Source organism: Rhea pennata, chromosome 2, assembly GCF_028389875.1.
Source record: "Rhea pennata isolate bPtePen1 chromosome 2, bPtePen1.pri, whole genome shotgun sequence".
NCBI lineage: Eukaryota > Metazoa > Chordata > Aves > Rheiformes > Rheidae > Rhea > Rhea pennata.
In genome coordinates this window covers 17338135-17409756 of record NC_084664.1, presented here as the reverse complement: position 1 = coordinate 17409756, position 71622 = coordinate 17338135, and the positions used below count along the sequence as shown (strand labels likewise).

The following is a 71622-nucleotide window of genomic DNA, read 5'->3' as shown; positions in this document are numbered from 1 at the left end:
ATACTCCTCAGCACCTCCCTGTGTGCTCCTCAGCTCAGTTTCAGCAGGTGACAGAGTGTGAGCTGGGTTGAGACTGCCCAAGAGAAAATCTTTATAACTGTGCGTGCATATCTGGAAACTACCATGTCTTTTTCTAGGCATTGTCACCATATAGGTCTGTGTTTTGTTCGGCATATACCTAAACAGAATTCTCCTTAAATTCACTTCCTTTCCATCATTCCTGCTCCAAGAAAATCAGACGCAGTCGTATGAAGAATGTGGGTGATACAAGTAATTTCCACAGCTAACCAGAGGCTGAGTAACTGAGACTGAGACAAACCATGTCCAGCAGAAAATCTCTTTGGCAGACAGAGGTCAGTAATGTACTGAAGCCTGCAAGCCTCAGGCCCTGGGTCAGGAGAAGGGAATATCTTGCTCCCAAGCAAGGCTACCAAAATGGTGCATGGGACCTGTGAGGGGAAAGGGACTGATCAGGTTAAAGGCATTAGGCACTGGGACACTTTCTCTCATATTTCCAAAAAATTGTTTCAGTTCATTTGAAAAGTTTGATCTTTGTGAAAACATGCATTTCATACAAAGTAATGCCTTTTCATGTTTAGTTAATGCAGGACACCTCTTTCTCATGGGTAACCATGCAAGTACAGTGGAAACTCCCGTTTCTAAATGTTTCTTACTTAAATTCAGTTTTCTTTTTTTGTTACTTTTAATGAATTGCAAAAATTAATCACTCTTGCTAATGGATATGACAAGCCAGACTTGGATCCAGACTTTAACTCAAAGTCATTCTCTATGATGAAATAGAAGTTCTCTAATTTTACATGAGTGACCGCGAGATCTGCTTCTTGCCTGATTTTCCAGTGCTTTTCATATTGTGCAAAGAGTGTTCAGGTATGGAATAAAATACTGTAAAACAGTCACTCTTTCCCACCAGTTATAGTCTTTTGCACCTTTCTTTTGATCTTTTTATGCAGGAAAACAAGTGATATAGGGTGTAAGAAAATGGTATAAGTGATGAATCTGGCCCTTAAAGCCTCAACCTTGTGTAGTCTGGAAAAACTTTCTGGGTAGAAAGCAGGGCTACAAGTCATAACTATCTCTTGCAGCGGTTACATGAAGGCCAGCTAAGGTCAGGTCATCTGCAATAAGCAGATATTTCCATGCTGGAGCACTAGGTAATGTGGTCCTGGCACATCTCTGTTCCAAACACATGTCCAGTATTTGGTATTACAAATCATTTATTAAAGTTCAGCCAATCATAATAGCAAATCTGTATGCATGTGAAGATCTCTCTATTTTGCCAAAAGTAGCCCATGCATGAAAAATATTACATAAACTTTCTGAACGTATATCAAAATAAATATTACAAATTACAGGAAATATGCTAAAATGACTCCCATTAAAGTTTCAGGATTTGTTTAGGATTACTCTGATGGTTATAAAAGTGTCTCCTCTCATATCCTTTAGCTGACAGAATAACTTTGCTTTGGTCATTTTCTCCCCTCAAAAACATGCCAGCATATTCTTCTATCTAGCAGAACTCCCAAAGGCACAGCTCAAAGTCCAGACACCTGCGCTTGTCTGGATCAGCCTCACTGCTGAGCTGGTTCCCCCCAGGTCAGAAACATCCTCGGTGCCAATTTTCCAATGCTGGTTGTCACTGTCCCTCCATGCGACGCAGAGCTGGCTCTTGAAGGCACTACCTTGCTCTAGACATACCTGCCGTGGTCACAGAGTGTCTCCATGTTATGCCAGCACTTCAAAAGTAGATGTCGACACTCTCCACGGAGCACAACAGTACCAGAACTTGAAATGCCATTGTATGTAGCAAAGAAGTATGAAATCGCATATTTGCTTCATTTGATGCCTGTCAACTTGCCCTTGCTACAGCCCTGCCTATCCTCACTTCATAATGCAATAGTGACCTTCTTAACGTGATGTTAAAGAATACTTTGGGACAGTAATCAAGCTGTCGGCCATGGGCAGTTGGGATTTCCAAACAAGAAAGAGATCAGAAAAAATTCTTATTTACCTCGCTACATGTGGCGGTAAACCATATCTTCCCACCAGAGCTGCTCCCTCTCCCCATCAGGTGTCTTGGACCCAAACAAGTTCCTGCTGTGCCATGACCAGCACAGGCACAGCCTGGGCTCTCTGGGCACCACCGCGCTTGCTCTCACCCCTGCAGCTATGTGCACAGGACCTGCATGCTGCAGCTCTATCCACCTGCAAACACAGCTCTTCTAGACAACTGTGGACTCTTTGAGCCCCGTGACACACAAGTTGCACAGGCAGTATGGAGGGAAGCACAAGGGTTGAGAGGTGCAATGTGCTCATGGTCCTTCTTGAATCTGCCTTTTATTCTGCAGTACAGACATGACTGGGCTTCCCCTTGCAGGCTAAGACACCTACATTCAGTCATGAGCTGAATCTCATTCATAAAGCCTGACACTTTTCACTGTTAGTGGTAGTGTCCTTTGACTTGAAGGCGTTTGGGATTTTGCCTGAAGGCTAAAGAAAAAGCCATGACATTCACAGGTTGAAACCTCATATACTACAAATAGCCATAGCACATTTAAAGTCAAAGTATTTGAAAATATTAGATAGGTCCTAAGTCTACCCTAACAAGAAACTTTGATCAGTTCTGGTCAGTCTGTATCAAGTTATGACACAGAGAGAGAGAGGGAGCCGAAAGACAGGAAATGAAAATTATTATAGAGGTGGAAAAAAGAGCAATGGGAAAGCTTAAAATTGTACAAGTCAATGAAATTGAAAAGTCACACTTTTAAAGATAATTTTTAAATGAACAAAAGAAATGAATTTTTATATCACATTATCTCTGGCACTCACTGCCACATGATTTTGTTGAGACCAAGCATATATCGAGTTTTGAAGAAGGCCTGGATGTGGATAAACTAGATCCATATGAAAACATATATCATTAGGTTGTAAAAAATGCAAACTTTTTTTTTAATGAAAAACTTTCATGAGTCATTCAGTTTTTTCCATAGCTGTGTATTACTAGATTTCTTGTACTTTCTATGAAGCATCAAGTATTTGCCACCGAAATACTTCTGTGCTAATCCCATTGCCATTTTCTCAGGGAGAAAAAGGCAGAATAAGAAAGCAGTGGATAAATTTAGCCCCCAGTGCAGCAGAACTGATCAAATAGACTTTGTAGGGGCCATTCCAGCAAGCTGCTATGGAAGATAGGCTTGAGGAGTTGTAATTTGTGATGGCCCTTTGCCTTTAGGCTTGTGTGGGTGGGAAGCTACCATGGAAAAGTCCAGTGTGCCCAGAATAACTCAACAAGGAGCCAGCACATGAAATTTAAATAATTCACCCAAGGTCATACAGCAAATCAACAGAAAACTTGTGGGCTCCAAGAGATTCCTATCTCGTAGTCTGTTCGCTAGCCAGCACTGCCTATTTCCTGCTGTGTAAACATATCTAATAAAAAGGAAGCGTTCTGCTGAGCTTGGTGCCGTGTGGGGATCTTTCCTCATAAATACTATCAGATATGTCACTTATCTCTCTTGGCCTACTTCAGACAGCATATTAAATACTCCTACTTCTGGCCAACTGTGTATTTTCTGTGCCTCTCCTCCCTGTCCGGATCTTTCTCTCACATATGGAAGAAAACCAGCCAGAGCCAAGCTATCCCCATTACGACTGCAGCTCGTTACTAGAAGATACCATCTCTCCCTGCATCCTCCCTCTTATAAGGAACACAACATGTGGACTTGTGGTATAGTGACAGTAAGTCATGCTGACATGTGGGAAATACAAACCAGGAAGTTTTATATCCCAGGCTGATGGGATAATGCTGGCTGGGCACAGCTAATGCACTCACTGCAGGTGGAGGCACAGGATTTTCCCCCTGTGCGCAGCCAAGTTGCTAAGCGTAAGGCTAATCTGGATACAGTGGTGCCAGACTGCAAAAGAAGTGCCAGAAACGAATATATAATGAATACATGAAAATAGCAACACATGCAGCGGAGAGATGCAGTAGCCAGTCGCTGCCCGCTGAGCTGGAGAAGATGGCAGCTCCGCAGCACCAGGCCAGACCCCAGCTCCCTGGCACCCTCCTGCCCCAGCGCGGTCACCCACGCAAGGTGCTTCCTGCCCCGCGAGAGAGGGAAGAGCAGTGCAGCCGGCCCTGCGACACTGCAGGTGGGACAGGCAGGTCCCTCCCAGCGGCCGCTGCCGATGAGCAGCACCTGCCCTGAGGCTTCCCGGGAGGTCCCAGGCCCCACAGAAATGCGGGCGTCCCTGGTTGTGTCTGGGCCACAGGTCTCGTAGGAGCGGGGCTGGTGGGCTGCAGCAGGATCACACCCAGGAAAGCTGGGGGATGACTATCCCGAAAAGGGAGATTTCTTGTCCTTTCTCTCCACCACTGCCACGGAGCTGAAGCCACCTTTATCCACGTGGTGTCACCAGATGAGGATGGGTCCTGCCTGTCATTGGGTTGGGGGAGATGGGTCCTGGCCACCCGGAAACCCGAAATTTTGCATGGAGGCTCCTGTGACAGAACCAGTTTTTGTGCTTTCAGGTCTAAGCTGAATTTAACTACCGAGGGCTGAAAGGAAACCTGCGCCGGTAGCCGGTGCCCCCTCCGCGGCCAGCTGCAGGAGCCTGGGACCTTCCGCGGGCGCCGCCCCGGCGCGGCCGGCGGAGCGCGGCGCGGCCGCAGCGCTGCGCCGCTCGCCGCGGACACGCCGCGGCCGTGCTGCCACCTACCGACGAGCGCCGGGCTGGGACCGAAACCCGCCCCCGGCCCAGCGGGAGCGCGGTGGGCTCCAGCTCCGGACGGGGAGGCCTGGGTCTGCGTACAGCGGGGATTGCTGCAGAGGCCAGACGGCTGCTTCGGCGTGAAATCTGCTGTAAAACGCCAGCACCCAGGACGCAGGGGGACATGCCGGGGTCGGGGTCGGAACAGCCTCCCCCCAGCTCCTGAAATTAGCTTAGAGGTCACAAAGTGCTCATTTAGTAGACTAAACATGGGGATGGGGCGGTTATTTTCTAGCTTTGGTGGGGTTTAGGCACATTGACTTCACAGCAGCGTGCATATCTTGCAACTCTCAGGAGGAGACTATTTTTAATGCAAAACAAAATTTGCAGAAATATCTGCTGAGTCCGAGAGTGAAGGAGTCTTAAAAAACAAATTATTGCAAAATTTGGGGTAAATTACATGCTTTACTGTTGCTATGATATAAATAGAGAAGTAGTGTTATTTAAAGAAGTAAGTCTGTGTAAAGCATTTACTCAAAATATAAGGGGAGGGATGTTAAATGTATTTTAATAACTGATTTCCCTAGCCTAGGATTTTCACTCAATAGGCAAAACAGCAAAGCTTTTGCTACTGTATATTTGATCAACAAATATCAAGTTTTATTTAGCTCCAAAAGAAATGAATTTGAGTTAGATTTTTTAAGGTTTTTAAATGAAAGCATTAGCTATATTTAGTTTTATACGTTGTTGTATATAAAAGAGACACAATTATCCTAGTAAAGCAAATTCCCAGTCCCAGAGTGCCTGAAGTCAACTCACCTATGCATAAAATGTCAATATGCTCTTCCCACAAGATTCAGCATGAAAACCTTTTGAGAGACTTTCATCCTTCCAGTGCCAGCTCATCGCTGCCTCAATCCCAAACAAAAGTTTTAATGGGAAACATACGAGTTTTGCTTGATCCTAAATATAAGTAAACCATTACTGTTCAAACTTTGAAAAAAAAAATGACCACTTTCCCCCAAAACCCAGGAAATGCCAGTCTGAAAGATTCAGCATGTATAAGTTTGCAATGACTTAGTAAGTTTAAGAGCTGCTTTTGAAATCGGCTGATAATGACAGACTTTGAGGCATACAGACCCCTAAACCAACTTGGTTACAAAATATATTAGTACTGGAAGATTCAGAAAACTTCAAATGACTGAGACATTTTTTCATCAAAAACTACTGCAAGCTGAAGCTTTTGCTAAAATGCTGGTGGTAAATAAGTGGTTTGTGTATGACTTTTATTGAGATACAAGTTCCAGGCTTGTATAAAACAGGAACAGCAGTTTATACTTCAAGGAAATGACATTGTATACTGATGATTATTTTTATAGGTCTTGTTGTTGTTATTGAAACTTGAAAGCGCTTATCTTTATGCAGCTTCCTCTATCTCTATCAACTAGTTGTAAACTCTATTTGATTTTCCAGATCCTTTTCACTCAAATATTATTTAATAATAACCCTAGCGTATACAGAGCAGAGCAGCCAAAGGGCAGTTTTTAATTTGCAGCCTGGAGGAAGCTATATTATGGCCGTGCAGGGAGGAACTTCCTGGCCACTTTTTATAAACTAATAAAGTTTTTGAGAGGAGGTTAATCTTCCCTAACTGCATGATTTCTCTTCACATGAAACAAGAATCTTTAGCCAACAAAAGAAAAAGTGTTTGCAGAAAGCAGTTCTGCTCAGCTCTCAGGATCCTGCCTGGGGATGAAGGAGCAAGATACCAGAATATATTTAACATAGTAAGTCCTTGCATAATTGTCAAGGAAGTGATATGAGCTTCTGAGAAATCCGTAGTTCCTGTTTAATACGTCAACTGATTAACAGTGTTCTGCAGACTGTGTATGGTTGTACGAGTAAGGTAACAGTAATATGGCTCTACAGTGATCATAATATTTGGATGCGATAAATCCTGACTTCTTCTGGGATTATAATTTTTCCATCTGAGCCATAAGCAGACGCTGACTTCATCTATCCTTTCTTGCGTATGTTTACTACAGAACACCAGTTCCTTCATCAAATTACATTTATATAAGTTTGAAGGTCTTTATATTGTTCAAAACCCACTGTACACTCTCATAATTTTTTTCCTCTCATAATAGCATTTTGAGTTTGACAGCAAATGCCTCTCCTTACAGAAGGCTGGAGAAGTCATCAAGAAGTCAGAAGTCTCAAATGATGAAACTTTTGCCTTCTGTCCCCTGCCTGTGAAGAGCGGCTTGTCCGTGGCGTGGTTTTGGCAGTGCTGATCCTGGTTTGGGGTTTCCCCGTTCTCAGGATCGGCCCCCAGGTGCTCGTGGCACGTCTGCTCCGTGACCGCAGAGCAGGTGACCCACGTCGCACGTCCCGACCTCGCTGTACTGTGGGCTGCAGTTACGGGGCGTGAGTGAGAGAAGTCAGGCTGACTTCCGGTACTAATTTTAGTCCCTTCTCTTTTCTCCGTGGGTATGTGCTCTAAATAACGGTACCACCACAGCATAGAAGTTACTTCCGCTAAAATGCCATCAGGGCAGCTGTTCGTGATGCCTGCCCCGCGCAGGCAGTGCATTCAGAGAGCAGAAGAAATAATCGGATTATTGGTCAGTGCCAGGAGAAGAAGAGCCACAGACAGCACAGAAAAGTTGTCTTCTTACCAATAACAACTAAATAATAATGACAATAATGTCTTACCAATAATAACTAAATCAATACTCAAGAATGACTTGGATAATTAACTTTTTCTGATTACAGATTTTCCAGAAGCAGTCAATTTTCAGAAAGGAGGGGAGCGGTATTCCTTTTTACGTGGAGATTATTTTCCAAATGCTGGAGAGAGGGGAGCTCCTGAATAATCTTTTCGACTGTAGGGTTGTTTTCGTATGTACTTTATAATAAATATACCACATTCAAAGTTTTTTTTCTGTTTTGGAAAAAACAGAGCTGGTCAACATTTGTGTTTGAGAAATTTTAGAAAGAGATTTCGAGTTTAAATGACTTGTGGTTTTTTTGAACAAAACAAAATTTTTAGAAATATTCTGCACTGCTGGCTTCCAGTTTCTTCCAGTGAATTCATTTTCTAAAATACTACTTAATAGTCCTGACAAGAGCTAAGAACAATCAGAAAGACCTTGTTTTAAATTTCTAAGGTTTAAAAAATTTTAAAATAAAGATTTATTCAAGATTTTAAAATAAATAAATAAAACCAGTTCAGCTGTAGCAGCAGTGAATAAACTCTTACCAACTCTTTATCTCTTTGTATCTCTGCTTGTTTTCAAAGATTGCTTCCTTCAGTTTGTTTATTTTTACTCAGGCTTTTATGCTTTTGTCCTCAGCCTTCCACTGCAAGTGACCTCACTGGAAAGTCCGAGAAAGCCTCAACATAAAATTTGCAAACTCTCCCAGGGCAAGAAAAAATACCATTACTTCCCATTTGGTTATAAAGTGTTCTTTTCAGTGCTGATACGATTGCGAAAGAGTAACAGCTCCAGCACTGGGGTAAAGTCCCAGCAAAAATCTTGAGTCTCAGCCATTACACAAAGTATTGATTGTATTTTGTCTTTTCCCTCTTCGCTGGTAATCCTCACAGAGTTTAATTTGCATTGTGCATTATTTTGTTTTACCAACCTTCTCCACTCTTAGAAAACCCCACACATTTCTGTAATAAAAATGTTAGTATAACAAGTATAGCCAGTATAAGATCTCTCTTCCTCAGGCTGTTTTACACACATATGCTGCCTAGATTTTTCTTTCTGCCTTTCTAGCAACTGTCGTCAGAAATAGTGAATCAGTCAGGTGCCAGTCAGGGAAAAGCTTTGGAAAAATCATGAAATCTTTGGGTAATATTAGAAGGCTGCTCAGAAAAAAAATGTGCGATGAGTCTATGAGTCTGAGGCTGGCGAAAGCTCAGGTGAGGTGGGAATTTTCCTAGAGGGGAGGTGGGAGTGAGGAGAGGAAAAAGACACAGCAAAATGGGTGGACATAATCCTGGAGAGATGGAAAGCGAGCAAAGGCACGGCGGTTCAGCACGCGATAGGAAGGCCAGCCCAGACCTCCTAAGTAAAGTCACCAAAGTTTCAGCCGCCCGAGTGAAATCTGTGTAATCATTAGGGCTCCCGATACCGGAAACATGCTGCAGCTTGTCTGATCTCAGTGTGCGAGAGCAAATACTTGTTTCCTTCTGCGACACTTTGGAAAGGGAACTGGAGCATGAGTCATGCCTGGTTAAGTTTTGGGTGTTGCTTTTAAAGGCAAAAAGTCATTTGGGTGAAAGTGAGACCAAGAAATAAAGGGAGAAGCAGAAATGCTGAGTATCAGCAGAGACCCAGAGGAAAGAAAGTGCCAAGTGGCACCCACACAAGGACGTGGTGAGTCAGTGGCACAGCTGTGCCCGTAGTGCTCAGAGAGCATTGACACCAGCAACCAGCATGAGCATGTGCCTACAAATGATGGCACATGGGTGCCCCAACGGGAAGTAAAAGAAAGAAGAGACTGGAAAGGAAAAAGAATGGAACTAAAAGAAATTCCAGAAAAAAGAAATAAACTTTAAAATCAAAAGAAAGCAACAGATAAGCTACATTTGTCACGGTGTTTTTCCATAGCACGCTGAGACTGCACTATCAGGGTCCAGAGACTCAGCAGCATTGCAGCTTAAGGCATGCCAGCACCCTGTCCCTGGCTGCTCACTCCCAGATTTATTAGTTGTGTTGTGAGATCGTTTTTAAGTCAGATCCATTTGCTGGCAGGAGTGGGAGGGAGACTTACTCTGTGCAGCGATGGGAACAAGTGTCTAGGGTAGAAAAATGAGCTCCTTACTAGAGCATGGCAGCAGCAGGTGGCTTTCAGGAAGTGTCGGCCTGTGACAACAGCACCAAGAGAGGTGGCAGCGTCCAGCTGCTGCACTGAAGGACAGACCCTATGAACAAGTAATGCCACTATTTAACTTTTTTGTGTTTATATTTTACTTTTCGTGCTGTGGCTCTGATCCTCCTGCTCCTTCTGTACAGATAGTTCTATTTATCTATTAAACATTTTCTGTTTAAGAAAATTCACCTGCAATGGATTGAATTTGCATCTCTGGTGAAATAATTTTCAAGTGCTCACCGTTTTCTTCTGAACTGCTTTTTATGTTTTGCAGCAGTAAAGCTGGACTACCCATAAAATGCTTATAATGACAAAGGATGAGGAAGTTTCTATGGCTAGTTTAACCTGTAAAGTACAAGTGAGAAGACACACTGGATTTAAACTGAGCATTACAGTCATCCTGTCCCTTAGTCTGTGAATGCTCATTAGCAAGTTCTAGCAGTTGAGTCTATAGGGGCAACCGGCTGCTGACAGTACAGCGGAGGGTGACAAAGTGACAGACAGGTCTTGCGGGGCCTGGGCAGGATACCTACCATTACACGTGGTAGCTGGTGTGCTGTTCTGGTCATCGATTCAGAGTAAGCCACAGTTTGGAAACATGACTTCCCTGCAGGAAAGCAGGGGTCTGATGCAACGCAGAACAAATCCATTAGCCCACCGAGGTGAAAGCAGTTGCAGTGACACTGCTTTCTGGGGCAGCTAGTCTTCCTCTTTTTTCCTGTCCCTTTCCGGGCTCTGGCGGGTGAGACATGCTGGTCTAAGCCTGGCAGCCGCCGAAAACGTGGCTGTCGAAGGAGCAGCACTAGATGGCGATAAACGTTTTCAAACTGACGGTGATGCAGGAATTAGAGTCTACTCAGGGTTTATACAAGGTATAAGAGATGTGCTTCAGGCTCTGTGTAGGTGCTGAAAATCAGCTCTCAGCACCACCTTCAAGGAATGAAGTTGACTTTGTTAGACCTATGACTGGAGTCTCGTTGAACCACAGAAAATGTAAGTCAGAGAGAGCAGGAAAGGCCTTAAAAGTTCTATTAGTACTGCCCTGTATAGTCCTAGGACACTAGTCTAAGTTCCCCTGCCTATAAATAACCCTATGGGATGAAAACTATAGCATGGGCTGCAGAAGGGCCTCTTCTCTCAGGCCATAACTCCCTTTCCCTCATAGAAAGGCAGTAAACCACAACATATTATGCTTGCATTTGCTTCAAGTCAGGAATCAGGCTTGCATGGGGTGGTGATCTGTGGGCAGGTTACGCGGCTGGAGAGGGCCTCTGTCTACCAACAAGGTACGGCAAATAATCACGTCCTATTATAAACGCTGTAGCTCATTGTCCTCGGTAACGTAACCTGAGCTTGGTCAACGGACCAGAATAACACTACAGTGTCCACGTCACTCAGGAATAAGTGTTTGAGCTCAGTCCCTTGTAAAGCTTCTGGGCCACAGCACGCTGCCTTCCCGCAGTCCCGCAGGTGAGTCTTTCACCACAACACCTGCATCTGGCAGGTCTCCATCCCTCAGAAACAGTCTTCCTCTCAGGCTTTGTTTTCGTTTGACTCAATGCAAAAGTGGGGGCAAAAATGGAACAAAAGAGGAAGGGCAAAGAAAAAAATAATTTGAACATTATACAGAGTAAAAGTCTTCTGCAAGGAAGTCATTTGCTTGACATTCTGGGTGTTAATCTACTCCCTGGGGAAGCTGTGGGAGGCATCTATCCTTATTATATGCTGTAAACATGATTAACTTGCTTTTCTGTGTAAATAACCCCTCAACTGTGATTCACTGTTGTCAGGCAACCTGCACAGGAATTTCAGTTCCAGCAGAAGTAAAATTTTTTAAAATTGGTAAATTTTTAAAAATTGGGTAAATTGTCGACGTGTTCTGACCCATCATGAAAAATTGTAACAGCACAAAGGCTTAACTACACTTTGGTGTATTTCAGAATTTTCCAAGGCCAGATATGCCCTTTTGCCACACGTTCCTATTTGCCGTCTGCTCTGCTGCTGCCAGTTTTGCTCTGAAAGGGGGAGCAGAGAAGACATGCATTGGTGAACATCTGCTGTGCTAAGGCAGAATACCTGTCACGATGATTTGGCATTATCACTACCAATTGTTTATCTGCGTGACTTTGAATAAGGCTGGTGCTCACAGGTGGTAGCAACTGGGCCTTGTCCTGGTTATTCCCAAAGTGGTAACACAACCCACATACCTTCCAAATGCCTTTGTCATTGTTTATAAGCCAGAAAACATGCTGTAGAAAAGTCTAAAGAATCTTACTTATGATATTTCACTTCTTTTGGCAGTCCAAGTGTGTTAGCACCCACCAAGGATCTGATCGTGAAGAGGTTAGCTACTGCTGCTTGGAAATCCAGGAACACCACAGAACCCATTTAAAATATATCCCTGCCTTTCTAAGGCATTGTTATGGAAAGAGAATGAAATCGCATTGTTCCCTTTCTTACACACCACTTAGCCTGTAATGGGAGCTGGCAGGAAGGCACAACCCAAGAAGGCAGCTGGATGAAACATGGCCAGGCTGCAGGCAAGGCTCCTGCATATGCCAGGACTGTGTGTATGTCCGGCCTGCAAGAGGAGGCTGGAGGGCTATCAGAGGGAAGAAGTAAGGAGATGACCCAAAAAGCCTGTGGCATGTGCCTCAGAGCTGCAGGGGCAGAATGCTACCTTGAAAGGCAAGCTTCTCACCAGGAAAGTTCACGTAATGGCTTGACTCCTCCCATCATCAAGAGTGCTGCTTGATACTTTTGACAGCTGCAGAGGATTGCCAGAGAAAAACTCAGGATTACATCATCCATTTCTCCTACCAACAGAAATAGCTCACCAAACCTCTGACATGCCCAGAGACCCCAATCTGAGCCAACAAGCAGTTTTCTGTCAAAATGAGGGATTTATGATCAAATGCATCCCTCTCCCCACCCAAGGCAAAGTCCCTATTCTGAGTTTATATTGGATATTCCCTTCTGAAGGACATTTCAGATTTGCTGATTTCGATTGGGTCTTCACCAGTCATTGTACTTGGAAAAAGAAAATAAGAAATTTCCACAGTCTCTAAAGCTGCTTTTTGGCCACTCCTACTCAATGTCAACAAACTAATATTTATCCCAGCATCTGGATGAACAGTCGCCCAAGAACAAGCTGGCATGAAACCTTACACTTCGATCATAGTAGCTACAATTGCAAGGTAGTGGCAAAGCAGTTCAGAGAAGAGTTGCAGTCTGCTCCTTTCAGGCTCCACCTGAAATTCAGATCATTTTGTAAAGTTTTAGTTTTTTTTTTTTCCTTTGGTAATTCAAAAGGATAGATATAATTCTTTTTCTCCTGTTACCACAGTTTTCTTTTTCATGTGTGTTTGTGCTTCTAGTTTCCAGTTACGACTGAAAACAGAAGTGAAAAGCAACAAGAAAGGCCATTCTCAGGATATTTTAGGCTCAACCAGAATCAGGAGGTTTTAGAAACAAAATAGGGGCATTATGAGATAAGTTAGTGTGTACTTAGCTAACGGAAAATCAAATCTGACCCCAGCCTATCTTTGTGAACCGGTCACATAACTTCTCCCTCTGAATTACCTATTGGGTAACAACATCCACAATTCAGTTCTACTTTTGCCCAGCAGAAAAAGTTTATGAGTAATAATGTCTCGCTGTTCAGTAGGAATTCCTGTCGAGAGGTCTCAAAATAACTAATAACTCTTAGTTCACCAAAGAAGGAACTGAGGAGCAAAAGTTTTTCCGAATACTGGACCTTACATTCCTTGCTCAAGCTTATACTCTATTTCTGGGACAGAACACAGTTACCTTGTTTCCTTAAGTAGGTAATATTTCTACAAATTTTTCTTCAACAAATGGTTATATTTTGATATAAATAGTAACTGGCTCCTTTTCATAGTCACTCTCATACAGATTTGGTGTTAGCCAATGGCAGAGTTGCCAATGAAGCCTCAGCCCTTTCAGTCTAAGGCTCAGCATATTTCAGTAGTTCACCCTTCGCTGGCTCCCCTCCTACCATGGGCCAAGAACACAGTGGAGAACGCTGTGGCCATTGGTTTCTTCAGACTCACTCAGATATCATTAGAAATGTTGGAGTAAAAAAAAAAAAAAAAAAAGAGAGAGAGAGAGAGAGAGACAGAAACACACTGATTTCTGCTGTTGACTTTGATCTGTATTCATTGTTCAATGTTATAGTGCAATGGAAATGGCCTGGACCCAGAAGTCAAAGTTGAATGAAGAGCTCTGAGAAAAAATGGTCTGGTCAGGACAGAGAGATGAGATCCAGACCTGCTTGTGTGCCTGGACACTTCCTGCTTGGGAGAGTGATGGATTTCTCTGAACAGCAAAGATATTTGCCAAGAGCAATGACACAAAGTGTGGTCTCCAGGCTGAAAAGATCATGTGGGTGCAATGAAAGCTTGTGGATTTTTCTTTTGGATAATACCAGTTATGATAATACCAATTAACTGTGACCAACTCATCCTAGAATAGCTCAACACAACTACAGCAGGCTAAGGAAGATGTTTAAAGAAGAGACATTTAGATAATGTCCAGTCAAGTTTTCTGGCCCCGGAGGAGGAGAGCAAAGTTCTGGCTGCACATTGAAGATAAACACATATTTCAAGGTTTTGAGCTATATGTACATTTTGGGGATGTAAGATCTTAGGGAGGTATTCACAGAATGAAATCTATGTACCTGAAAAAACTATTCTTTGGGTGCTGAATCTGGCCCAGCTGATACTAGGTGATACTTCAGATGAAAAAAAGGGTGAACTCTGAAACTTAGTTCTGGACAGGGAAATGTTCTTGAAGCCCACAGCCTGCCATTAGGAAAATTCCCTTTTCAGGTCTAAGTTTCAACAGTTGAAAAAGAATAGTATCAGCTGTGCATGATCCTACTAGAAAGGAAGATAAAAATTAAGGTACAATAGGAGAAAAAAAAACTACTCAAGATAAAAGAATGTGCATCAAGGAGAAAAAAACTAGTCATACTGATAAGGACAGTTATTAAGGGAACATTACAGTAACTGATGGGACTGTGTCTGTTTTCACTAAAAATATGATGTTGTCAGACAGAAAGAAAGAACAAAAAACATCTGAGAGGATTGTACATAGATGCAAATAGCTTAGGTAGTAAAATGGAGGATCTTGAACATCCAGTGAAAGATACAAACTCATCTATTATGGAGATAGCAGCAGGGAGAAGGTCATTCAAGTGCTATAGGTATATAGAGAGTAGGAAAGAGAATATTAAAAGGACAGGTTGTGGAACAGCATTCTTCATTTTGGAAATGGGAAGAAAACAAGTTTGATCTATGTAAAATCAATCTTTTGAATTGTTTTTAAAAGAGTGCTAGCCAGGCAGTTTTAGGAATCTGTTAAAAATTCCTCAAGGTCAGATTTGAAGGCTGATAGCAGCCTCTAAATACTACTAGAAAGGGAGAAATAACAAGTTATGGGATGGGGAGGACTTTAGTTTCTGCACTACTGAATAGGTGAGAAAGGCCCTACCAGCAGTGGCTCAGTTATTCACGGAGGAGGCGGCCAGCAGGTTTTTTCCTCGTGAGCCAACATGCAGGGCTAGTGCAGTCCCTCCCTACTCTAAAAGCTGATGTGTGCCCATCATACAACCTCAGCACGCTTGCCCACATCTTCCAAGTGTCCAGATGGGCGGCCACCACATGTCTGACGGGCACAACAGATGCGTATAAGTCACACCGAGAGGAAAAAACAGAGTTTGTGGGAGCAGGAGCCACAGGGAATGGGTCATGGGCAGCCAGAGTGGTTCCCCATCCGGGTCTCGGTGTTGATCGGTGACTAGATTAGATACATTATCCAAACCTCTCTCAAGCTGAAGGTGCAGAAGCTGTTTGAAAAAGTTTCCCTCTGGAGAAAGAAGGAAGTATAGAAAGGCTCTGTGCCTAATGGGATGACTAAGTATCTGAGTAAAGGTTTTAGGCATAAACAGGGAGCCTGCAAAGATTGGGAAAAGGGAGTGAGCAGCCAATGTCATGTCTTGGAAGTATCACAGTGTAAGGGGAAAGTGAGAGCTGTCATGGGGCGAGTCGAATTAGTCGAAGTCATGAAAGCAAACAGCAAAATATGGGTTAAATGAAGTGGAGGAAGAACTTATCACAGGAACTCTTCCTCTTTTTTTTGCACAGCCTGCTGCATGATGCAGCAATGCCTGAGATATTGCAAAAACTAGCAGGATTGTGCTGACTTTTTCACTACATCCTCTTAGTTCCTCCTTAGTTCTAATTTTCTGCCAGTTTCCAAATAAGTCTGGACATAAAGTAAAAAAATAAAATGAAGAGCCTTTAGACATGATCAAGACTCGTCATCAGCTGACCAGGTGCTGGACTTCAGTTCCTAAGTCCTTTTTAGGATCTGACTCCAGACACCTTCCTCCTTTAAGCTCTCAGGAAATCCCCAACCCAGAAGGATTTAAAATAAAATGAGCTCAGGCTTACCAAAGTACAGTAAGGCACCTGAAAATGTAACAGAAAAAAAAGCCTTTTTGCTGCAATCAGGTACTATCTAAAAGTGCTTTTTAAAGTACTCTCCCTAATGCTAATTCATTTCTTTACCGATCCCATGCATGAGAAACACCTGCCTGAGACATGCTTTTCTGAGAAAGCTGCCAAAAAGAGCGTAAAATGAAAGCAAGATCTTCCCGCTGGGTCACCTTGCCTTCCCCGCCTTTCGCGTACGCGCAGATGCGGCACCGGCGGAGCGCGTGGCGCCCCGGCAGATGACTCACCGCGCGGGAGGGCGGCAGGGGAATACCGGCTGCTTCATACCAGGGAACCGTGCGCAGCCGTGACTCAAAAGGCGTCAGGTGAGGAGCCCCAGCCACGGGCCCACCCGCAGGTCGGCGCTCACGGCGGGCGCCTTGCCTGCAGCCACGGCCCGCGGGAGGGCCGCGGAAACCCGCGGGCACGAGCGCGAACGGCACAAACCCGGGGCTCTGCAGTCCGCGGAGGAGACGGCGAAGAGTGGGGCTGATGGGCGGTCACCACATCACGAAGGTGCTTCGTGAAGTCAATGAAGCAGGGTTATTCACTAAGTGCTGCAATATTGGAACTGACGGTGCTCACTGCAGCTAGCAGATCGGTTTAAAACAGAGAAAGGAGAGTGCTGTTTTACTCAGCAGGGAGTCACCCCCTGGAATCTCCTTTACCACAGGAGAGCAGCAGGCTCGAGAAGAGATTCAGCAGACACGTATGAAGGAATAGACTGGGATACAGCTTCTAGGGACCCTGGTCCAGTGACTGTGGATGCAGCGGAGGCAGTGGGGGATGCATCCTAGACAGCGGCAGGCTCACATGTTCTCCCTAAACAGCACTTTTTATTGCCACACAGACAGCGAAGTGGGCGAGGTGGCCAGTTGGTCTGACGCAGATGGGCGTTTCTAGGTCCTTGTGATCCAGATAGCTACAGCTTGGGGATGCTCGAACGCTTCCACGCAGCACAGGAGAGGCTGTGCTCTCCTCGAGCGGCTGTGCCCCTCTGCTCCCATCCGAGGCACCTCTGAGGACGTTAAACAGAAGTTCCTGCAACCGATACCTGTGAGGCCAGCTCTTGCAGTTTGCATCATGTAACCATTCAGTCTTGTGGTATTTCTGAAGTATTTCAGCCACCGTTCTTCTTTACCTCCTGTTCCAGGGAGCACGGCAGGGAAGAAGAGCTGCGGGGGGGGGGCGGGGTTCTGCAAGAAGTTCCTTAGTTTGTGTTATGCAAAAAATTAGACAAGATTATAATTATCTCTTCCAGTTTTTAAGGTTTCTGAACCATTTCATCTCTTTGTCTCTCCCTTTTGCTCCATTCCTTTTGCCCCACACCAGAGCTTCCCCCTCCGAGTGCAACAGGGCTGATCTGCAGTGGTGTCTGGTAACTAGAGCATCTCCTGTAGCCCCACAGGGACTCCACAGATGCTGCCTGTGGAAAGCACCTCAAGGGGTTGGGGGAACCACAGATGAAGAAAGGCACAAGCCAAAGTATGCTGTTGCTTGCTGGGCTGTGAAAGTGCCTGACCCGCTTCCAGTGCCAAAGAGCAGTGCTACCCACAGCAGTGGCCCAAGGCTCTTCCACCCAGCCAGGGACACCAGAGCCAGGCGATGGGGTAGTGTGCCCAGCGGCAGTGATCCCTGCAGCCACTGTGGTTTTCTGCTGGCGTTGCCTTGCACAGGACAGCGTGATCTGACAGACAGCATTGAGGACACACTGCTCTCTGGACATGAGCCTTTCCTTCCCACACCCTGTGAGAACTGAGACACAGTTCAAGCACACATAAATAAACATTATATTGTGTTTGGCTCTTGACGGCAAGGAAATAAGCTGAGCCCTCCAGAGCACATGGCTGAGAAAACAATTACAAACTGGGACACACACACTGAGGTATCCCATTCCTGCTCCAATGCCCATACAGTCCATAAAGTGGCACTGGGAACCAGTGCCTTGTGAAAGAGAAGGGTCACTGAGTGCAAGCAACTTTCCTTTATGCTGTCTCGATAGCTCCTGCAGATTGCATGGGACTTGGGAGGACACATGGCAAGGTGCATGAAACCACCAGCCCAGCAAAGCTGTGAGCGTCCTAGGTCTTGTGTGAGCTGAGACAAAGCAGGCGGGGCACAAACTAGTCTCTAACTATTCATCTGCTGAGCAGAGAGAAGGGATTTAGATCCAGACACCAGCCAGCTCAGCCAGGCACGGAGTGAACTGCTAGCTAGCGTCCTGCAAAAAAGGCATGTGTGTGCTAGATGAAGGCATGTAAGAGACTTTCAACAAAAGAAAAACCTGTATGCGTGTTATGGATAAGCACATGAGGCAGACCAGCAGGGCTGGAACATGTCGCAGGTCTCCAGCCAGCTTCTGTCTCCCTTATTGCCCTTTCAGTAGATATATCATCCTATGGCTTTGAATCACAAGCTGGCAGTGGAAAGGCTTTGGATTTACTGCCTCATGTCCTGAGAGGAGATGAACTGGAGACACTGACACTGCTGGGAAAGTGGAAATATTCTTTAATCCTTCTGACCTATGTTACAGTAATACACTGGTGTTCCAGTCAGAGATTTGCTGGATGCGGTGACTACTCAGCACTGGCTCATGTGTAGCACGGGACCCATTCCCACAAAAAAATCATCCTTTCCCAGAGTACTTGTTACCTGAGCCAGCCTCTAGCACTGCCAGTGGACTGGCTCAAGTTATTCCCAGTCTCTAGACCATCTCCCCTCCTCAGCACATTTTGGTAACAATGCAAGTATGAGAACCCTCAGCCTATACTACAGGCTTGTACCATTCCAGGCTTCCTGCCTGGTTCCTCTCCAAGCAAAGTTTGCCCTTAGAAGGGCTAACAAAAGAGAGGAACTGCTAATTCCAGTGTTTAGGTGGACTGTTCTGCTCAAGACAGGCACTGAATTTGATGGTCTCTCTCCCAACCACCTTAAGGAGAAGAGTCAGAACACAACTGAGCTCATGGAGCGGCAGTGGGGGGGACAAGGAGGCAATGCCACCGAGCCAGAGGGCACATGCCTTGTGCTATGAACATCCCTGTGCAGCAGCATGTCAAAAGAGACCTATCTATAGCCCCTATAAGCATAAGGAACAGCTTAGGAGAGCTGGCGGGGCCAGGGAGTAAAAGATACTGTATCGCGGTGAGATGGAGATGATAAAAACCATTCCTGAGACCTTGCAAGGAGAAGTGATTGTTTGGTAAGTGAGGTTAAGTAAGCAAACATAGGAGGACTTCATTTGGGAAGCCAGCCAGATGTGAGGAGCAGACAGAAGCTGAAGAGAGAAAAGCTCCATGATGGCTTTTGGATGAGGCTACCCCTTAGTGTCCTCACCATCAGTGCGAGGCTCTCCTTGCACACAAAACATAGGTCAGTGAGGAATGGTGGGCAGGGTATTTCCCCAGCTGCCTGCAGCCCCTGAAGCCCTTGCCTGGCTGCTGGCAGTGTTCCCTCAGAAATACTCAGGAGTGAAGCACAAAAAACCCTCAGTTTATCAGGGACCATTGGGAGTTTCTAGTCCAACCTCTGCTCAAAGTAGGGCAAACTGCCAACTTACATCATGTTGTTCATGGCCTTACCACTCAAGTTCTGAAAATATGTACTGGTATCTCTATAAGTACCAATTTGCATACTTAAGGCACCTGACCTTATAAATTAGATTAAAAATTGTGCATGCAATCTTATACACTTGGTTTATTGCTCAAATTTAAAAAACTCTAGTTGAAACTGCTTTGTCACTAAGAGTATGTGACTTCAGCTTAATAATGTCACAGAACAGTTATGAGAGAAGGACCCAGGAGAGCATATTACCAAAGATGAGTCATTTTTTTGAGCAGTCCAATGTTTCCTGTGTGTTCCAATGGACATGTTTCCTTGGAGTCTGACCTTTGCCTCATTTCATAATCATTCAGAGCAGAGGTGATGTTGTCTGCAACAACATTTGCAAATAAAGTACCAATAATATCACTTCTGAGAAGGTGATCTATCTTCAAGGTTTCTGGCATTAATTGCTTCTGTGAGCTGCTTGTCTCTGCTGTGATGCCTTTCCATATAGCAGCATTCTCCAGTTCACTGAAACCACTTTCTAAATATAAATAAGCCTTTTTCTGTTTAAACAAACAGAAAAAAATATATATATTTTATATATAAATTATATATATATAAAATATATGACATACTAATATGTATATATAATATATATCAATATAAATGTTATATATATAATATATAATATATATTATTATATAATATATTATTATTATATATATAACAAACAGAAAACTATATATTTTGTAATAAATGAAGTACTGTAAATATCAGTATTGCAAAATTTAGAAGAATAATATCAGCTGAAATATAATGGCTCAGCATGTAAAAAGTGAAAGTCTGAGAGAAGAAAAGTTCTAGCTAACAACAGCTGGAATGAACTGAAGTTTGCAGCAGGCATAACCTTTCCTTGTCTAAATTCAAAGTTTTCCTCTTTCCACCAGTTAGCTAAAGAGATGAATTTTCACCATCTCCAGTATGCCTTCTTACTGTTCCCATTTCATCTCCTGAGTGTCGTGGCAAACTGGCTTTGCGAACATGTCAGGCTTCTCAAATAAATGAAAAAAACCAGCTTTTCCCCATTGCCTGTGAAATCTGGAGGTGCACACAAAATGTAGCTCTGGCCCATGACCTGCTAAATGGGAGGGTTGTTGTGTAGCACCTTGTGTCCTTTTGAGGTTCAGAATATGCACGCGGCTGCTCGCAGGTGGCCGCACGGGGCACACGCAGCTGCTTCTGCCGTCAGGTGCCAGACGGCACAACCCGAGCCTTCAGCTGAGCCGTCAGCATGGATGTCACCCCACACACATGAGGGGAGGAGGAATGTTTCCAGCCCCATTTACAGATTTAATGTGATGCAGGAGGAAATACCACACCTCTGTTTAAGCTGTGCGTGCTCAGAGACACACCTCGAGGCCTCCTCCTTCCATGTCATTTCCTACTTCTTGCCATTCACATGCATTAAGGGGAAGGCTAAGAGAAGAAGCTACAGTCAGTAACAGAGCCACGTCGTAAAGCTGAAAAATATAATCTAACTGGAGGAGTAGATATGTCCATTGAATAAAACTGAGTAGAAAGGGAGTCAGAATTTCCTGAACATTTTTATCATCATTTAGGTCACTGAAATGAATACACACTGAAATGTTGTTCTTTTGGCAAGATGAGTTATTGACATGTTGTGGCCAAATATGCTTTCATATTTCTGTGGAAGAGCCAACTTAACTTCAAAAGGTACTTCTTGCTTGCTTGAAAAGACTTTTTTTTAGTAGAAAATGGTTCAAATTTTCCTGAAAACAATCCAGTGTATATATGAAAATAGCATTTGGCTAATTGTGCATGAGATAGTGAGAGCTGTTTTTCTGTCTGTTCAAAACCATTTACTTCTGAATATAGCTGTCATCAGTACCAGAGCCTAAAGAGTCACTCCGGTAGCAATGCCAGTGGTAAATGCATGGATTTGTCATATGTTTGCTGACTGCCTTGAAACCGTACACCCTGCCACAGCAGGTCACCCTGGAAAATGCAGGTTATATCAGATATAAATATGAAAGGTTTTCCAAGCTATTTTTCAGATGTGACTACTAGTGATGGTCCCCAACAAAAAGCATTTGCTTGGGTGGCTGCAGACCCCTTATGAAAAGCCCTAGCTGTGAAGGCAGGAAGGAATCCTGTTGTAAAGACGCTTGAGGGAGAATCATGTTTCTTTTCATTTATACGGAGAAGGTCTTCAAGGACCCTCCTCCAACATCCCCTTGCACTGGTGCCAGAGGGAAGCTCAGCCTTACTTGGGAATGTGCTGGCACAAGTTGCGATGAGCAAGGGACTGGGAACTGGACAGAATTGCAAAGGGAGAAGAAACACTCAACAGAAAGGGAAGGGCAGCTGGGACTGGTAACGGGGACTTGGTTTCCAAGTTGGCTTGGAAATATTACATATTCTCCAACAGCAGCAGACCAAACAGGCTTTGGCTGCCAGGCATATATGAGGGAAACAGATTAAATAACAAAGACATATAATAACTATTATTACACAAAAAAGTAAGGCATAACAGCTCAGTGACTGGAAGGGATCTTTCGGCCATTGGTGAATAAAGGCTCTTCAAGTTGTGTCTGCAAGGACCATGTTACACAGAAATAGGCTTGTACAGAACTAGTTCTGCAATGAGTTTACATATCAGTACTGTACACTGCAGTTCCTTCCCTCCTGCACCTCAGATGGGTGAGAGAATAAAAGACAAAGGGAAAAGATCTATGCTGAGAATTCAGACATCAGTTTTAAAGACTTCCTCTTTGTACAAAATGGTTTGTTTCTTTTTTCTTTTTGGGGGAGGAGCAAAAGAAACAGTGGCGTTGGCTTACTGTAAGTGAGAGTTAAAGAGGAAGGATATCAGTCTCTGGTATCAGTCCTGAAGGCCTCCTCCCTGCCCAGTGACATTGTCTGGCTACCGCAGGCTGGAGAGCATGCTTCTTTTCACACCACTAGCAGGCCTCGGGTTGCTCTCTGGCTCCAAAACATTTCAATTCAAAAGGAAGCTTAATAGACATCTTGCTGCCACCCCCTCTTCTCTCAGGCTTTGCACGCACATCTCCAAGTTTCTCCCTGTCTCATCTCTCATTGCTATTCATAACTGTTTTTCCACTGTACTGAGCTACAGCTTGTGCTTTATACAGGAGGCACTATCAGCATCAGGAGGGGTTCAAATAATGCTTTAAATGTCATCATTTGCTTTTTTTGTGTGTGTTGGAAAAACGATGCCTGGCATTATAGCCTGCAAGCAGGGCACCAGCCACTGTGCATAGACATTGTGGCAGTGTCCTTTCTCAGACTTGTGGTAGGGACTCAAACAAGGTCCCTATTTGAGACCATATTTATGGGTGACCATGACGCTGCTATTGCTTGATGGCTTTGATGAGGATCAAATACATACAGATGTTATCTCTTCCATACCTCGCATTGGAGCATCCACACCTCTCCTCCACAGAGCTGGCAGTCTCTTTCCAAACGTTCCAAAGTCACCTGCTTCCAAATACCGGCTGGGTTAACAACATGCCTGTGCCACCTCTCTGGTCATCAAGCACAGGCTTCTGACTCAGGCAAGGGCTGTGAGATAGCAGGTCAGCAAAGGCTCGTGGCGCAGCCCCTGGCACGCTGGCCGTGGGCTGGACACAGGGCTGGAGCTGCAGTGGCTCCTTGGCTCACTTCCTCCCCTGATGAGTCACCATGCCCCAGTATCAGTCAGCAAAACACTATTTCTGGCGGACAGCCTGCAGCAGTACTAGCACCCTTGTATAATGGATAATGGGCCACTCCCATGGTCTGACTGGATTTCTCAGGTGGTGCTGAGTACTGAGTCTAGGCAACATGCAGGATTTGTGAAGGACTAGTTTTCCCATTGCCCAAATGATTAGCTGGTGGAGATTTCAAAAATAGACCTCGCTTGGCCAGAAACAGAAATGAATACTATGGCTCCAAGTGTTTCTTTACAAAGAACATGCACAATTCGGCTTCCTTGAGCAGAAGCAAATGAACCATAGGAAGCAAAGTCCTCGCTCGTAGCTTCTGGGGTTGCCTCAGAAACAGCTAGTACAGACCCAAGGGAAGTTGTGTCCAGTCATATATACCTTCTCAGTTTCTGTCACGCATAGAGCCATATAGCCCTCCAGCTGATGCTTTGGTCCTTCCAAATCAGTCCTCTGCTCCCCTTGAGCTAGGTCTTTCCAGCTACTACTGTGAGTTTCTTTTACATATGCTCCTTTATCCAACTGCATATTTGCTTCTGTCATTGAGCCAGAAGAGCAACCTGCCAGTTTCATGAAGATCAAAATGAAAGGGGCTAGTGCTCAGCTAAGGGCCTCTTCATTCCCTCCAGCACTGTACACGAGAAGCACTTCTCTAATTTCTCTGAACTTCTACTGTAATTTTAACCAGGATGGAAGTTGGAGAAAGAGGCAAGCTCATCTAACCCCCAAACAAGAAAACCCTTATTTTGGCTTCTTCAGGTTGCTCTTCCAGGTCTTTCAGTATTTGTCTACTGACATTCTAATAGGATTAGAAAAGAAGGTCTTGATTTTAGAAGCAACCAAGACACTAGATTCCTACAGGAAACATGGAAAAGAAAAGCAGGAGAGCAGAGAGAGGGAGAGAGAAGTAGTGGCTACAGGAAACAGAGGGCAAAGCAGCTTTGACTTGTTTCCCTCCCACACATGTTGCAAAAACAAGACTTAAAACTAATCTTCCTTCATTAACAGAGTGAAAGAGTTCAGCATGTCTTAAAATGCTCTCTCCTGACCTGCTCCAATGGCAGTTTGCAGCAGGACCCTCTGTGAGGACAGCATTAGTCATCTGGGTCTCAGGCTGATCTGAAGACAAGACCTACTGAGCCAGGAAAAGATAACACCCTGCTGTCTCATTCATTTTCATCCGTAACCAGAACTAAGAGCAGCAGGTTTATCTGCCCCAATTAGGTTTTCTGTACAGATAGCAAAAATAAAACTACATACCAGAAGAAATTAATGCACAGAGATACTGACCATTGCAAAATCCAAGAGCTAAGCGCGGGCCAGCCTGTGGCAGAGCTTTCCTATCATCCCGTTTCCTTCCCTTCCCTGTGTTCCCCCAGCCTCAATTGCTCCATTCACGCAGCTGCTCTGGCAACCCAACTAGAGCAACAACCCTTCCCTTCGCAGGCTATTTTTAACCCAGTTCCTGACCTCGTTCCCCACGCAGCCACACAAACACGTTTACCTACACAACACAGGCAGCAACCAGTGCGGGATATGCTTGACCCAATATTGTTCCACAGAGACCCCCACTCAACTGCTGCCTGAGGCTCACCTAATAAACCGTCCTCAGCTATTAGAAAGTTCACAATGCCTATAGTAACGCCTGCTGTTTAGTGTGCTGAACAGCTATTTGTTGATTGCGTACCAACCCTTTGAAGCAATATTTATCACGCAGTATTTAGCACGTAGTATTTATACTACTCAAGACTTGTGGATGTGCTTATGAAGAGCTATTGGTTCACTCCACCAAACCTTATCACTCATATCCCGCAATACGCAAGCTGTAATTACTTTGAATAATCTGGTCAGGTATTATTTGCATAGTGTTAAGTTATGATAGCCACATAGCCTGAACGAATATGAAATAGTGAGACTGTTCCCATTCGCAGATTTCTGTGATGAATCATTTAACTGGGCAGGGGGAGAGAAGGAGGGGACAAAAAGAAAAAAAAAAATCTTAGCATTTTTCAGGTAGCAGTAAGAGACCTCTAGGAACCTACAATTCCTACAGTGATCTCACTGCTGTAGTATTCAGGCACTTGATAAGCATTTGCATATCTAGCCACTGTTTGATGGGGATAAAATTTAATTTTACAGAAGGGAAATTGGGGAACAAAGACTTTTAAAATCACCAACATCCTAATTCATTGGAAAAGCCAATTGCTACTGATCCCATGAATCTCATTAAAGACCAAAGTCAGCAGCAGCAGAACAGAAAATTGAACTGAGGTCTCTCAAGGCAAAGGTGAATATCCAAACCATTATGTCATCTCTCCTTTAAATCATCTGCACTGAAAATCTGATGCCTGAACATCCTGATCACTACAGCCAGTATAAACATGAAGACACCTGCCCTACATTGTATGCCTCAAAACAGCTAGTCTTCTAGGGATTTTGTACCAAGTACAGGAGCAGGGGAGTATACCAGGACTTTTTACAGCAACCAACATCAAGACCAAAGTGCTGCATGTTGCACTCAACCACTGTCCACCATTCAGGCATCCTAGAAATCCTGTTGTAGTCTGATAATGAGATTTTTGTCAGAAATACTCATCGTCTGTACTGACTTTTGCACAACTCCTCAAAATGTGGAATGATGCACATAATGTACCTGGGCCATGACAGGGGAGGTTGGCACAAATACTGTCACAGCTCCTCAGTTTTCAAAGATTAAAGGACAGACTGACCACACTTCAAGGCACTGAGCTAGATTTATTCATTTGACCATATCAGTATCAAACTGGAAATCATCTGCTTAAGATCATTTGTTAGTCAGGAGCAGTATTAAATAATAGATATATGAAAAAGAAAACGTGCTTCAGAAAAGATTCAGTGTACAACATACATAGTATGCCATTGTAACATAAATGCTTAAAAAGAGTCATCCTAAGCATCAAAGGGAGTTTTATAAAAGTTTACGTTCTCATCCCATGGGATGTACAGAACTATGCAGTTTACATAGTTTTACTATCATCCAAAACTTTGTGTTTCAAATGTACAAGGCACAATAAGAACAATGTAATTCCATTTCCATAGGAACATAACACAGCTTGTCACTAATGACACACTTCCAAACCATAGCACTCAAGGCAATTATACATGTGTACAGTTTTAAAGCATTAAAAGCAAGAGTCTGGAGTTTGCCCACTGTTACTAATAAGAAGTAACATTTGCTCTACCCTTGAACACTACCCAAATTATCCTTGTAGTAATTGTAACATTGAGCTCAGCTGGAGCCCCTGCCTTGCTTTGCAAGAGCTGGCTTGCTGTGCTTCTCCTGAAGCAAAGAACAGCCAGCGAAGGATTCCCTCTGCCCAGGCAGAAGAGGGTAGAGCACCCAACTCAGCCCTGAGAACCCAGGGAATGTGCAAAGCTAAAACACATCTGTAACCAAGTGAGGGTTTGGCTCCAGATGTCTCTGGCTCTAGAGTCAGCTGAAGCAAGTTAGCACAGCCTAAGGGAGGCCCTGATTTGCACTGAGAATGACCACAAACTGAGTTAAGTCAAAGACTTCTTGGACACTTTTCACTAAGGATAGCTCAAATGGGCCAGCTCTTACAGCCCACACGCTCAACTTCTTTTGAGGGCAATAGTTGCAAACATATAATAAGTCTTAAGAAAGTGCAGGCCCAGCACAGGAAGATTCTCCAGATTAAGATGTTCCCAACAGTGTTCTTTCTGCCTTCTTGTTTGTCCCAGCAGACACACAAACATTGTTGCTTGGGATCAGCTTATCAGAGCCCCTAAGGGTTTAGCTTAATCATCTGTGCAATTAAACACCATTCACATTTTACAGCCTACAATGGCAATGTTTTTATGTACAAATTTGAAAATCAAGTCTTAAAAACAAGTTTTAAGAGGTAGAGGTCCATTTCTGACCTGCAGAGATAAACCATTACCAAGTCAGTCTTATTCTAATGCTGGTGGTCCCCTAACAATATTGAAGTAACCAGCTAGAGCTCCAAGATCTATGTAGAGTGATCTTTGCCTCTTTAGCAGGTCTGACTCATCCGTGCTCCCGGTACACAATGAAGAATCTAAAAAGAAAAGAGATGAAACATGTCATTGTTGTACAAACAGTTACATTAGTTCAGTTTAATAATTGCAGATATTTTTGGAATAACTGGCTTCATATTTGCTTTTACTTATCTGTGTTTTGGAAACCTCTTACATAAAACATAAGATGCCACATCAAGTCATAGCTCCAGGCAAGGAGAAACCAACTGCAGCTTTCTACTGAAAACAACAAAGATTGTTCAATATTTTAAAAATCTCTCCATCATCTAGGACAGTTACACAGAGCTTTCTCATCCACTGAGCCACAGTGCCAAAGGAGAGTTTGGTATAAGAAAAAAGAGAAAAAAATCCAAAAACCAAAACCCCTCTGCTAGCTCTCTGACAGTTGAGAATTCCCCTTCATTACGGGGGAATTTTCACCTAGACTAAAGACATCCTCTTTGTATCACTAGATGTGACAATGCAGAACAAGTCTGACACCATTAGTCTCAGATTTTTTTCTTGTAAATGAACATATGCATTATCAGAGCTCTGAATAAACCTCTGCAACTGCAGAACTCCCCTGAATACTTGTATAATGAGTGTGCTGGAATCTCAAGCACCTGAATTAGAGTTCCAGCTTAACAGCCAAATATTCTTTCATCTTCAAAAGAATTGATTCAGATGGCCTGTGCTGGTTAAAAGGCTGTGCACCCAACAAGGCAAAAAACAGAAGAGCAATGCCATTATAGGCAAGAACATTTAGAGCAGTTTAAATGTTAAGTGGTTCATTGCAACTGCAGGGACAATTATGCATTAAAGCACCAAGAACTTTGCATAGGTATCTTTTCAAAAAATTATCACAGTTAAACACACCACTTGTCTGGGATCTTTAAATGCCTTGTGCCAGGAGACTCACAACAAATTTTAAGATGTAGGAGAAAAGAATTTTGAAGCCTGTTAACAGGTAGCTGGCATGAAACTTCCCTTGGACTTGATATTATCAAGGACACACTGATTTAAAAAAAATAATAAATAATAATAATAATGCACAAAGGAACTGCATTCTATCCTGCAGTGATTTTTAGGACAAATGGCTTGTATTTTACTCCTAACAATCCAAATCGTTACAGTTATGGTTCTTTTTGTTTGGTTGGTTTTAGGGAGGCAAAAAGTGATGGTTTTGTTGCTGGTGGCAGTGGTTGTTGGGGCTTTTGTTTTTGTTAAGAAATAAACCACCGTTAATAATAAAACAGCATTAGCACTGAGGAGAATTAAGGCAATTTTGTGACAGCAACCTACACTTCATGAAGAAGTATCATGAATAACTGCCAGGGTTTTTTCATGAGCCAGTGCTTCTGTAGCTGCAGAATTCGGGCTAAGTTCTTGTCTTGTTGAAGTCAATGGGCGTTTTGCATAACACTTAATGAGCTCTGGGTCTGATCTCATCTAACTGAGATTTTTATCGGTCTCTTTCCAGCAGCTTTTGAGTTTATTTTATTTCTAAAAACCTAGCCAAATCAAATTTTGAATAAAGTAAAATTTAAAAAGTGTAAGGTAAAGCTGGCTGATACCATTACCTGTAATGTTTTCTGGCAGCTGCAGCTCCTTCCTTGTGAGTAGCCTTTTTCTTTCAAACAAGGCTGAGTCCAGGCTCTGGCACCGTGGCTGCTCCTCTGGCGGGGGGTGCAAGGCTTCATGTTTCAGCAGGTCTGCTGCAGACAGCCTGTGATTAGGATTCCTTTCTAGCGCTGCTTCTAGTAACTCTCTCATGGAAGTACTGCAGTCTTCCGCAATGTCCTCTAAGGGGGGAGCTTGTTTGTGTATCTGTTGCAATAAAAAGATCCATTGAAACAACTATTCCAAGAGCAATGGGAGAGGAAGTCACAGATAACCACATTAGTGGTCTGGAAATTCCCCACTTACAACTCGTCACCTTTCTAAATAGGGATATTCAATTACAACATAACACGTAACTGTGCAAAATCCACTTTTTATCAGATTTTATCAAAAATTTCAAAACTTGGAACAACTCCATGCAAGTCTCAGACTTGCTGCAATGTAAATTCACCAGATCTCTGCACCACTCCAGATGAAGCAGAGATTCAAATTTGCCTGGCGCCAGTTTTTAATCTGTAACTTCTAAGAAAAACAGCAGTGCAGAGCACAGATGAGCTTGTTACAATCAAGTTTCACACTGTTCTAACCCTGTCCCTGAAGAAAACCAAGGCCTGTAAATTGTAATGCAAACTACCAAGATGACTCCTGCTCAGCCTCTGTCTTCCACTAAACGATCAAAACCCACTTCTTCCCTCCCTCCCCCAAAGCAAAAAAGATGATATCATCTCTCTGACACATATTTTGGTAGTCTTTTATAAGACAGAAGCTTTCCCAACAAGAGAACAGGAAACCCTTCCACTGAAACTGGCTCTGGCTTTTCTAAGGACACTTACAATATAGAGGTAGGATGGATATGCAGACCGAGGGTATCTGTTCACCCAGGGCGGGATGCCAGTTTGCATATGAATAATGGTAGCTCCCATGCTGTAGATGTCAGCTTTTGTCGTATGGCCTCTGCAGAGAATGACTTCAGGACTCATGTAAATCTGTGAAGAACAGTCAAAAGAGATTAATCAATAGGGGAAAATAGCAAAGACCAATCGTTACTTCTGTGAGCCGAGAATCCCCCATCTGAAGAGACAAATCCCAGTAGTATCTGCAGCCTGAGGACCAAGCAGCAGCTGGAGAACTGATTTTCTGCTCTGCACATTATCGCAGTCTCAGAAATTTTATAGTCTGGCACCAGAACAGACTCATTCTCTAGGTCTGCCCCACAGCTCAGTGGCTGAGACCTCCCCGAGCTGTGAGATGCTGAGGTTCAAGCCACAGCTCTGCTTTGCTCAGCCCAGCAGCAGGAGCCTCACAGCCCTCCAGAGCACAGGAGCTGCCTGAATCGCTGGTTTAGTTTGTGGTGGGGCCCTGCTGGCGCAGCTCCATTCTGCATGAACAAACGGGCACTCATTAGACCAAGGAGTGAGAAGATGACTCCGCCACTAGTCACCCAGTTGGGGTGTAGGAGTCCACAACTCAAATCTCGGTTATATTAACAATTATGCAACTCTTACAAAAGAGCGGACAGATATACTCCCTTCTGTCATTCTCTGTCCCTCTCTTCCTGTTATCCAGTAAACTATACATTTGGGGATTGCTCCAGAAAAAAAGAATAACGAGGCACAAGTCAAGTCTCAGGCAGCATATATTCTGAAAACCAGGTCTCTAAAGTCTTCCTGTGTTCCCTTTCCACTAGGCTACGCCTAAAGTAACTATTAAGGCAAATGTCCCTCTTCCAAACTTTTTTGACCAGAAATTCCAATCTTGCCTAAGACAAGCTACAGTTTCCATCCAAACTCTTCACTGAAGTGGTCAGATTTGTCAAAATCCAGAGGAGGTATATAAGGCAATTCCCTTCCGGCTCCTGGCAGCTTTGCTTTTAAGCTGCAGGGAACCAGACGGACAGGATGCAGGAGGCACTCCCCACCGCTGTACAGCACCGCCACAACCCCCTGGCAAAGGCAGGAGGTTTCAACATGACATTGGCACAGCCTGCAGCACACTAAGTTAGCAAGCCATCATATTTGCTTCTGGCTTCTACCTTTCCCTCACCTGTTTTCCCTTTAGAAGATCCAAACAAAACTTTGATTAGATCAAGTCATCCTGCCACAAAGAATCATATTAGAAGCTATTAACTGAGACAAGGGCAGGAAGTTAAATCATCACCACATAGTTTGAGTGCTTATTACTACAGACTGAGAATGGCTGTGGAGCTCATGCAAATTCCAAGTATTATATCCCAGTAAATCACACGTCCTATCTACAACTAGAACTTTACACAGGAAGTGTAGCCTGCATCTGCTACTTACTCCTATCTGTTGCTTTCCTCAAAGCTGAGACAGAAAAAGTCTCTCTGCACCTGTTTTGCTCCGTGTGAGCAAAAAAGGGAATTTCTACCTTTTAAAAAGTAATTAGTGCACACAATGCAACTTCAGTGAAAGTAACTGTACAGAGAAAAAACAGCTGCCTTCTTGAGGAAGAAGGATGAAACAAGAACCTGTCTGCAGACAGGTTGTGAAAGCCAGATTGTGAAAAACTGTCAAGGTACACCTTGATTGTAGAGGGACAGAAGCAAAGATCAAATGTGCACCAAAGCTGTGACTTCAGATTGATTCAGACTGACCTAGGGCTGTGTTGCTGCCAAAGCAGGCAGTCCAGCTCCCACATATCCTCCTCTCCACACTCCTTCCTTCTGCTGCCACTAGTTCTCCTCTACCAGTCAGACCAGAGACACAATCCAGCTAAAAACTTTCTTCCTGCTGTACTAGTTTTACGTTAGCATTTCTGAAAATAATCATGCCCTCAATATTTCATTGACCTCAGTGGACAACTTTTTCCCCTCGAACATTTGTAACGGAAGTTACGCATTTTATCAGTAACAAAAGCATAACCGAAAGCGTGACAAAAGCATAACCGAAAGTGTAGGAAATGCCTAGAAAAAGCATTTCCTGCAGAGCACTTTCATCACAAGCATCATATGTGTGCATTGTACATACGCTGTTCAGAAAACCCAGCTCTTTCATGTTACACAAACTAAAAAATTTAACTGTCCTTCAATCATTCCGCCCAGCACTGCGGCCCATTCATTTTCATAACCACAAAGCAGGTTCACTACCCTCAGCCCTTCCTTGCTATGGGAGTGAATGAAAATCCTAAACGCTCAACGCAAGAATATGCACAGGAGAAAGATAACTTCCACTATCATTACCTTCGTGAAAGCCTTTCCCAGCCATCATCTAACATAAAATAAGCTAGGTAGTTCACAGGCATGACGCTGAATGGCAGTAAGAGACAGCTCATCTGCACAGCCACGGGCAAAAAGAAACAGCACTCCTGGACAGCCACACCACTTCAAGGCTGCACAATGCAAGATGCAAAGCTCAGAGGACCTCGGCTTAGCAGTGGAGATCTCACTTTGAAAATCAAGAGAGAAAGACAGTGCTATCAAAGATTAAGAAGGCATGTCTGGGTGACTAGATTAGGCTCTCCAAATGGTAGACATGCACACTGTGGAGAGGAAGATGATGATCAGAAGGAAGCATAGTATGAGATTCTTCTGAACAGAAAAAAACTATAGGGTAGCCTGCATGATGTTCCTAGAAGTGTTCAATTGACATTCAAAAATCTCCTTTTCCAGCCCTTTCTCTGCAACCCCACTTCTGATCTGTGATGCTGCCATAAAACAGCAGGAGTGCAAACTCCAAGAATTAACTACCTCTGTGCACCGCCCCTCTTCCTAGAGAAAGCAAAGATCATGTACCCGTATGTTTAGGGATTGTGTGGACTATCCAGTTTCTGAGGACGTGACTTTGGGCACTCAACAGTACAGAGTCATAATCTTCATTTAGCAGGAAGAAAAAGTGTTTTGCAGTTGCGCTCTCCAACATGAACTTGGCCTATCCCCCAAGAGCCAAGAGTGGATCATCATCAGTCTGCTCCATAAACCTGGAAATTTTCTATTTACACACATCTCCAACCTTGGGAAATTCCCTGTCAGGGCTTCCATCTCATTCCCACAATTTTGCTTATTCTCTTTAACAGCACATAAAATCAAAGTGAAATGCCAGACAGCATGCTACTTCCAGTACAGTAAACAGCTGAAATTCTATACTCCTCTGACTAGAAAGCCAGTGAAAACAAATGTTCAAATATTTTCCCCCCAAAATCTTAAAACCAAATAAGAAAACAAGCCTGACATTCTGTGAAACCTTAATTTACCCTGCTTTTTTGAGGAGTGAAATGTTCTCCTGTCAGTTATAAGTGCACCTCCTCTAAGCTTATGCCTGTGCTATGCAAGGCTATCAAAATGTTAAGTGCCAGCATTTCAACTGAAATGTTTCCTGTAACCAACTTCCTCTGGCAAAAGGAAGCAAAGCCACATTTGCAGCAGCTAGCCAAGCTAATTGCTGAAGCTCAAACCTGGAAAATGCTCTGGAGGGACAGTAGCCTCAGTGACGTGCAGGAACTCTGTGCATGTTCAGGGTCCAAACCATGACAGATACTCAAAAAGTCCTTACCTCCACCACTGTAATGTCTAAGCATCTCACCAGGTGATCATCAAGTGCACAGTACAGAACCACCCTAGAACAGGAGGGTTTACGTAGATAGGAAACAGAGCTTAGAAATGTTAAGGGATGAAACCCACAAGTCTGCAGTTTCTGTGTTTTCAAAGGAGTCCAACTACTGCATTGAACTGGTCATTCAAGCCCATATTTGACATCTCAGAAGAAAGCTTTGATAGCGCAAAGAAACAAATTCCAGTCTGAAGAGATTTCAGCTAGTAGTTGATTCACTGCAAACAGTGCTCCTCAGAGGGCTGTTCCTGCCTTTGGCTTGAGAGGATCCCAATTTCCTCCTTGACTTCAGATTTAATTATTATTAATAAATGGGACTATTGAGAAGGTAATAGTGCTCTCAAAATATAACACCTGATTCGCAATTCAGCAAGTTGAAAATTAAAATCTGAGATGATCAAAAGTTTAAAAACAAGTATTAAAATAAATTATTATAAAATTTTTCTGCTCAACCATCTACCTTTTAGCTTCAAATTTGAGGCTGAGCATCACAGCAATTGTAGCGAAGCAACAGAAGGATTTTTGTCCCTCCAGCTTCTTACCTCTGTTCCTCTAAGGTCTTTGGGATAGTAAATGTCTTCAGTCATTTGAACACTTAGGCCAAAATCCACCAAAACAGCCTTTGTTGACATAAAGACAATGTTGCTTGCTAAAAGAAAAGCAAAAATGACAGTACATTAGCTTCTAGTCTCCGGGGAAGTTATTTTACAACACGACTCTTTCATTCAGATGTTAGTCTGAAATGGGAGATTAGTACAATCCATTCCTACAGCCAACACAGTCATTCTACATAATTTGTATCTTAGAAATCAAATTGGACTGGTTTGTGTAACAGGAGAACCAGTATGTGGTCATTTTCCTAATTAAAAAAGGTAAGGGGGATAAACAAACAAACAAACAAAAAAAAGCTGAGGGTAAGGGAGGAAGCTAGAAGCTAGAAGACTGGTAGATCCTTTCCCAACACAGCTAGTCTTCTGCCTGGCTATGATGATCTTGGTCTCCAAGGCTGACTGAACGCTGCACAGGTCTTGCTATAAGCAGGCATAATTTTTGGTCACCAGGAGACTTCTTTATACTGATAATTTAAACAAAGACAAAACTAAATAAGAACTCAAGCCTCTCCACAGCATTGACACCAGCCTCTCTCACATATCAGCAACAGTGGCTCAGTCTAAAGACAGAAGCTAAACTACAGCTGTAAAAGCAATAAAGACTGAGACTTCCTCACTCCCGCTGAGTTTCAGCAGTATCTAGGAGCTTAGTTCACTTTCCTTCATAAATCTCTCCTAAGGCACAACTCTGCGCTCACAGGCTTTCTTTACAGCTGTATGCCTGATCAAAGATTTGCAAAGATAATGCCCTGCGTAAGCCCTGAGAAATTCACAGATGTTTGCTGTCTTGGAAGCCATGGACAAACGACGTCTCCAAGTTATGCAACAAAAATACAATGCTCCCCCAAAAGGAAACTGTGGAATTGGATCATTTTCTGTCTTGATAGTTATTTGTATTTTTTATAAAATTTTCTTTAAGCAAATTAAAAAAAAAGAACATTCAAATGTTTTCACATTCAGTTTCATCCCACAGTCTAGTTGTGCATGCGTCTCCAAAAAGCACCTTCTGCACTATTAAAAAAAATTGCAAAAAATATTTTCTTCTAAAAGTGAATTTTGTTTACCAAGAACATAATATGCAAAAGCTTGCCCACCTTACAGTGGAAAGAAAACAGACTTTGATTTCAGCTGTCCTGTTTCCTGAAATAATCTTTCAGGTATTTGCCTACTTCAGAGTTTGTTCTCCAGGTGCTGCAAAACTATGTAAATACATTTGTAATTTTAGACATAACTTTAAAGATACAAAATTTTAAGCACCACATGCAAGAGGGTGCAAAACGTAACACTGTCGTTAAGGCAACGAGTTCTGCTGTATATTTGAAATTGCACTCAGCTCCACCTTCAGTCTGGGAAACAGTAAGAACTTGAATTTTCTAACAGGTCCAGCTCTTTTGAAAGGTTTCCAACAATTCTTCCTTTTGCCACAACTGAAAATACCCAAGGCTGATTCTAGTCTCCCTCAAGCAAGTGGATGTGCTACTGCAAACTTTAGTAGGCTTTGGACTAGGTTCCCCCACCCCCAGCAAATAACCTTATGATTTAACAGCTTCCCATCCAATGGTTAAAACAAGCTGCAGCACTGAGCTACTCCTAAGAGCAAAAAGTCCCCCTATATTTCAAGGAAATCCTTCTCTTGCTGAAATCCCCACTATCCTCCTTTGTCAGCAGGACAGAGACCCAGTAGGAGAGGACATGGACAGCAAAAGAGCAGAGAGGTTTGGATCACAGCCTTTTCCATCGAGTCCTCTGGGCAACAGAGAAGGAGCAGCATCCCTGCTTGCTTGAAAAGCACCTTTTTCCAAAATTTCCCAAGACATGAAAATAAGCCTTATGCTCTCTTTTCACTCTGTTGACTACAGGCCTTTCTGTTTCTTTTCAAATTCAGTTCTCCTCCTGTGCCTCCTCCTCTCCTCTCTGCACGCTCAGAGCGGTGCAGTACCTCAGCACCTCGCATCCCCGGCTCTGCTGCTGACAGACGGACGCAGCGGTCGCCAGCCCCAGCTGCTTCTAGCCTTCTGAGCCAGCCGCCGCAGCAATGCAGAAAAACGCCTGTAGACTTCAAAGGCGCTAATGTCTTCCCAGCTCCCAGCACGTCAGCTCTTTCATCCACTATCTAGATGTAATAGGATGGTTTTTTTTCTTGATTTGGTTTGGAACCTTTTAACTAACTCCATTATTATACCAATTACTATCAATTAATATGAAAGATACTTATTACATGTGAGAAAGCACAACTGAAGAGAAAATTACTCAGTTTTATAGCTGCCAAAGTTTCAAAGACTTACTTCTAAGTACTGATCTATATTAACCAAAAAAACCCTAAAACAAAGATCAAAATTTTGTAATTCCTGATATAATCATCTTCTATTTACTGTAGCATTTCAATTTGACTATTTCTATTTTATAATTTAAACCCTCAAGTCTAGCAAAAATGAACTTGTAAAAGATAAACATCTTGGTTAGAAGCGCTGCTATTGAAAAGGCAGGTGGGGTTTATCTGTCTGCAGCAAGGATGGTTGCTTGGAGAACTAGGATTTAATATTAAGTGTAACACATAAAATTAAATTTTAAACCTACTCAATAATTCTCTATTAAATTTAGGTGTAACATCAATGTATTACTGAATATTCACACATATTAACACCTGGAGGGGTAGGTTTTTTGTTTGTTTTGTTTTTTGACTGAACATATACTAAAATTTGCAGCAACTGTTGAAAGAGAAAAAAAACAATGAAACAAGTTACATATTTAGTTCCAAAGTGGAAACAAACTGAGGAACAGCCAGTCACACGCAAACACAAGAAGAGGGTAAAAGTGGAAGGTGAGCAGAGCAACATTCAAGATAAATTTACAGGGAAGAGGGAAACTTCTTCCAGGCAAAATTATCAATAGGTTTTATGATTTCTTTAGGTTTTTATTTCAAACTGAGTTGCTCATGAGCTGCAAAGGAACTATGACTTCCAAATAGCGCGTCTACTGAAGTGAACTAATGGAAAGCATAAACAACTGTTATCCTAAGAACCTGATGCTGCTTGTTGAACATCATCCCATTTCTCCTTGCCTCCCTGCCCAGGAGGCACCTACTGTGACACCAGGCTTTACTGGAGCTCCAGACCAACGTGGGACACCCTGGGAAATGAAACACACATACGTTTGATATCGTGGTGGATAATCCTTTTGGAGTGGAGAAAGTCAAGTCCTTTCAGGATATGTTTTGTCACCCAAATGATTTCAAACTCTCTCATAGGCCCACAGCTCTCCAGCTTTTCCATGACAGATCCTCCCTCTCCTGCTTCCATGAACAGATGGATAGTCTCATCCCACAGAATAGCACCATATAATTCAGCAATGTTTTCATGACGGAAACAGGCCTGTATTTCAACATCTGACGGTTTGAACTGTTCCACTGGGACCTACAACATTGAAACAAAACCACATGAAAGCAGGTCCAAAAACAGGTACTGTACTAATACTGTACTGATACTAGTTTTCCTATAGACTAAAATGGGAGAAGGAAGCAAAGCACCTCTTATCCACTTGTTAAAATTAACCTTAATTTTGATCCTATCACTTGTTCTTCCTTTCCAACTCAGATACATCCTGTTCAAAGTTGACAGAGTTTTTGGAATCATGCCCAAAGAAAAAGTGCAATCTTCCAGAAAAAGCAATGTAGCAAGAGCTATTCCCGTCAAAATCTAGTGGTTACGCAAAAGCTCTATGCAAACTTCCTGGTGAAGGAGATAAAAATCCCACTGCTTTTTCAAGTAGCTTTGGGCAAACTCATCTGCTCCATGAGAACGCGACACTCATTTGGCACACGAAGCAGTACTTGCAGTAAAGAAGCATTCAGCACAGTCTGACCATGTTCAGGACCACTAGGGACCTTGGTTAAATCCTGATCAACGCTGCTTTGTGTGTTACGTGAAGTGAAGTTGCTTTTAAACGAGCACTTGGCAATACTGTGTTTCTTTAAAAAGTACTAATGGCAGAGTGTTAAAACACCACCAGGCAGTGCTCGCTTGCAGACAGAAAGGTCACTGATCATGCTTCTATTTCCCTCCCCTCAGACCTGTGGTTGTGAACCAGGTAACAGTCTAATACTTTCACTATAATGAGAAATACTGTTTGTACTTCTAGAAACATTAGGGAGCTTTTACTCCGCAACGCGTTATGCAGGAGTAGCACTTGTTGCTGCGTGGCTATGCTGGGAGCAAGAGGAAGAGGACATACAACTGTCTCCTCCAGCTCCTTCACACACAGAAGGAGTGCAAATGCTTCTTCATGTGTGCTAGAATATCCAGCACTGTTCCACAGCTGAGCTTTTACTAGCCCTACACATTTTCTACTTAATTCAGCATAGCACTTTGAACAAAATGCTGAGTTGCAGAAAAGTAGGAGGGTGCTCAGCAGTTTTCTTCAGCCGTGTCAGAGCCTTCTGCTCAGCTAGGGCCCAAGACAGGAGACTTGCATGTCAGCTGAGCTCTTAGGGACTTTAACAGCACTAGAATAAAGAAAACTTAATTTTGAAGGCCCCAGTTAAAGGACGAGATCCTAAAACCATCTGCAGCAACAGGGTTTTGATATCAGCTTCAGCGGGGACAGGATTTCACGCTGGTGTTTCACCGCAGCGAGGGCTGCAGGGACCGTACCCCAGGGCTGCCCCCGGGGCAGCAACAGACACTTCCAGCTACTGTCAGGATCCTGGAACTCTGCAGTCTCAGACCCGAGCAAGGAAAGCAAACGAACAGTTAAAAATGTGCAAGTCCAAGTATTAATTGTAGAACATTTTTCCTATCTTTACTAGCCTTGGCAGGCCAACAAAACCAAGGCGATAACCAGCTAACAATGGAATTCGACACTGACAAATTTCAAAATACACTGCGGGGACCGTCATACGGTGTTTGCTCAGAGATAAAACCACTGAGCTAACATACCAGTTTGCATGCCATTCGTTTCTTGGTTTCTCTGTCTTGGGCTAGGTACACCTTCCCAAAAGCTCCCCGAGGAATAAAGTCAGAGCCAATATTCCTGTAGGTCAGCTTCCACGGAAACAGGAGCACATCCGAGTCAATCTGATAGCGTCCATTCTTGGGTGTGATCTGCGAAGCAAAAAGAAAAAAAAAAAAAAGCACTGAACACATTGAAGTTAAAGCTACTCCAGTGCTAATTTGATGCACGTAGTAAAACCCCCCAACAATATACGTGTAGGATGCACGTGCCCTGCTCAGCGGTCTTTATTTAGAAACAGCAAATGGGAACAGCATGTGAGGTGGGGCGCTCTTCACCGCGCAGGCATCCACGTTTCGCTCCAGTGACTCACGCGCAAAGTGTAAGTTGCAATTAATTGTCTCAAAACAACAACAGCAGCAGGGCTAATGAAATTACCCCCCCCTCGTTATTAGGTTTACCTGCACGTTTGTTCTTCCTGTAATCTGCTAACTTGTTGCGCCACATACCTGTTACTCACAGGCTACCTTATATGATGTGAGCAAGAGTTTCAGCATTTCCTAATACTGCATGTACTCCCTGGGGAGCACATCTTCGTTCTCCATCTTGTACGAGAATTTCTGCTGCCTACTAAAGGGCGAAAGAAGTCTGCTGCGATTTTACCAGCCAGCCTGTCACCCTGGTACACTGTAGCTCAGAAAAGAGCAGGAGTCACACTGCCTGCTTTCGGCAGGCAACGTGAGGAGTTCAGGCTGTCCGTACTGCCAACAGGGTGAGGAGGCTCCTCTGAAAGCGATTCAGGGCACCCAAGTGAGTCTCTTGCTCTGAATCTTCCTCTAAAACAGCTCTTTCCCTCTGTGCCTGGCAGAGATGGACCAAACCCCCTAACTACTGCAATGTTAGCACTGCTTTAGTTTTTCTATTTCTTAAGTCTTTAGAAGAAACATTACAAGAATTAATAACATTTCTTGTGAATATGTTTCTAATAAATTCAAAGACATACAGTATTACTAGCATACAGAACACTGTTAACTTGTTTACTGCTGCTTGATCAAGATTCTTTACTCAAAGAAATGTAAATGCAGGTCAAAGATATTTATCCTTCCACGTCTTTACACAGTCTCACGCACTCAACTCTTCAGCTGCTTCCTGCTGTTAGAAAGGTTACAGTATTGTTTTTAGATTTCTTTCTAAGATGTCATGCACGTCACCTCCCTGTGCTTTAATTACCTTTGTGTTTTTCAATTAGCAAAATACTTGATAATTAAAACTATCATTTGTGACTAGTACCTGAATAAGAAAATTAATTCTCAGAAATTCTGAACAGTTAAGGGTCTGGGGGGAGGGTTATTTTATTATTTTGCTCACGACCTGCGGAATGAGCCTCCCATTGGATTGTCAGAACCAAGGCAAAGCCTCTAAAAACCTGTGCATCCCTCCTGCAACGTCTGCTTTTCGAAGGGCTGAGGGCAGCTGAGCCACACGGGCTCTATCTGCTCTGGTAAATAACACAGATCGATCAGAGCAGATTGCAGAGTGAAAGAGAGCCACCAATATCACACTGTTCACATTTCAGGAAGGTTTACTTTGGACCAGTTTCTAGCCTGAAAAGCCGCTAGCCTTGTGAAGCAAATGCTCGTTTGTGGCTGGAGAGCATCTCCCAGTTTAGTTTCAATTAAATTCAGCTTGTGTGCTCAAAAACCCTTCAAATGTGAGCTGCAGCATGGTCAGTGGGGATCATCAGGCAAGCAGAAACACATGCTGGATCCTAAATAAATAACTATTTTCAGTCCAGGTGTACCCACTGAGATGTATCTTGAAGTAATGCCCTGCCTCCAATCCTCAGTTGCCCAATAGGTCATGTGCATCTAATAATACTTGGTTCATACCAACTGTATGCATCTACAGAAGTAATATGCAAGCAAAACAACCGCGAGTATGTGGAACAGTGTCTACCCTAAGTATGGAAAACATTTAATGTTAGTAAGTGTCACTCCAGTGTTACAGAATTTAAAAACTGACTGTTTTGCAACACCGCCATACTCCCTGCAAGTCAGAATAAAACAACACTCTCTACTTCACGCTTGAGTAAACACTAAGCCTAACAACATACCAACGCTCACATAAAAAAAACACACTGCACAGAAGATATCTAAGATTTAGAATACATTAAGGAACTAAAGCAGCAGGACAAAGGTGTTTGCACAAACTTTCATTTCATGATGTTTTGTTTCGAAAGCAACTGATTTGTAACAGAAGTACAATGACACTAACTTCCACAGAGGCTTGTAGAACACAAAACATTTTCAGAAAAAAAGAAAATATCTCAAAACAACATAACTATGCCAGCATGCAGCAGTATATCATAGTATATATTTTTGAAAGTCAGGGTTGATATTATATGTCATTTCTCTTTGTATTACTACTTTTAAAAATATTTTGTCTAGAGAGAGTGAATGAATTCAACAACAACTGTACTAAAATAGATCCTCAACCTTTACTTGGGAGTTTTGCATGATGCACTCTGTCACTTTATGGACACAAGGCACTGGAAAACCCTTACCATTTCCTAAGCCCTTCCTGTACATCATTGCAGCTGTGGCTTTTTCTCTTTTAATAACTGTCTCAGGTTTGTCTTCAATGTTGGAAAGTGTTTTCTAATCTTCAGGGATACCAAGAGACAGATGTATAGGAGATTTTTCTGAACAAAAGACCTTTTACCATGGGTACCTGAGATTGCTGGGGATGGACTTGATGGCCTCAGAGATGCCTTCCAGCCCCATGTTCCTGCAGGGAGTGACATTCTGGCTCTGACTCCTGAGACTGGGGATGATCTTTATTTAGATTCATGAATCACTTCTATCAACTAACAATAATTAATGTTTTTTCAAGTTAGACAGAGAGAGGGAGAGGAAGGGAGGGAGAGAACACCCACCATATTCAAGAGTATTCCAGATTCTTGCTGTCGGCATCCTTTACATTGTTTCGCAGTGTTGGACACCTGATTTGCAAAAGCAAGCAAATCTTCCACAGTCCCATATTTCACACATGACATCAAAGAAACTTCCCTTTCACAGAACAATAAAGATTCTGCACGTTCTTCATTTTGATTTGCCTCTCCACACATTGTAATTATGCTGTCTTCATAGACTGCAAGGTCTCCATCTGGATAAAGGTTTTCCATAATGTCTATCACCTCAGACATATTTAAATTAGTTAACAACAACTCAATTTCTTCTTTACTATCACTACTAGTGCTCATATACTCCATTACTGTCCACTTTGCAAAACCGCTCCTGCAAAAGAGAAACAAACAAAACTGAAATCACTTCCTCTAAAGTTGTTTCGGCAAAGCAAGAACAAAAGCTTGTCATTATATGGTTAGATTTAAAACGAGTATGTGGTATTATGAAAAACAAGTCATGATTAGTAGACTAGGTGAAGAGGAGATGGAAAAAACAAAGTCTTTATTAGTGGAATTTCTTTTGAAAGTTATCAATGAACATCCCCAGTCATTCACCCTTGGAATTTTCCTAATCAAAGATTTTCATTAGAGGTGTTGGCAAAACAAGGAAGCATGAACTAGTTATATTTTGCTGGATTAGGTAAAAATGAAGCATGCTTAATACGGATGAAACTATATAGAAAGCAATGGAACAGGAAAGCTAATAACTTTTGCTCTAAGAGTGGATTCATCATTTTGAAATGGATGACAGAGAAAAGCATGCTAAACAAGTTTATCCCCAAATGTTCTTGAGCAATTTATGTGATGTGTCCACGAAGAGGAGAAAGTCATGGAGCAAGACCATTACAGTAGCAAAAAGCATCTGCTAATATCATTGTATGATGCACAAGATACCAGCTGAAATACACCACCCATTTTAGGGGGGGCTTTACTGATCAGAACAGGACTTCAACTGAAATTTTCACTCATTAAGAAGAAAATTAGGAACTGACTTATCATAAGAGCAATGAGCTTTTGAAGCAGTTTCCATCAGTTTGCTCTGCCCTCACTATTTCTAACAGTAACTTTTAAGATAGTTCTTGACCATTTTGTTAAAGAGGACTTTAATTACAGGAAACTGGATTCAGCATCCCAAGAAGCCCCCTCCCCTCCCAGGTTCCTAACATGAGCCAGAAAAAGTTCTTGTATTCAAGTTAAAAACAGTCAGTCATTAAAATACTTATACAAATACCTTTCAATATGCAAATTTTAATGAACGCTTACCTTATATTTATCCCAGTTACATCACACAAAAACATCAAAAAATGTCTCAGTATAATCCCTCAAGTTGTCATGTATCTTGAACTTGTATTTTCCACTGATGATAATTTCACAGCGTTCTGTAGCAGTCTATTAAAAAAGCAAAACAAAGTAATGGCAGATCTGCTCAGGCAGAAGGATTGGCCTCTACTCATATGATCGTTTGCTTCACAGGCTTCATGGAAAGAAAAACTAATAATCACAACGCTGAGATAATAGGGGATTTTTTGCAGAAAGAAAAAAAAAGACAGCTCAAATAAGAATCAATCTACCGTACGATCATCCAGATTTCCAAGCAGTAGTGAAAAATAATTTTTCCATAATAAGCTTCTGAGTATGATTCTCTCTGTCTGATGCTTGCAAGTAACAAAGAAGAATCTCCTTTTCCTCTAGCAGAAGTGAGTAGAACATATTCTATTTAAAGAGCTCTCATTTCCCATTTTCATAATCCACTATGAACACCTATTTTGGACAAAAAGACAACAACCAGAAAAAAAAAGATACTTAAAAAAAATAAATAAAGGAAAGAAAGAAGCACAATCTGTCTGTCTCAAGGAAGAACAGCAGACTCAGTCCCCTGGGGCCACGAAGCAATGCAGTTTACCTAGGTGCAGTCCGTGGTTTTGATCACTATCTTCCTCACCCTCCCCACAAGGACATCGAACCTTTGTGGCACATATTTCTCATGGGTTAGAGAGTATTTACGTCAGCTCTGACGCTGAAGAAAACTGAGTAAAATGACGTGGCTGACTTGGCAAAGAAATTCAGACCGTGTGCGGCAAGTTGGAGAGGTAGGGCAGGAAAACTGCAGACACGGCGCACGACAAGGCCAAGGCACATCATGCCCCTGGCCAAGCCCTGTGGCGACAGTGTGGGGCAGCTCCACGCCCCCTCCTCACCCCCTGGACAGACATGGTTAATGAGTTTCACCAGCATTCACACACACCAGTTCACCCAGTGCAAAACAAATGCAACAACACCCCCAGCATTAGGGAAGCAGGAGTAGGAAAACTTCTAGTCATTAGCACTAACATAGCAGAATTTGTATTTGGGGTGGTGAGAGGGGTCAAGGGGGTTTTCAACCTAGACAGCAAGAAATAACAGAAGTGAAGGAGTGAAGGATGTTTTCTAACCTGTAGCATCCCACTTTCATGTTCTAACCTCAAATTAGAGGCTGTTAGAACAGCCTGAAAGTGTTTACTCTTTCATAAAAGAGATTTATATCTTTCTCCACAGCAGGACTTCTATTCATTGCTTTTTGATGCTGAATTAACAGGAGTAGAGGGAAAACACTCAGTACAGTCAGAAGAGGAACCAAAAGACTGCATGTGAAAAGTAAGGTAAGTTAGAAACAAGTCCTAGGGGACTTTCTGAAAAAGAACACGAGTCTGCAGAAGTTCTAGCCTTCCTTGGATATAGACAAGTCAATAATATGCTTAAAGTAAACCACTTTTTAAAAGCATTTTCATGCATAAGAGAACTGTACAGTTTAGACCAAATGTAGCTTTCCATCAGTGCCAACTCTGCTTCATTCCTCAGAACATTCCCAAACTACAGCATGTTGCTAATATTATTCTGAACAGTTGCCTACTACCCAGAAAGGTCTGAATGACTAGAAGAAAGTGATTATAACCAGCTTATTCTCAGTTTTGCAGCTGTTTTTAAGCATGAAAGGCACAAACCCTTCATTTCTCCAATAACTAGTAAATTTCAAATACAAAATGTTTACATAGTGAGAATAGTTTCTAGACTCTGTAAAGCTGATTTCTTTTTTAACTATGCAGCAATTTATGGATTACATTTCCAACACTGGCAAAAGTTGTCCATTTGCCAGCAATGAATTCATTCTCCCTTTCCTCCCCAGAATTCTGTACTAGTATCTGCACTGGGCACTTAATAATGCTCTAAATCATTCTATACAATGCAAGTGACTGAAGAATTTAAGCTACTAAGTACCTTTTACTTCAGTTCTTAATGAAAAAAAAATCTATTTTTACCTAAAGTGGGGAAAAACCCCTAAATGTAAGCACTTAAATCAGTTGATCAAGCACAAGATCCTTTCTCCACCTCTGCCATCATTTCAACATCATCACATGAGCAAGCAGCACGTGAAGAGCTTATTTCTCTATTTGTCATGGGTAGCTTTTCCATGAAAAGCCTTTTTCTGAGAAGAGTATTGCTTGAAAATGTCTTTATATGCCATATTAAAGGGTATAAGGTTAACTGGATAGCTATTCCTCTGAGCTTCTGCAGGATTTTTTTTCTGTGCCAAGAGTTTTTTTTTTTTTTTTTTTTTTTTTAGTTTTAAAAACATCTGAAAAATCTGCACAGTTTGGCTCAACATAATCATATACCTGTATAAAGAGTTATTGTATTGTCTTAAACAATTTTCTGCTCTGATTGCATGCAGTTAACCATCAGGGGTGACAAAAATATCTGCTTTTAAGAAAAACTATTGACAGACCTTGAAAAATACAATTCCTTTCAAAAGAGTCTGCTAAGTAACAAAAAAATCAACAATTTCAATTCCACACGATTTCAGACTTTTGGGGGGGGGGCACTTCTAATGCTTACAGTGGCAGAAAGTTTATTTCCAGCAGGAACCAACTCACTGATCTCCCTTTTAGTCTGCTGATACAGAGCCAGTTAAACTAGGAAGGAAAACAGGTGCTGGAGATTAAATGATTTTAGCAGCAAACATGCTGTTCAATGAGGGAACTGCCCACCTAACACCTCGTGCACCGTGATCTACTGTCCGCCAAGCAGCAAGCTGGAAGACCAGCAGCAGAGGAGAAGAGAGGAGGAGGAGGAGGAGGAGGAGGGCGGCGTCGCGAAGCAGCAGCGGGCCGAGGAACCCCAGCCACATCTCACCGCAGGAAACCAGCGGTTAGAGCTGCTCCTGGCAGCAGGGCAGGCGATTTCCCTGCCGTGCCCGCGCCGCACACGGGCTGGCACCGCTGCGCTCGGCCACCACCAAAGCGCCGTTTTCCCGGACGGCGCACGGGGGCTCGTACTCGGGACAGCGAGCTCCGCGCAAGCCTGACAGCGCGCACCAGCCGCAGCCCTAACTCCCGCCTCCTCGACGCTGGGACGCCGGGCTACGCAGCTGTAACACCGTGGTCCCTTTAAAAAATAAAAATAGAATCAGTTTAACCCGCATTTTAGAGAGAAGCGCTCCGGCGCTCGTAGTGCAGGCTCCGTGAGGGGGGCGCAGGCGTCCGGGGTTTATCAGGGTTTTCCCAGCCGGAACAGCACGTTAACTCGCCAGCCCCGACGGCAGGCTTGCCAGTACCGGCACTAGGGAGTTCATGGCATACCGCCTTCCTGAAAACGCCCTCAAAAAACAAGCGAGCACACCAAAAGGAGGGTTTCTTCCTCAGCCGCCCGTCGGAACCCCAAGCACGCAGCGCGCCGGGGGCGCCGCGGAGGCAGCGAGCGAGCGAGCGAGACCCGCCGGCCGCCCCCCACCCAGCCCCCCACGCCCCGCGGGGGCTCCGCGCGACCGCCTCCGCCCCTCACCTGCCGCCGCGGGGCTCCGCGCTGCCCTGCGCGCCGCCGCCGCTCCGCCCGGCGCCGCTGCAGACTCGCGGGGGCGGGCGGGCAGCGCCGCCGCCAGCGCCGGCCCCGCTTTCTATTTCGCTTTACTGGAAGGCGAGGGAAGGCGCCTCCCCGCCCCCGGCGCAAAGGTGCCGCCCCCGGCCGGGGGGGCAGCGGGGCCCGGCCCCGGCCGACGGCCCCCGCGTGGGTGTCGGGCTCGGCATCCAGGGCCCTTCAGCCCATGAAAACATCCCAGATAATGGGCGGGAGGGTTTTCAGGAGCAAGCAGGAGCAAGGCTTTTTAAATTATTATTATTATTATTTATTCCACAGTTGCTTCTGTGAAAGTTGTTTAAAATCGCTAAATACGCTCTGAACCATAAGGGGAAAAAATGGGAAGAAAGGGGGGGCAGAAAACATGACTGTAACCCAGTGAGTCCTTGGGTCATCCGAGAATGAAGGGAAACTGGATTCAAGGCTTTGCTAGAAAAACAGCAGAACAGGGGTTTGAAGCAGGTTTTTCGCCTCAGAGGCCAATGATCTAATAATAATCCCAGAGAGTGCCCTTGTAATGCCCAGCACTGTCCTTGCCTGCAGCATTTTCAGCTGGCAAATTCAGTGGTTCTGGTCCACAGCTTCTGCAAAGCCCTTTCCTAAAGCCCTGGACGCACATGTGGCGTGCAGCACCTAGAAGAGAGTCGATCAGCTTGTTGTGCTTAAGCCTTATCCGCATAAAACTTCAGCTGAAATTCTGTTGGAATTTAGGACAACAATGTGTAGGATTTGTCAGTGGCTTTAGGATTAAAATACTTGGGAAGATTGCATCATGAGATTGGTAACCGCTAAAAATGGGCTGGACTACATTTTATTTCTCATTAAAAAGGTAGTAACTCTTGCAGGACTGTGTTCCCTCACAGCTTCTCTTCTAGTGAATTAGTTCTTGATTAGAGAGAGGGAGGGAAGCGGCATCTCTTGATTTCCAAAACCACTTCCCACAACACTAGGAGCCGATAAGCTGAACCTGTTTTGAGACCTCAAGAGACAAGTGCTCTATGTTCCGTTTTTACCTGCTTTATAATAGGCTATATGAAGTCTTTGCCTGCTGGAGTCAATGGCAAAACTTTCATTACAAAATTTCAGGGCAAAGAATTCACCTTAGGCCTCAGTGTTTATTTTCAGTATGTGTAACTCCTTGCAGCTCAATCTAGTTGTGTTCTAGCTTCATAAGTTTAGTATGTGGGACATGGCTAGCAGTGTTGACCTCTGTTCACACAGAGTTTCTTCTTAAAACATACAGGTGATGCAGTGGCAAATCTCCATACAAGACATACAGATCTTCTTTGTCAAGTTTGTTCTTGTTCAATTGCGCTATTCAGTGTATTCACAAAGAAATGCCTGTGGAAAAAAATCAAGAAAGGTGAAGATGACTAACGAGAAAAAAACGGAGGAAGGAAATATAGGGAATTTGGGAAGAAGGTCGGCTATAGGAGAAGGAATGAGGCCTAGAAGAGGGTGGAATTGGCAGCAACCAAGAAGTGGGAGGTTAAGGCTGAGTAACACACCCCTAATGTATTACAGCAGCTCTCATGCTAGCATAATTTAGGTATCCTCTTTCAGGAACCTGTCTGGGTTATTAGTTTTCCCAAGCCCACAATTAATTTTAATGAAACCATTTTCCTTTTTTAGATCAGGTTCAAAGGAAAAGAAGAGGAGGAGTTTCTCTCTTTCCACATCAATGGATTCAGGACAGACATGTCACAGGATGCCAGAACGAAATTAGGTACTTACTACAGGCACATGGAGGAAGCAGAAGTTTCTGCTCTATGGCATACATACGTAAAAGCGCAGCGTTTTAAAAGCAGTCTGCTCCTCGTATTTGGGATCATCCTGCAGCACAAAACCAAGATAGTAAGGTCACAGTAATGACTTACAGTCCCCGACTTACTAGGAGGCTACCAAGTAGTGAGGACCTGCTGGTGTAAGTCACACGACGCCTAATTTATACTGCAGATGTGCCCACAAGTTCCACATAAACGACTCTCCGTTCAAACATTACAGAAAATTATGTCTTTTCCATTCCACAGGTGGGGAACTGCTTCTGTTGCAAGGAGTTATATTTGCTGAAAATAAATAAATAAATAAATAAATAAACAAACAAATAAATAAATAGAGAGAGAGAGAGAGAGAGGGAGAGAGACAAAAAAGCGCGCTCCGGGCCCCGCAGAGGCGGCGCGCTGCCTGCCGCGGCAGCCCGCCCCGTCGGGCAGCGCGCAGCGCGGGACGCGGCAGGCTGGGCCTCGCCGGCTGCCGTAGAGCGCGGCGGGCGGCGCCTGCGCAGCAGGAGCCGGCGCTGCCGGGTAATGGCGCACCGCGCGGGCGGGCGGGCGCTGGCCCTGCTGCGGGGCCGCCTGCGCCTCCCCGCCTCGGCGGCCGCCGGCGACTGCTCGGGCCGCCGGTGCGCGCGGCTCGGCTCCACCGGCGCCGCCGTGCAGAGGGCGCCGCAGGCGGCCGGCGCTGAGGAGGCAGGTGAGGGCGGGGGGCGCCGGGCCGCGCTGCTCCCCCGCTCCGCCTCAGCGCGGCCTGGGCCGGCCGGGCGGGCCGGGGGTCGGGCCGGGCCTGGGCGGCGGCGCGGGGCGTGTTTCCAGCGGCGATTCGGGCCCGGGCCGTGCCGCGGGGCGCCCCAAGGCCGGGGGCCCCCGGCAGCTCTGCCCAGCGCGGGAGAGCAGTCTGCTGCCCTTGTTCAAAACATGGTTTATCCCGTGTGGGAGTCAGCTGGAGGTAAGCCAAGGGGTAGCCGTTATCCCCGAGGGGCTCCGTCAGGCGCCGCGCTGAAAGCGTGTGAATGTCAGTCAACATTTGCTGCAAGCCAAGAACAGAGAGCTGGTGAGGGCCGAGCAGAGTTAGTGCAGAGACTTGGATGTACCGTGCAACTTAACATGATAGTGCAGGTGTGAGCCTGAGTTGGCGCTTATGCTGATATTTGTGTTTCAGGGCAGCATTAGGTGGCACCTTTTTGGTAGGAGATCAGGGTGTTTCAGTTTGTGAAGCTAACACTGCTGACAAAAGCAGCAGTCTTGTGCTGTTCACATTCTTGTGCTAACACAGACATGCAGAGCAAGAGCAAATCAGAGTAAAGAATAGTTCCAGGTTCCTTTTTTTTTTTTTTTTTTTTTTTAATATATAACCTAGATCATTCGTCTCACCTGGTTTGTTACATGGCCATGTGAATACTTAGGCTAGCATCAGAGGGCAGCATTAGAATATATGTGAGCACCATGTGCAGGATGGGGCGTTTCTTCCAGCAGTAGTGCTGGTGTATGCCTATTCAGTGATATTGTTTCACAATCACTTTAATGGAAATGTTGTTGGAAGCAGGAGAAAAAAGTAAAATTGAATGCTCCTCTCATGTTTAAAAATGCTTTAAACAACCATTTGGATGTAGTCTTCTGCATTTGTGCTATATTTATGCTGTGCAAATGGCAGCAGAGCTTAGGGAGCACTCATTCTGCGATAGTACTTAAGTATATACAAGTAGTGTATGATTAAAGAATTGCAAGACCAATCTGGCCTGGTGGAGGGAGCCCTGGGAGTAAGGAGGTTTGGGTTCATCTTCTGGTTGTGTCACTGGCCTGTAGGACTTGTCAGTTCTGCATCTCAATCCCTTCTCTGTCCCCAGGGACAGTAGAATATTTATCTTTTTCATAAAGCGCTTCTTCAGTGCTATATAAAATTAAGCTATTGAAACAACTACTCTGAGTGCTTATTATTTATAAGTCTGTGTGAGAGAAACAATAAACCTCTTGTAAAATACTTTTTCTGTGCTTATCGATGTTCCAGCATGTCTCATTTCCATGTTGATTCTGTAGGCTGTCAGCAACGATATATGTTGTCCGTAGTATGGTGGGATATGACTGATCTGTGAATTGATGAGTAGATGAAAGTGTAGTCTTAAGTGCATTTGGAGGGATTAGAGTTACAGTAAAAAAAAAGATACTAAATTACAAAAATAACTAAATACTTCATTGTTCTGAAGGTAAAAGTGATGGTTTTATGGTAGCAGAGGTAGATTTTCTTTTCAGTGCAGCTTACCAAAGGCCTAGCTTTGCCTGGTACCCTAGCTAGGTCCCTTACTGCGAGATTAGTACACCAAATCCGACTGTGTATGCTCAATTTTCTGATAGTGAACAGCAAATAAGAGAAGAGCAAGTATTCCTTGTATCATCAACCTTCCTGTGGGATCAAGGGAGGCTAGTATTGTTTTCTTCCTGTGTTTCCTAGTGTTCATTTGTACAAATGTACACATTTGTGAGAGAGTTGCACTTAAGTTTCTTAATTGCTTTCTTTGTTGCTCCTGGAGAGCCAGAGGAAATTTTTGTTGATTTGTCCAATCCCAAAAGAAGATTAAGTATACTAGATTCAATTTTAAATCTTCATGTTTATATAGCAAAAACCTTAATGCTCATTTGTTCACACAGATGCTGAGGTCAATACCAGAAAGAAGACTTTCACAGAAGTTCAGATAGAACGACTGGAGCAAGCAGAAAGGACTATTTTAATTAAATGTCCACCAAAAATTAATGAGAAAAAATTATTGCAGTATTTGTCCAGTCATGGAAAAATTAACAGTCACTTCTTTTTTGAAAATCGTGTAAGTAATTGATGATATAAACTTAAACAAAAAGAAATGCTAGCATTTGGACTAGGCCTTACATATGTAAGTTGAGCATATTCTGCACAACTGATGTATTAAACTTGTTTTTATCTTTATTAAAGTTTACAAGTTACTGAGTAACAGTTTTCTTAAGTCAGTTAAGCAACACCTGCTGTGTATGATGGATAGCAACCTGTTTTGAACTAAATCTTTGAAACTTATACATAATACTACTCACTGCTCTAACAGTAGAGGTAACCTTTTTAATGTGTTTTTTGAATATTACAATTGTAAAGGTAAATGGATTTTACTACTTTTCTGTTTAATGTTCACTGCTAAGAGTTGCATATCTTAAAAATTTCTGACCTCGTATCAAAAGGTGTCTAGAAAGTGCTGGGGTGTGAAAAGTAGCACTCAGCTTCAAAACTGTTGTACTGTATTGTTGCAATGTTCCCAGGAAACATCTTGATAACATCAGTACAGTCAGTTCAAGACTTGTATGCAGTTATCTAATCCTGTCTATTTCCCTTCTTAATGTTTTAGGGTATCCATGCCGTAATAGAATTTTCTGAAAAGAACAGTATAGCCTCATTGCAGGATGTTATTGGAATCCCAAATGCTGCAGAACATCATGTTGTTCCATTTAAATCTAGACTTTTTACTTTCATGCTGAAAAACCCAGTCGGTCAAGCTGCTCCTGAGACACCAATTCACCTCTCTCCTCAGTCTCACATTCCAGTGAAAGACCTTATTCAAAAGCTTTGTGGTGCTGACAATGTACGTATAGATTTGTAGATCTCTCTCAATTAAAAATGAATCATATGTATTTCAGATTTGCAAGTGGACATGTACAATTTAGCAGTTATTTCTGTCTTTAAAAAAAAATGAGGATTTTGCATGAATGCGCCTCATACATTGGAACAAATAGGTGAAATTTGTTGTTTTAATTGCCAAAAATATTTTTCTGTATCAAATAAACCTCTCTGTGAATCAAAATTTTGTTCAAACTACAATCATATGAAGTAGAAAAAAGATATATTATGGGTCACTGTTCTTCACAGTGTTCAATTTCTTAACTAGATAAGCAGTCAGATGTACACTTTACTGAATGAGTATCAGCTTACAGAAGAAAATATCAAGCTTCGATTTCTGGCCTGTTCCCTGGTTCGGGACTTCGCACGTGCATATTTTCCAGACAGCGTGGTAAAGCCATTTGGCTCTTCAGTGAACACCTTCGGCAAACTGGGATGTGATGTGGACATGTTTCTGGACTTTAATGAAACAAGAAAGCACACTACAAAAATGGTAAGATGATGCCTTGCATCTTCAGTCTGTTGGATTTTTTTGGCAGAGCATGCATGTAGAAAGCGTACCTTGCATGTAGAAATCTGTGTACGTAGACTCTGATAAAGGTTTCACATCAGCCTGTACTAGAGATTGTTATTTGAATGTTTAGACATGAAGACTTTCAAAAACTGAGTGTGACATGAAAGAAGAGATGTTTGCCATTATAGGAAAAAGTGATTCAGTGTTTATGTAGGCTTTGTCTGCACCATCAGGGTGGATTTCACTGTGGAGGAAACCCTGGTCTCTCAGAGCTAATTCAGCAAAGGCAGACCTTCCCATCCTGCTGGGAAACTATCCTGGTTTTCCTTCTCTGGAGCTGTTGGGCATATACTTCAAGCATAATTATTTTGTGCATGTGTGTGCACATGTATTATTGGAGGATTGTCAGGCTCTTTTTCTCAGTTTGAGTTAGTTCTACATTTAAAAAGATTATTTCAGGTGATCTTGTCTGTTGTATCTTTTGCCACAACTAGGAAAATCATACTTGACTACGACTCTGAAACCATTTCCTTTATCACTGTAACTGTTTTTGTTGATAGTGTTAACATGTTGGTCAGTTTATGAAAACCATTTCAGTTTTCTTACTGAGCTCATACAGCAAGTTTACCTTCTAATTAGTAATTGACAGTAGACTTGGAAAGAGAAGACTGTAAATGTGTAATGAACTAGGTAAAAATGAGGTGGATGTTCTGAGCACGATCTCCGATCTCCGTTATCTGCAAACCAGACAAGCTAGTTGTATTTTTATCAGTGTATTAACAGCCTGTTATGCTGTTGGCATGGCAGCTGTGTTAATGTTAAAACACTGACATTGCATTCTTGCTGGTGCTGACTGTATGGATAGTGTAATATGTGCTACTGTTGTTTAAACTCATCTGGATGCTCTAAATATCATAGTATAAGAATGTTACTCCTGAGCTGCCATTTTATCATTTGGGTGTTTTGAAGCAACTTGTGCTCTCATGGGACTGTGGGAGGTACTCAAATACTGTGGTAGGAATCAAAATAATACAGTGGTCTGAGAAGCACCAAAGAGATGATGCCATCTCTTCCCTCAGTGCACGGACAGATAGATGTATATGTGTGTTTTACTGGGAGTTTTGTTGTGCATCTGCCGAAATTTCTACAGAAAAGAAAGCACAGGATTTCCATAATTATTTGTCCTACATCATGTCATAAATGAACTGTACTATTTAAACCTGTTATAAACTTTAAAAGTATTTGGAGGTAGGCTAGATTATTAGCAGTTGTGATTACTTGTGGACAGTTGACATACTTATTACTGTGGGGCTCCTCAGCACAAACCACCAGGGCTACTATTTGAGCTCATGTCTTCATGTTACGTGACAGGTTAGTAGGCTGCGTGGCACATTTAAACTGTTAGGTGTGATGCAGTGAGACTTTTGCCTTGTATACAAGCACAGTTGTTATGCATTAAAGAAGATAATCTTGTTGGTTTTATTGATATTTTGCACTGCTAAAATGGGGGCAAACCTGTTGTCTTAATTTCAAAGGTTGTATAAAAATAAGGTACATTAGAGAGTTGTCCTATAAAAGAGAGTGAAAGTCAATAGTGCAACTCTTGCATTTTGGTTCAGGCATAATCAAAGAATAAAGGAGATCAAGATGCCAGCACCTAGAGAGCTTTTTACTTTGCAGGAAATTGTGGTGTGGGTACACCGTCCCTAATAGGCAACCTATGCTTAGTGCTTCCGAGAAAGACAAAAATGGTATTCTCCCTGGCAAATTGTGTTACTAATGTGCATAAACTGATTGTCTGTCTTGGGATAAGCGAATGAAGGAAAATAATTTATAAGTTGAATAGCAGCAGAGGAAAGAGTATCTTCTGCCTGCCAATTTATTGCAGAATTTTAGGAGGCTACCAGCAGTGGAGGAAGACCAGGTATTTCAGCATCTGTTTACATTTACTTATTTAGTTTCATGGAAAACTGAACAGTGATTGTGAGTTAAAAGGGCAGCAAAGGTGGGAGCATTCTTTACTATGGAATCTGTGACTATCTGACTTTTTTTCATTGTATTTTATTCTTTCCTATGGGTGATCAAAGGACTAGGTACAAATATGTTTGATGAGCAGAGAGATGATGTTTTAACATGCAGGCAGTTTGGGAGAGCAGTGAGTGATTTTAAACATACTTTAATGATCATTTTAGAGTCATAGTTTTTGGATGGAAAAAGTTAGGCTTTTTTTGGGGGGGGGCAGTATATCAATTTACCCAAAAATACTAGTTTATTTATTCACATCTTCTGTTGTGGGCAACATGGCTGGAATAGGAGGAGAACCACAGGTCTAGGGTAAGTGTATCAGTTCTTCATCTTACCCACAACTGGAGCTAAAGCTGTATGTGAAAGTCTTGTCAATTACTGAGATGATCATCTAGCTCCCGAGAGATACTAAACAGTTCTCTGGGAAGGCCCGCTGTGATTTTTGTCACGCGCAAAGGTAAAAACACCAGTGTACTGACTCATCAGCGAAGTCCCCATCTCCGTCTTCCCTGTCATCTACCTCAACCTCTAACCTATTCACTTCCACTTAAAGACTTAGAGGTATTTCAGGGCAGTTCCAGGCTCACTTTCTGTATCGGTGTGGGTTCCTCTCACTTTGAGCCAGCCTTGCTCCAAGGTCATAGCATTTTAATCCTGTTTGGCAGTGTATATCAGGGTTTGCCATTCTGGTACATTCAAACAGTGGCTCTGGCTGGAGAAGTGTGGGCAAGAGGCGAACAGGAAAAAATGCCTGAGTATTTGCCAGAGTTGCGCAGAAATTGGGTGCTTTAAGGTGGGTTCATGGGGAGGGGGTCCTAAGGTCCATGACTTCTGAATTGTGCCTGTCTGTAGGCGCCTGGTTTCTTCCCACTAACCTGGTGATAACAAAGGTAACCTCAGGTAGTTGTGTCTCAGAGGACTGTTTAGGTCGTTGTGTAATGCTTTTCATCATTTAGTGTGCATTCACCCGTAACATGCTCTAAAGAGAAGGTTAAGTCGGTGTAAGGTATCAAATCAGCAAGCAAAAATAGCTGACATTTACAAATACAGAGACTCTAAAGAGAGTAGATTTCATAGAAGTGCTTTATTTCAATATAAATTATGTGTATGAAAACTACAACTACAAAGGCATACAGGAAATTACATGTCTAATATGGTCAGAATGCAGTTCCAGAATTTATTTATTTGTCAGGAAAAAACATATCTGATGTGAAGTTATTATTTTCAGAGTTAGAGAAACTCATTGTTATTTTAAAACATTGGGAAATTTGCATGCTAAAATTTCTGGATTCTTTTCAAAATGAAAAAGATTTTATTTTACAGTGCTACTTGAGTCAATAATATGTAATGTGAGGATATGGAAAAAAATACTGATAGCATGAAATCAGCAGTGGTTTGGTTGTGTTTCATCCTTTTTGTTTGTTTAAGTATGCCTTTTTTCAATCAGAATGTACATAATGTCTCAGGAATTCCAGAATTACTTGCTTTAGACAATAGTGTGATGTATTATACCCTCATCTGAGCAACTAATTTCACAATAATTAATTGGTTATTAATCTGCAAAAATTGAATCATTGAGAAAGAATATAAAATAGTACATTTTACCAGGTTCTGCAGGCTGCTTTAAATAATACATTTGTCTTAGAATCTCTGATTGCGCAGACACCTTTGCAAATTGTGGTAGTCTTTCAGAAGTATTCTTAAATATCTCTTTAGTTCCACAGGTAACAGTTTACTTTTAAAATTTTGTGGTAGAAAAAAGGTCCCTTTGAAATGGAGTATCAGATGAAAAGATTACCATCCGAAAGACTGGCGACTCAGAAAATTCTGTCTGTGATTGGCGATTGCCTTGATCATTTTGGTCCTGGATGCGTGAGTGTGCAGAAGATCCTCAACGCTCGCTGCCCGCTGGTGAAATTTTCCCATCAGCCAACAGGATTTCAGTGTGATCTGTCAGTGAGCAATAGGTAAGACATGGTTTTTAAAAAGTTTAGGTAGAATGTATCTGTAATCTGGAAACCTGTGATGAACACCGTCTAGTAGTTTCTGCGTTGTTTTTGTAACGTATACAATAAAAGAGCACTTAAAATTGCTGGCTCTGAAAGTATAAATGGTATTTTTGACTCTTCTCCAGTATAGTAAACACTTGCTAGCTGAATCTAAAGTCCTGAAGAACACTGTGTAAAAATGCTGTCATTGTGAAGAATTGAAAGAAGACGGGGTTCTTTAGTCATTACTTCCCTTCACACACATAGGCATATGCACAGTCATCCTCGGATTTCTTTTCAGATTAAGAAACTGCATTGTATTAATTTTCATCATAGTCTTCCAGCTGCTTTGCAGTGGTTGGGTTTGTAGTTACTTCAGGGTTCTTTGTTTTTTGTTTCAAGTGCCTGTGTGCACCTGTTTGCTGGCAAAGTATCTTGAATGATAAGTTACCTCACTGATTGTTACTATCATTAGGAGTTTTCAGAAGAGTGTCCAGTAGAGGGAGCAGGATTCTCAGAAATATCCCTTTGTGTGTGTTTACCCTTTTCCTACTTGCTGTCATTTTTTTAGGTGACTAGTGGTTGATTGGAAGCATTGTTGTTTTTTTTTTTTTTTATTTTTTTAACTTATTAAGAATGGAAGTTTATGCCAGTGATACAGATGTATACTGGACTAAAGATGCACACTAAAAAATAAGTACCTGACCCTTTTCACTGGTGTCAGGGAGTGATAACATATGAGTGATTATCTTTCAAGAGGAGTTTGTTATAACTTTTAATACAGATTCTGTGATATAATCAGATCCTAGATTGAATTTTCTGAATTATCCAAAATTCTTTTTTGGAATATACAGGGGTTATTAAGACAATACTGAGGAAATGTATTGTAGCAAAATAATTTTTCTGCTTTGAAGCAGAGCCTTGTATATGCAGCCACAGGGAAAGTCAGCAAGCAGTTCTCTGCAAACTTCCTTATACTTCTCTGCTGAGTAGTAGGTCAGTTGTGACTCTCTGTGTGTTCTATTGTTACCATTTGGAGTAATAACAAATATTTGTGGACACAGGGAAGCACTTCACAATCAAAATCTAAAAAGTCAAGGTATTACAAAACTTTCACATTGGGAAATTTATCTAAAACATATTTTTTTTTTAAGGAACTAAGTGCAAGATTGGGAGCAAAAAGTCTTGCACAAGTTCAACAAGCATTTTAGACAAAAACTGTTCCCAAACTGTCCCCAGTGTAAGTCTTGTTCTTGCACCCTGCTTCCAGTATCTTTTTTTTCCTGCTTTTTCTTGCGCTCCCTTTTGTACAGTACAAGAACGTTTGTATGAACATGTGGTGAAGCAGATCAGAAACTGATCTGTTTGAAAACTATTATCCTTCTACTTGAGTTCTTTTTCAGCAGGATCTGGATAGTTGTTACAAATACCTGTCAACAATATGGATATGGTAGTGTGGGAATGACAGCAAGCATCGACAAGCAAAGCTGCTGCTTTTAGCAGCAGTGACTGTGTTTGTTTAAAGCATTTGCTAAACAACAACCTCAAATTTATTCTAGTCACACTAAAAATGTCTTTAATACTTTACATTTCAAAATTCAGAAATGTATTCTGCAGTGTAACAAACTGAAGGACATCAAACTTCAAACATTAGTCGTTTGAAAACTACTAAGTTGACTTGTTTTGTAGATTTCACTGTCTCTATGCGCATTACTTATTTTTAAATTCATCATACTATAACTCTTTAGATCAAGGTTGTAAAAGAACTTCTAGTTTGTACTTTCATTAGGATATAGAGATTATCTACTGTATTCCTAAGACATTTGTGGCTAAATTAAATATATGTTTTCAATCTCGATTCTGCATAGTTTTGCTCCCGAGTACCCGATTTTTTTTTTTTTTCCTCGTGATACGGAACAAGGAAACAATGCAAGTCCAGTGTTAGTATTTATCCCTGACTGTGTTCTCCTTACTATGAGAAGCTACCAGGGATTTAATCCTGGACAATCCCAGGAATTCTCTTCTAATTTTTTAATGGGTAAAAGTTGTTACTATTTTTTTTTTTAATAAATATCCTCTTCACTTGTAACTGATGCTTTAGGATTGAAAAGCTAGCACTGAATCTAGTACTTCACATTTCTCTCATATTTACACGTCTCATGCTTTTTCTTCCTCAGCATTGCTATAAAAAGTTCAGAACTCTTGTATATCTATGGTTGTCTTGATTCCCGTGTAAGAGCACTAGTGTTCAGTATACGATGTTGGGCCCGTGTACATGGACTTACAAATAGCGTTCCTGGTGCTTGGATTACAAACTTCTCTCTAACAATGATGGTCCTGTTTTTTCTGCAAAAGAGATCACCGCCTATCATTCCAACAGTGGACCGTCTTAGAGAACTAGCAGGTAAGGACAGCTGTTAATGAAAGAAATTGGTGTGATTCTTATGTTTATTTTTCTCTTCTCTAAAGTTATGAATAAGCCCAAACCACTTCTTTATGCTCTCAGATACCCACATATATTGTGTATACCATATGTTTGAGGGAATATACAAGTTTCACTTGTATTTTTTGTGGAAAAAGAAACCCCACATTTTTAAAAGCAAAATTACCTCATTTTCTTTACAATGGTAAATTCTACTTGGAGGGGTTAATGTTGTTCTGTGCCATGTTTATTTTCATCAAAGCTGTCTCAGTGCTGCTTTCACATGCTGGCTGGTTTTGCTTTATTTTGATTTTTGTTTTAGAAGACTTAAATTCTCAAAAGTCTCTCTGCTTGTTTTCAGTTTTGATTGATGAATATGATGCATGTCGTTTTATAGACATCAGATGTTTAAAAGAAGAGTTAAGATTTTTCTCACAATTTGCAGTATCCTTGAGAATGTTCAAGACATCTAGAAATAATTCTTACGTCTTTGTGAGTTAGCTGTTCTTGCCATTTCATACATAGCTTTCAGGGTATGATAATTTCACGTATCTTCAGTAAATCTAATGAAAACATGGAGAATGACATCCCAGACTCTTGATGCTTCAGTTATGTCTCATGCTTGTTGACATGCTTCCTTCCAAGTTGTGAGTAGATAAGTTCTGTATTCGATTGCTTTGAAAGCAATTCAAACATTTCCATTAACATTTATCAACAAGCTTTCAAAATGACTGTAGAATTCCTATGCACGAAATGCTTATCTTGAAATTTTGCAAAACTATTCCTAATCCTGTTTTTAAGAAGAAAAGGCTAGAAGCTTCAGGTCTGATTGCCAAAACACTTCTGCAGTTATTAACCTTGTAGATTTGTGGGGTTTTAGTGGATAATAAACCACTGTATGCAAAGGTACTAGGTTTCTTACTTAAAGGAAATAACTTCAGAGGTATAAATGTCATATACATTCTTCTTGTAAGGTTTTAAAAATACTGCATTTACTCGTTTTCCTTTGCCTATCTGTAAAATTATTTTTTTGTCTTCAACCATTTAACTTGAATCTTGACCTGAGAGTTCACTTTTTAAATCAACTCATAACTTGATTGAATTCAGTGAATATTATTGTATAAAGTCATGTCACAGATACCAGCCATGACTGAATTCAGAATTTTATTAAATACAACAGCATTTGTGTTGTTTATCTCTTCAAAAAAAGTTTGCAATTTTTGTTTCAGATGAAGACGACAAGCACGTAATTGGACGTTATGATTGCTCGTTTGTTAGTGACTTAAGGAAGATTAACTCTACAAAAAACACAGAAACACTTGGTAAGTAAGTCTTTAAATATTTTTTTGCCAGTATGTTAAGAATAGACCTTTTCTTACTGTTACTATTGACTTTTTTTTTCCCCTTTAGATGTATTGCTGCGTGACTTTTTTGAATATTTTGGAAACTTTGATTTCAGAAAGAATTCCATAAATCTTCGAAAGGTAAATGCATTTTAATCTCTCATTATTATCTACTGAATTCCCCCATTTGCTATTTGAGAAACTACGGATGTTAAACAACTATTTTTGTGAACTTAATTGTATGTACAGAGTAAATTGGTGATATCCAGAAACTGAGTCCTTTTTATGAAGGAAGTGAGCTTTCTTTTCAGAACGTCATCACTTAGTGTAACGTTCTTAATGGTGCTGTACCGTTACTTGGGTGTAATGGAAAGCACAAACTTTAATGCTAAGCCTGTAGGATATAATTTTTTTCCCCTGACTGCTGTGTATCGAAGGTGGCTGTTTTAAAATGGCTCCTGCTTTGATTTTGTGGGAAGAAGACTTTTTAAATATCATGACATATGTCATAGCAAATGTCTGTTACCAACCCTGTATGCCAATGGGCATTGCATTTAAAGTTGGGAGTCTAGACCCAGTGTCCATGTTAAATTTTGTAACTGAGTTTTGAAACTTTCTTCTGACATTTTAGTTTCCTGCTACAGTTCACACTAGCATACAGTGTGGGCAGTTACAATTCAGTAAGCATGACAGTTAACAGGATCATTCTGTGCTTGCCCAGAGGGTTGCAGCTCTTTGCTTTCTGTGTACATTTCACTCATGCTATTTATTGATATGTGTCTGTGTGTGTACATACATAAATACACTAAATACACAGGATATGGATATACTGGATAGGGGATTTCAGTACAGTGTTGCTCTGTGGATGCTCTTGTGTGTATTTCATTTCCTATTTGGGCACTGTGGGCTAGTTGCATAGAAGTGGGGTCTTTTTGTGTGTTTTTTTTTTCTTTTTCTTTTTGACAGTGCTCAGGTTGTTCCAAGAAACTAATCCATCAAGCTGAGGTGCCTTTGTCTGTTTTTAAGTTTCAAAAAAAGATAAGCAAAACCCTCTATATGGTGGAGCCTAGAGTAGACAGGTGAATTGTCTGAGATGCTGGTGTGCTACCTGTTCAACCAATGCTATTGGTCCTGGGGCAAGAGTGTGTTGTAGCATGTGTGTGGACATTTCCTTACTTGGGAAGTCTAAGCTGGTAAGTTCTTGCTAGAGCTTGCTGTAGAAGGCTTGCAGAGAGTCTATAATAAAGAAAATATCAGCAAAGGAGCACTAATAAGCACAGAGACAGCAGTGCGTTTAAATAGCAAACTACATAGTGTCAGCAACTTGCCTTTTACTATGCCAGGTGCCCAAAAGCTGACAATGATCTGAAGATCTCTATACTAAAGGCCAGAAGGAACTGTGAGGAATTTCAGCCAAGGCAGTAATCATGTTTTGCTATACTAGCTCTTGATAAGAACTGAGAGAGGAATGGTTTGAGCCTATGGAGTGTTTGTAGTAGTTTAGCAAACAGGACTGTGCAGGTTAATATGACTCGTTCAGGCTGCTCCATGCTCTGTACACAAATGTTGATGTGAGTTAGGAGGCTGTAGTGAGTGAGATTTCAGGCTTGTGTAAAAGCAACGGGGGAATGGCCAAATAGACAGTTTGTTCTACTTGTTTGTCTTGAAGGAAATATAAACTGAACTTACCAAGGAAAACAACTACTGAGAGGATTCAAAGAGGAGTCATCATACGGTCAGATTGACAGGGAAATTAACTTGATTAATCATCACTTTCTTTTCCACAAAAAGTTTTCTAGTAGGTCAAAACACTTTTACTGTTAGAGCTAGTGTAATAACTCAAGTGATTTCTTACTTATTTTGCCTATAACACATACGCAACTTTGGCTTTTACTTTTAACTATCTGCAGGGAAAGGAAATAAATAAACCTGAGTCGTCTCCTCTTTATATCTGGAATCCTTTTGAACAAGACCTTAATATCAGCAAGAATGTTAATCAGCCACAGCTGGAGAAGTTTGTTGCTTTGGCCAGAGAAAGTGCCTGGATATTAGAGAAAGAAGATAGAACTCAGCGAATGGTCAATAAAGAGCCCTGGGGACTGGCAGCTCTACTGATACCATTTGGAAAAAGTAATCCCAACAAGATCAAGAATAGAATGAAGGGAATAGGAAGTGAAACAATCAAAAGCCTCTTGGACTCTTTAAAGTTAAGTAATGTGAACAGTCTACAAAAAGCAGTGGGAAAATGACTTTCAGTGTGGAAACACAGTGGCTGCTATTCTGTTTTAGGAATTGAATGTGACACAGTCTGAAGGACATTAACATTTCTCTTATGGTGAAGCGGAGAGTCAAATGACTTCTGTTTTCTATTGCCATGCTTTCTGTACGTCTGCTTTGCTTCTCTATACTTCATCTCCTCCTTACTCGTTTTTCCATCTGTTCTGTGAGTGAAGAACATTCAAATGCAAGTTTTACAGATACCTTTTGGAATTAGCCTGCAGTTGGGCATAGTTTTTAGCAAAAATACAAATAGAAGGAGCATGGGAAAAAGCTTTTGGGAATTCTGTTGGCTAACGCACGAATGATGTGCTAAGCAAAAGCTCCAGAAGCAACCACCTTTCAATGAAACCGCAGTTTAAAAGATGACAAATGTTAGTACTGTTACTTCCATTGCAGGCACATTCTGGGAGCCAGTAAAACCAAAGTGTATGTGTCTATTTTTGTAATTGTTTTTCACTTGTGTAGACAGTGCCAAGATACAATAAAGAGGATGGAATTGGTAGCAGGGTTTGCAGTTTCATAAAGCATTACTCTCCAGGGATTCTGCAACTGTTTCATGTTGGAAAAGTGGGTGTGCTATTGTGTATGCCACCTGTTCTCAAACTTCTTCAATCTGATCTTTATTATGTGAGTATCCAGAGGACTGGTTCCCACTCGCACATTATTATACACACCTCTGTCATCTTGCCTTCAACTTCACTTTAAACTGATATTTTGCATTCCAAATGGCTTTTGCAGCCACTTTTTTTGCCTCATCTCTCTCTGTCCCTTGCAGAGATCCATAGGGGATCACCTGTCATCCTTGAAACTGGTCCCCAGTCCTGCCGCCTTTTTCAGATAGTAAGCAGAGTGCTGCCTGTCACCTCTCCCAGATTGGCCTGACCATTAGAGTCAATATTTCTCCTTGGCTCAAAGGTACTATTGACTTCTCAGTGTGTCTACCACAGGAGAGTGTGTTTTGGAGGGAATAAAGTCAGATGGAAAGGGAAATGGAGAGCAGAGACAAATGACAGACACATTCTAGGTAGACTTGTAAGTCTCTTGTTTGCCCGGTTTATAGCCACTTATATGCCCTAAAACTTTGCAACTGTGGTTTGAACAAATACCTGTTCAACAGGTATTCGTTCTCTCAGTGTCGTTCGACAATGACTGTTGTCATTACTGTTAAAGAGAAGTTCAGTACAATAAATTACAATAACTCAGAGAACATCATACAGATGCAGTATTGATGTTCATAATTAGTTTAATTTTCAGTATTTTTAGATTTTTGTGTGTGTGCTGCAGTGGTATATAATTTTGTGTGGAATTCCTTTCTGTTCATGTAGTCTGAACTAGTATATTAGTATTAAAGTTGCAAAGGGTGTTTTCGCTTTTTTCCTGAAGTATACTTACTGGAAAAAATGTGAGAGTAATGCGTACTTCCAAAGCACGTATGTAAAATTTTGTTCCTCCCTCTGGGCAAGGAAATAGCAGCAGTTAATACTCTAAACTGTTAAACCTCGAGTGACTTGAAGACTCTCTGTCAGATCAACTCCATATTAATTTATTTAGGTTTTAAAATCATATGCTTGTATTTCTTATTCATAAATGTTTTATCAAAGGAATGACTTGCATATTCGTTATCTTGGTCATAGGAATTAATTCTTATATTAACTTCTTTAAGATGGAGCCTTGCAATTCAGTTTCAAAATCTCTGTGCTAGTGAGTGAACAACTTGGTAGCTGATATGAAATTTGTTGTAACTTACTGGCATTAAACCAAACTTCTTGGCACCAAGCTAGGTACTAATGCTATAAGGAGCCTTGATTTTTATAGAATCTAGAGAGATGTTTTCTCCAGTAATAGCTATTCCAGCTATTAAGGTGCTACTTGATTACTTTGTTTTTTTCCTTGTTAAATAGAATGGGTAACATTGCAATGCAGTAATAAGAAAATGGCACACACCAGAATTGTGACAGTATATACTTGCTTCTCAGAGTATATATGCATTGGTTCACACTGATCTAGATAGGAAAGATATGATAATTTTGACACTGAGACACAAGATACATGTAGTCTAAGATCACTAAACTTAAGGCAGTCGAGCCACTGTGAAACATATGTCTTTGGTCAAAATGCCTCAGATGTAAATTTGCATAGGCATTCCAGCTGTTTAGTATTCCTTAAAAGGGAGGACAGAGCATGGTTACTGTATATGCAGAGCCTGTTTAGCATCACAGTGTTTGTCTATTTAAACCCTGTGTCCCTTTTGGGAATAGGTTTGAGCAACTATTGCGGCTGCAGGCTGATTGTAGGAAAGAAAAGATAGAAGTCAAAAGCATTGTAGCAAATAAAACACGCAGGTGATTGTTTTAAGTATCTATAAGTCCAGGGAGCTGAAGGCCAGCTGCTGATTACTGTTCTCTGCTCTCAGCTGGTCCTGCAAGTCTGTAGGCTTCATCATTTTTGGTGTTATAAACGCCAGCCTGGTGGATTTCATAGAGGAAGCTGCTAGCTGTGGGTGGAGAGCAGATTGTAAGCGTCCCCTGAACATCAGTTGTGCCTGAGAAAAGAGCTATGTAACATTGCTAGGACTGAAGCCACCTGTGGGAAGAGAACCAGACAGGGAAGAAGTGGACCAAGGTGTGAGGAGGCGAGTGACTGTCTAGCCAAACAAGGGAGACAGTGTGATCATGACTTCCTGAGGGTGTAAGCCTTCTCACGCTGAAGATAGCTAGGAACAATCCGTCTTGCCAATACTGTTCTGTCAGTAGAAACAAGAGTTGGATGTTTGTCAAGAAAGGAGCATGGAGATGGTCTGTACTTGAGAGCTTGCTAATGACATGAAAATAATGTCTCAGCAAGAGTGAGGCAGTGAACTAATTACTTCTTAGAAGTTCAGTAAGAGCCGTTGTGAGACAAGGTTAACATGACAGAAGAGCAACAGAAAATACATCCATGGCATCACAGTGGAGCATAGTGCACAAATCTGAACTACTCTTGGGTGTGCTGGCGCCTTTATAGAGCTGCACAGCACCATGCAGAGACACTAGTTCAGGTGTGGAAGCAGCAGAGCTCTGTAAATATGACATTATACCTTATCAGGATAGGGCACAGCAGAGTTGTTAGACTTGGATTTAGCACCATACTGATGTTGTTTTACCTTTGAGTCTACAGCAGTCAAACTCTCAGCTGCAGCGCAGCTATACTCACTGCTCATGATGGGTCTGTATTTCAAGAGGAACCATGTTTTTTTTTTTTTTTTTAGCAATATGTCTTTGTTCTTACAATTTTAATTTGCAAGCTCAATTTAGTTTATATTGGGGGTTTGGGCTATGTTTTTACTTCACAGATTTTTTTGTGTGTGTGTTTGGAAAAAGAAAGACAAAGAATTTTTATTTAAATTTTGGCAACAAACTATTTAAATGTCTCTGCTGAGTTCACCTCAAGCTCAACTCGGAAATCCTCAAGCAAGCCTTGGATTTTGAGCTTGAGCTGCTTTGGCGATCTGATAAATCAACAATTAACAAGTTTCACAAAGTGAAATCATCCTGTTGACTGGAAACCCGTGTCTTCCAAAAGATTTGTCTTGCTCATCACAGAATTACCACTGAAGTTCTCATACAGAATTGGTCTGCACATCCTGGGCCTCCTGATCTGATATCCTGCTGGGTTTGTTTAAAACAAAGACTAGGATTTATGTAAATAGCTTGTGCCTAGAGATAATACCTCTCCTTTGATATGATTCACATTGCCCTCTTATGCTGATCCACTGCTTTGTCTCTAAGACCTTCTGGTTCCACGAGGGTTTGGTATTGCATGTTGAATTGTGGGACAGGGGTTGTGGGTTTAAGCACGGCAGTCCTTTCAGTACCCTGCGTACTGAAGTCTGTGCCCATAGTTCTGTAGCTGTCTCACATTTTGCAACTGGTCGGTAATTTGAGCTGGATGTCATATCAAGTGATTCAGAAGTTAATTGTCTTTGCTACTCTGCAGTAAATAATGGTAAATAGTTCCCTGTATCCAATGGGCAACTTGTTTGATCTGAATATAGAAATCCTTAATTAAAAGTGGTATTTTAAGCTATTTAAATCCTTCTTTAGCATTTAGTATCACTGTTAGAATGCAGTACTATCTGGCATACTTGCTCTGGGAGATGGGTTTGCAGTAGATATGCATATGCATTTCTTCTAATTAATTCTTTGTGGAATATCTGTATTCAGTGCTATTGGTTTGATAGAGTTCCCTTCCCCTCTGCTTATTTCGTCTATACTCCTTCTTTTCTCATCTGATTTGATCTGTAAAAAAGTAGTTGATTTGGCCATAGTGTTTTGTGGAGCAGTGGTGAATACAGCTACATCTAAGAAATGAGTTCTTTTTAAGACATGGTGCTGTCATTGCAGTGCAATATATGGCTTAATTTCTTGTGTGGAGAGTCTCTCTTTCATATTGCCTTTTCAGTGGCTTATACAGTGATCAAGTTAGCTGGACTTGATGGGTCACACCAATACTGAGCAAGTGTTTTAAGAAGTCTATTCTGTTTTCTAATATTACAAGTTTCTTAAATAAAGTTCCATGGAAACTTTTTGAGAAATGCTTTATCCTTGGAAATGATTTCTGTTTTCCTCTATTATTATTTTCAGTTTGTTTTACAGAAAGATTTAAATATGGGTTTTTATTCCCATGCCTGAGCTCTCTTGTGGATGCAAAGTGCAAATTTGTACTAAATATAAACGTTGTAGCCCTGTATTGAAAATTTGTGTGGAGCATCTCCCAGAATAGGTCTTTTAAGTTATATCCGTAAGCCCAACAGGGGAAGAAAAACCACCATGAATTATTAAGGCATAGGCTCCTATTCACACTGCTGGTTCCATGGGATGGAACAGCTCTCATAATTCTGTATCTCTTTTTCTTGTGCTGGATACAAGTAAAAATCTGCTGTTCTTGCAGAGATAAGGTACGTATGTATTAGATGTGGTCTAAAAAACAATATTTACTTTTTTATTAGAACTATTAGCCATTCTGTATTAGAACTAGTGTTAGTCTTTCAGAACAAGAGGAAGAACTTGGAAAATACATAAATGTTTCATATTTCAAGTAATTAGATAAATGGTAACTACTATTAGATTAATTATCAAAACTAGTAATATATTGAAAAGTGATACCTATAACAATCCAGCAGTAACAGGAAATCTTACTCAATCTCTTTGAACCAATTTGATTTCCTCTTTCAATTTTCTGTAGACCTCCCAGGTCACTACTTACTACAAAAGAGTGGGATTTGAGAAAGCATGCTGAATGGAAATTACAATGTCCAGTTTATGGGAAGGTGATTATTTAGACATCTAAGTAAAAAGCATTCTTGACTCCATCCGGGAATGGGATTCAGAAATTTAATGACTCCAGAAATACAGTATAGAGAATGGTTCTGTGGATCTTTAGCTGCCTTGTATCTTTTTCTTCTGAAAGCTGTCTTTAGATACCTATCAAAAGACAGTTTGCTGTAACTGCTTGATATATGAGTTTGCAAAGTATGATCTAATTTGAAATGAATATGTTTTGTTTTGCTGAACCACTAAAGACCTTAGTTGTTATAATTCTGCTATAAGATTCATATTTAAGAGAGTTTAGATTGCGGTTGGCTTAGGAATGCAGAACAACATGATTTTCAGTTATCCTAAAAATGCAAATGCTTAGTGATAGCAATAGACATTCACTTTCTCAGGTTATGCTGTATGATTTAAGGTCCCCTCTTCATCACTGTAGACAATAATCTTTGAAACGCTTTTTGCAAGCAATTAACTGTATTATTTCCTCTAGGAGATGAATAGTAAAGATCTCCTTTATGTTTGTCCTAGTAAACTACAGTTCAGTTCTACTGTTTCAAGTCTTCAGTGTGATAAAGAATGAGATATCTGATGCTTTTCTTTCCCAGATGTAGGCAGAGGTTTGTTGCATACAAAAATGAGAATGTGTTTTGTAGAGCAGTGGTTTTCAGTTTATGATCTCTGAACCCCTCAAGATCTGGGGGACTATGTCAGAAGAGCTCACAAAAAAGCAAGAGAACAACTCCCTGAGAAAGCCAAGCTGACTGTCAGCCAGCTTAAATTCATTAAACAGAGGTTTTTAACTTTTAGTGTGTACTACGCAAAACTAAAGTCAAAGGAACTGCTATTGAGTCATGGCTAGAGATAGCATTTCTTGCATTTTGTCATTTTAATGTGATTTTATGGCTAATATTTTGTATACATGAACTATTATCTGGGAAAAGTTTGTTTCTGCCACTTTAAAAAATGTGGCTTCTAATGAAGAGAGAAGAAATACTATTTTGGATGGCTGACAGATTCTGAATGATAACTCTTAATGGGCAGAGAAGTGGGTTTTTTTGTTTTTTCCTAGCAGGATATCCAAAGTTCCTGGACCCCGTCCCGGCAAAAAAACCTTGCATTTTATCCTTATAAATTATAAAGTGGAAACACAGACATCTCGGTTTGTCTTGATTTAATTTTATCCCACAAGTATAGGGTTACAAGTATGTGGCAGTTAGGCATGAGTGATATGATTTTATGCTCCAAATGCTGATAAGAGAGAAGCATCAGATCTCATAGGTTAATGCAGCCTTGATTCAAAGACACCTAGTCTGAATCTCCTACACTGTTTTAGAGTCCTCCTGCCATTGCTGCAGAAGTCTATAAATATTAACTAATGCCAGCTGCTTGCTCCCAGTAGGAATGCCCTCCCATGAAGTTAATCTTTCTGATTCATTGGGGGCCTTTCATTGCCAAGCCGACCCATGGAATTTCTGAAGTCATCTGTTTGTTTTACCTGCCTTTTAAGCCTGAGGAGGCAAAGAACTGTTTGTCGTCCCCATTCCCAGCAGACTTTTTCCTTCTGACTCCAATTGCAGCAGGACACAGCCCTAGAATTCTTCTCAGATACAGAGAGAGTGGACAATGATAAAGCATGGGCGTTTCTGCTACTCATGTTTGTGTAATTTATGTACATGTCTAGAAAAAAAAATTTCCTAGCATTTTTATTCTGATTTTTTTTTTTTTTTTTTTTAATGATGAACTGATTTATTTTCTGGGATTTAATGAGCTGGAGCTTTCGAAGTTGTACTTCCCTTGCTCCCTTGTTATTCCTGGCAAAGAACAGAATTTAAAGTTGAACCTTTTCTTGATAGATGTTTTTCTTTTCTGTGATAAACACAGAATATGCAATGGGTGTCATGAGAGTAGTAGGTGAAGGGATTCAACTGAAACTTCCTAGCAAAAAATTCTCTATCTTGCCAGAATGCTGAGGAGGTGCAGCAGTGATTCGCTTCTGTGATAGTGCCATAGGAACACAGGTCCAATTGTTTGGTATGTAGGTCATAACAGGGCACGTTGGCATCTCTGTTCACAGACTTCACAAAGAAGTCTGGAAATGGGAAGTGTTAGAGCAAAAGCCCTATTCTGTTACTACTTAAGTTACTCCCCTGGCAGGGGTAGGCTATAAACAGCTTGCTGTAAGATAGTTGCTCTCTAGCTGGCATAGATGGACACTGTCTGTATATGAGGAGGTTTATTTTTTCAGATTAAACAGCTCATTTAGTCTTTACCTTAGCTCTGCAATCAAAGTCTGGGCCTATGTCAAGGAGAAGGCTCTTAGAAATGCTCAATCATGCTGTTCCAACGCGAATTTCTGACAGCAGTTTATGTTCGTGTGGATATTTCATGTACTTAGTCAAGGGAAATTGGCAGGTGACGGCTAGCTCAGGGTTTTTCTTGCAATCCTGTGCCTTTTAACGTCTGTAAAAGTGCTTCAGAAACTTGCTCACCTGTCAGTTTTGTTTTCACCTATTCAGTCAACATCAACTTTGCTTATCCTCAGGTGATGAAGTCATTGGAAAAATAATTTTGTTTAGTGCAATAAAACTTTTTATTGGACACCTCACTGCACATCACCACAATGTCTGCTTGTGGAATATACCAGCTGTCCTCTGCTATCTCTTCTCTCCAGAAAAGTCTTTGGTTATTGAAGATCAAGAGCCAAATGTTGTTCCCTTTCCCAGTGTGAATGCTTCAAGGGATGGCCATAGCAATGCTTTTGTTAGGTAAATTTGGAAATCTCAAGTTATTTTCAAGTTGTGTGGCCTGTATGCTCACGCAAGCACCTCTGCTCTGGCTTCCAGGTTCATTCGTCTGGTCCTCCATTACCATCATACGTAGACTACAGCTCTAGAGCTAGGAGAAACCCAGGAGTATATTGTACATGCCTGTTTCGGGGAGCGTAGCTGTTTCCCAAGTGATGCATCTCCCTGAACTGTCAGCTTTCTCATACTGTTTCTCATACTGTTGAGAGAAATGTGAAATGCATGACAACTATTGCAGCCAAAGAATACTTTATTAGCCTTTACATCATACATGTTCAAGGACAGATTTACTCTGAGACCACTCTGTGGCCTCATAACTTCAGATCTGAATAGGCTTTTGAAGCAGTTGCAGATGGTCAGGTCACATACACATTTATTTTTCTCTGCAAAGATGGAAGTATGTCCTGGACATGATGACAATAACTAGAAATGATGTTGTCTAACGATCTTACTTTTGTGGACATGTTTGCTAGCTC

General features: G+C 41.9%; 2 protein-coding genes and 1 long non-coding RNA gene across 5 annotated transcripts; 2 read left to right on the top strand and 1 right to left on the bottom strand.

Moving 5' to 3' along the window:
- Positions 1-26150: 26150 nt before the first annotated feature.
- Positions 26151-47022, bottom strand: MAP3K8 (mitogen-activated protein kinase kinase kinase 8). Of its 3 annotated transcripts, none has more exons than XM_062568984.1 (9): positions 46981-47022; positions 43426-43551; positions 42133-42493; positions 39185-39349; positions 37402-37663; positions 34182-34288; positions 29908-30060; positions 29035-29281; positions 26151-27495 (listed from the first exon to the last, which is right to left on the bottom strand). In XM_062568984.1, the coding sequence occupies exons 2-9, from the start codon at positions 43458-43460 to the stop codon at positions 27368-27370; spliced, it is 1458 nt and encodes a 485-aa protein (XP_062424968.1). In that variant the 5' UTR covers positions 43461-43551; positions 46981-47022; the 3' UTR covers positions 26151-27367. The 3 variants fall into 3 exon arrangements, with proteins under 3 accessions (XP_062424968.1, XP_062424967.1, XP_062424969.1); XM_062568983.1 differs by lacking the exon at positions 46981-47022 and adding an exon at positions 43734-43968 and having other exon boundaries at positions 43426-43636; XM_062568985.1 differs by lacking the exon at positions 46981-47022 and adding an exon at positions 43734-43968.
- On the top strand, positions 39507-46614 carry LOC134136817 (uncharacterized). Its single transcript, XR_009957559.1, has 3 exons — positions 39507-39579; positions 44698-44801; positions 46089-46614. It is a non-coding gene; the product is annotated as an uncharacterized LOC134136817 (long non-coding RNA).
- Positions 47023-49358: 2336 nt separating the features above from the next.
- Positions 49359-67597, top strand: MTPAP (mitochondrial poly(A) polymerase). The gene is given in 10 exon segments (XM_062568982.1): positions 49359-49524; positions 51474-51646; positions 52193-52426; positions 52730-52954; positions 56756-56967; positions 59166-59392; positions 60640-60732; positions 60821-60894; positions 62664-62967; positions 62970-67597. Coding segments are annotated over 10 exon segments (1788 nt in total). The 3' UTR covers positions 63050-67597.
- Positions 67598-71622: the final 4025 nt, after the last annotated feature.

Bases quoted from the DNA above. Each gene is read 5' to 3' on its own strand.
- MAP3K8 (XM_062568984.1), bottom strand. From the start codon at position 43,460: ATGTTTTTGTGTGATGTAACTGGGATAAATATAAG. The intron at 39,350-42,132 runs GTGGGTGTTCTC...TTTGCTTCGCAG, and splicing joins CTGGAATACTCTTGAATATG to ATCACACCCAAGAATGGACG. The intron at 29,282-29,907 runs GTAAGTGTCCTT...TTATTGCAACAG, and splicing joins ATCCATCCTACCTCTATATT to ATACACAAACAAGCTCCCCC.